This window comes from Carex rostrata, chromosome 22 (genome assembly GCF_964058835.1).
Source record: "Carex rostrata chromosome 22, lpCarRost1.2, whole genome shotgun sequence".
Taxonomy (NCBI): domain Eukaryota; kingdom Viridiplantae; phylum Streptophyta; class Magnoliopsida; order Poales; family Cyperaceae; genus Carex; species Carex rostrata.
The window spans coordinates 5568138-5640194 of NC_135939.1; the positions used below are offsets into that span (position 1 = coordinate 5568138).

At 32.7% G+C, this 72057-nt stretch overlaps 5 protein-coding genes and 1 pseudogene across 6 annotated transcripts in view; 1 reads left to right on the forward strand and 5 right to left on the reverse strand.

Moving 5' to 3' along the window:
* Positions 1 to 4309: 4309 nt before the first annotated feature.
* Positions 4310 to 5738, reverse strand: LOC144573762 (aspartic proteinase nepenthesin-1-like). Its single transcript, XM_078323511.1, has one exon. The coding sequence runs from the start codon at positions 5736 to 5738 to the stop codon at positions 4461 to 4463; it is 1278 nt and encodes a 425-aa protein (XP_078179637.1). The 3' UTR covers positions 4310 to 4460.
* Positions 5739 to 23794: 18056 nt separating this feature from the next.
* Positions 23795 to 25243, reverse strand: LOC144574266 (aspartic proteinase nepenthesin-1-like). The gene has a single exon (XM_078324189.1). The coding sequence runs from the start codon at positions 25234 to 25236 to the stop codon at positions 23956 to 23958; it is 1281 nt and encodes a 426-aa protein (XP_078180315.1). The 5' UTR covers positions 25237 to 25243; the 3' UTR covers positions 23795 to 23955.
* A 3304-nt stretch (positions 25244 to 28547) lies between these two features.
* LOC144574335 (aspartic proteinase nepenthesin-1 pseudogene) lies at positions 28548 to 29989 on the reverse strand (annotated as a pseudogene). Its single transcript, XR_013518187.1, has one exon. The product of XR_013518187.1 is annotated as an aspartic proteinase nepenthesin-1 pseudogene (transcript).
* An 8345-nt stretch (positions 29990 to 38334) lies between these two features.
* On the reverse strand, positions 38335 to 44759 carry LOC144574341 (lysM domain-containing GPI-anchored protein LYP6-like). Its single transcript, XM_078324282.1, has 6 exons — positions 44308 to 44759; positions 43322 to 43656; positions 41579 to 41696; positions 39682 to 39843; positions 39529 to 39560; positions 38335 to 38752 (listed from the first exon to the last, which is right to left on the reverse strand). The coding sequence occupies exons 1-6, from the start codon at positions 44634 to 44636 to the stop codon at positions 38514 to 38516; spliced, it is 1215 nt and encodes a 404-aa protein (XP_078180408.1). The 5' UTR covers positions 44637 to 44759; the 3' UTR covers positions 38335 to 38513.
* Positions 44760 to 66505: 21746 nt separating this feature from the next.
* Positions 66506 to 66835, reverse strand: LOC144573763 (uncharacterized). The gene has a single exon (XM_078323512.1). It carries the CDS (start codon positions 66833 to 66835, stop codon positions 66506 to 66508), a length of 330 nt encoding a protein of 109 aa, XP_078179638.1.
* A 3646-nt stretch (positions 66836 to 70481) lies between these two features.
* LOC144574155 (uncharacterized) overlaps positions 70482 to 72057 on the forward strand; it is a 2540-nt gene continuing 964 nt past the window's right edge. The window contains exons 1-2 of the mRNA XM_078324023.1: positions 70482 to 71498; positions 71804 to 72032. Coding sequence (XP_078180149.1) covers positions 70624 to 71498; positions 71804 to 72032 — 1104 coding nt within the window. The 5' untranslated portion in view covers positions 70482 to 70623. The remainder of the gene's footprint in view (positions 71499 to 71803; positions 72033 to 72057) is intronic.

Genomic DNA, 72057 nt, shown 5'->3' on the forward strand with positions numbered 1-72057 from the left:
AGTGTTTTGCATAATTCCACAGTTTACGGTATTTCTGACAAAAGAAATAAATCGCTCTCTGGTTAGTCTTGGTGGATAACCGATAGAGGAATCAGACGTCTGATACTCCAAGGCAAGCAGTTCCCCAGATTCGTTCTTCTCGGTCGGCTGCATTCCAATTGGAATTTAGAAACAAGGTATAAATATGTTATATTAATCTATTTAATTGATAAGTAGATTAAAGTTTTAGAAATCAATCATGGAGTAAATCTGTAATTAATTAAAAGGGTCCTTGCAATGAAAGACTTGTGAAGGAACTCACCTTTGGAATTTCCGGTATATCCTTTTTAATCCACGGCTTGAGTTAGCAGTAAAATTTTTTGTTTTACGGTCTTTCTGCAGCTTAAGCCTAAACAGTATTTGGTAGCCCCAATACCCAACAGCTATTGTACTTGAAAAAATTTGTTTGTAAACCACAACTTACCAAACTAACCTCTAATTATAGGTATCTCAGGATCAGGGGACGCAGTCAGGGATTAACATGCAAACTTGGAATCCGGATAGCCTTTTTTAGACGCATGCGTCGGGTTACGGCCTAAATCCATCAAGATTACAAGTATTTTTTTTATGAATTGAACAAGTATTTTTTTAGGAATTAAAATTGTGTATGAATTGCATGTCAATCAGGATCAAAATGGACACAATGCGTCTTTGGCAGATTATCAGGAGCAGGGAATAGGCACACGCACCATTGACGATTTTCTGGAGTTGTAGGAGCAAGAAATAGGAACACGCACCATTTTATAGAATTACAATATACTTTAATCCACATGAAAAACTTATCATGGTATATATATTAGTGTTCCATGCTAATAATCAAGTTTGTGAACATTTTAGATATTTATGTTTGTCATCATATAGAGTTATATGGTTCAAGACCAAGAGCATCTTCTTAAACACTTCTATAGATAAACATAAATTTTATGAAACAAAATGCATGTAGCATCCAATTCATAAACATAACATGTAAAAGTGATAAATATAAAATAACTTTTAGAACACATATCTAACAGATACTATTTCTAACTTGGGAGAGTTCCAAACAAAAATTGAGTTATTTGACAATGAACCTTGTAGGTGATTTACCAGTGTCATCAATCTTCTCTTCCAACACAACAACTACTTCTATCAAAGAAGTTTGTTCCTTATCAACAACAAATGTTGATCTCCAACAATTCCAGCAGAAAACTTGTTGTTTAATCAATATAGAAGTTTCAAGGTATGGATATGAAGATCTTTTTTTAAAACCAAGAAGTGAAACAAAAATTCAGGATACTACATATTATTTAGAAGTGTGCTAACAAGCTTTGAGCCCAACACCAACATTGCTCAATCTCAAGTTTTTCATTTTCCTTGTCTCGAAAAATCAATTGCACAAGGGTTAGTGTAGTGGAAGCGTGGTGATTGGCAACCATTAGATTTTTCGCCCCATGATATGATGCAGTTTCCACGTTCTTTAGCAATGTGTCCTAAAATTGTATTGTTTGAAAGAGGTCTATAAGGAAAGAACTCGAGGTCGAGTTCTTTTCAACCAGAAACGACTGATGCAGGACCAAAATCAGAAATATATTTACTGGATAGCACCTGATTAAGAAGATTCATTTCAGCAAGCAAAATCAGAAAAATATTTATTTAGTTTAGCTTTATGGTAATCTCTTCTATTTAGATTTTCATTTCTGAATTAAGCCTATGGACAACAGCTCCCTGTTGTCTAATTTCTGTTTTAGTAATTCAAATCATTTCTATAATATGTTACCAAATATTAGTAGCTTTTCTAATTATTTTCTGCATAGAGTAATAGTTATATAACCCGACTTGTGGGTGAGAAAAAGAAGACAATTTTTCTATAAAATTAAGGAGAGACAATTCTCTCTTTTATTTTGGTGTTCTCTCAAATTTATTCTCTGAAGATTATCTGTATCACATGCCTATAGAACAATCATCCGTTCTGTGCGGCGTCAAATTCCGAGCAATTGATAGATTTCTTCGTTCTCTCTGTTTTTTTTTTCCCGAATCACGTAACGTGTGCTTTTCTTAATTGAACGTGAGCACCCAGAACTAGAAGTGCTTTTATGATAATCATATATCGAATCTTCTATCTGCGAGATGATTGCGAGATTTTTATTGTGGGTTGTCAGTTGTGCACATTAATTAGCTGCTATTATTCGAGTGCGAATAGAGGTTGCGCACTATTGGAATATATATAGTGTCAAATTGACATGATACAAGTGGGGCAATGCTATTTTGAGAGCACCGTTTACAATAATGAGTGAGAGAATTTTTTTTCTCCTTTACCAATTCTTATACCAATTCTATCTCTATTTAAAGGTTTTCTCCTTTTTTTATTGCATTATATTACATTTTAGGAAAAAAAATTTAATGTATTTCATATATAATGATTAACCTTGTATACTTTTATAGAAATTACAATTTAGGAATGTAGTTGCATCTTTGACGTCATCAAGCAATATATTATAATCGTTTTCTCTGGATCCAAGAATTTTAAGATAATATTCATTTTTTTATGGTGACTTTGATGGATGGTTTTTTTAACTGATTTAGGTTTGATTTATTCCATTTTCTTCTTAGTTATTCTCTGATTTTTATGGTGAGTACATATTTATTCGCTCGAAAAAAAAAAACTAAAATAATTTTCGAGAAAGTTTCGTCAATGATTTTTTTTTTCCATGGCATCTATTTATTCTTAATTGTTTTCTTTCCAACATCTTTTTTTTCTTCTTTCAAGAATTTTAATATAATTAAAAAAAAGTGGGTATGACATTAATTTACTGAGAAAATTAAAGTGAACCTCTGAAAATATAAATAATAAAAAAAACAAAAGACACCAAGTAGATCTATATTAAACTATGAACGCCACAACATATCAATTAATTAGTAACATATATGGGCATACAATGGCCATAAGCCCATAATACATAACACAACAAAAATTATTTAATTTTAAAAGCTTCACATAATAATTTGAACCGACTCTTAACCATGTGATTTCAAATTTTGATATCTCAAATAATTTACAAAATTCTCTCATTCTATTTTAAGCACCACATGACGGATGAAGAACAAATACCGTGAAAGATTGAGAAAATAAGTGCTTGTGAAGAACTTGGCCAATTGTCTGGACCAATTTGCTTGAGGAGACATATATGGGATTTAAATGCCTCAAAATTATACAACTTAAGATGAAGTACATAAGAAATTAAAAAGAAACAAGAGAAAGAAAATCACAGCGAATCATAGGTAAGAGATATATAGGTCCGTTCCAATTTTAGTTAAGGTTTTAATTAACATTTAAATGTATTCAATTATTTCCTTACGCATCTGCATCTAGAATACAAATAAATAAATAGCACAAATAGAAGATTTTAATGAAGGGCAAATAGAGAATAATTATAAAAAAATTTCTCAGAGCTCTCAATATTGAAATTTATGACCTGAGAACAGCACCGCCCTACAAGTGCGTCAATAAAGCGTTCTCTATTGTGTGTGAAATTAAAGGCAAGTGTTTCTCCTGTTATCATCAGAGGTGGAGGCGTGGAGCTAGCTAGCAAGACATCAATTTATTCTCATTTCTTTTCAATATTTTTATACTTATATATAATTTTTATTATAGTTTAGAATAATTTAGAATAAAATATTATAGGAACTTTAAAATTGACTCATCATTTGCAGTATCAAAATTTCATATGCATGATTGATCTCCACAGAAAGTCCGGTTCATGCTACAAGAATGAGACAATATTTGCGAGGAAAAAAGTGTTTTTTTGTTGATGGCGACATTGTTACGGATACTCTTATCGGTAATATCAATACACTAAAAAATAACACGTTTAACACGTTTTTGTCAGTGTATCTTCGACAAGAATATTTTTTTTACCCTCATACGGATACTACAGTATCCCTTCTTGTAGTATCTCGGCGGATGCTTAATTATCACCGTTTATACTGCTTGAGATCATATCATGTATGTATCTAGGTATATGTCAACTATGAAGTATTAATAATAAAAATGAAAAAATAAAGAACTTGGTAATTTGCATAGTAAGCGGGTCAAACTCGGTCAAAACAAATCAAGCTAGCTTGGCCAAACAGAGACTTGCCATGGCATCATTTATTTGGCCGATCAAGTGAAAGGTCAATTCTTTCCATTAGGATCTGATTGATTTGGCGCAACCAAGTTGAGTCAGATGATCATGAATAGAACCAATTTAATCTTAATATTGTCATTGATAATTAAATTAGAAAATCCCCAAGATACATGATCATGCTAAATTTTGTTATACATTATAGTTGGACCAAACATGGTTGGTCCCTCCATCACACACTACTTTTTATTATACATTACAGCTACATGCTTTCGTTATTTTTTATTATATTTTAATATAATAATCTCACAAATGAGTTCATTTCTTATAACATTGATTTGGAGCAATCGCTAGCTTGCTATTTTTCAAGTCATAAAGGACTTGCATGTTAATTTGTTGTTGGTTGCCTAAGGTCGAAAATGAACCGGACGTCGCCGTGATCGTAAAGCACAATACACCTTGTTCATCAATATCATAAATATAGTTCTTGCGGTGCAGCTTCATATCTATGCCTTCAAAGTGTAGAATCACTTGTGGTGCTTTCACCCGAGATGGCAGGATTGATGCCGATGGAGGTGAAAAACAATCGAGATTCTGTACACTTATATTAGTCGCAGACAATTTCATGTCTGACAAAAGAGCTGCTTTTAGTTTGTTATAAGCAACCTCTGGTAGTGTAGAAAAGGCTGTGCCAGAATCCACCAACGTCCCTTTCTTAAACACTGATTTCGGGATACTTAGTCGTTTGGTGCCAACTGTTACGCCGGTCATGGCAATAAAGTAAAGGGCTTCCAACCCAGGAGGGCCCTTGATAAATTTACTGGTTTGTACTGGTGCCTTGATGTTTCGGTAGATCTCCTCTTGGGTACCAAACCTAAGAATGGATCTCTTGTTGATATTATCTGTCATACAGTGTGAGAAACTCGATGCACCGAGCTGAGACACCAGGGAGTTTGGTAACTTAGAAAAGCCAGCTATACCAGAGCTGTTGTTCAGATCCCCACCATTTTGAAATCCACATCCAAACCCAATGTGTGCCTTGAACTCACTACTGGTACCGAATGTGAATATCTCACTTGAAACATATCCATATGAATATGTCTGATCGCCATAAGCATAGGAGTACATACAAAGGTTTTTGGTGCAATTTTCCTGCTGGCCAAGGGCTTGACACACCTTGTTAGAGCACGGTAGCGGCGAGAAGGTGGACGACTTGGTCGGGTCAAAGAGCGGGGATGGTTGGGGCATACATTTTGTGCATGGTTTGCATTGGGTCCAAATAAGGTCACTGCCGGTATCAAACAAGAAAGGATAAGGATGGGGAGGGGTGCCGATTGCTAGCTCTATCACGTACTCGTAATCTCCAGATGGATGAAATGGCATGTTGGCTCTGGAAAATGGGTTTGAGTTGTAAGCTAATTTGGATGTTAACAATGCAAGCCTTGCTTGGCTCCGGCGTGCAGCCCGCTCGACGAGCTCAAGCTTGGTGAGTTGATGGCCGTAGTCGACATGAGTTAGCTCCAACTGAATATCTGATGGGATACAGATGGTTGGGGTAGCAAGTGAGATTATGAGCAATAGAAGAGAAATATGCATCGTGCTATTTTGTGTCATCCCACCAAAGGGTTGAGCTCTTTATAAAGTTCTAATATCAATGATAAAAGTTAAGATTTAATTTCGAGTGATGTAGTGATGTTCCACAACACTAATAATTTTTTATGGCATATATTGATTTTATCGAACAATTAAAATTGATTAAAAGTTCTATTATCAATGATATTAATGTCATTTTAATATTCAAAATAAGTGAAAAGAAAATTTAATTATATACAAATTAAGTCCAGGCGAACATTATCAGTGTTTAGCTCTTATTTTTCATAACTAAATCTATTATATTTATAATCAAAATATTTATTTAAATTCTCCATATTATAATCCATAGTTAATTTAAATGTTAGAATAATTAATTTCTAATAAAAGATGTGTACATATGTAAAACTATATGTATTTATTCGTAACAATATCCTCAATAATCACATCACTAATACAGTTGAATGACATGAATCATGACATGCTTGTCATTAATTGTCATGATTGTGATTGTTACCAAATTGGTAGTACCTGTAAAACTTTATAATACTTTGATTTTATTTTCATTCTAATGAAAATCAGTGGCATGGCCACTGTTATCCAAAAAAAAAATGATTAGACATGTTGGTTGTTATGATAGCAAATCATTAGCAATGCACTTTATTAGACGAGGAATGCGATTGCAAGCAGATATAGGCACCATAGAGTACAGTGCTAAATGTAGGCATACGCACCCAAAATTTCTCCATTATTATCTTGTCCAAGAAAAGTGGAGTTCTTGTTTGTCAGTTGGAACCATCTTATCTGAAATATAAAAATTAGATTGATGTATATATTTATAGAGAATTTATAAAAATAGGATTTAATTTATTTATTTTAATCCGACGATCCAATAAAAAGCCAGTACTTTTTAATTAATTGTCCGAAATTCCCAGAAAGATTAGATAAGCATGTCGCAATCCAAGTCAAATATGCAAGAGATGATTGCATCACACTATTTTCTAATACACAGGTGCACCATATATATTAATTGTTAATATTATTTATATTGCCAATAGAAGATCATGGAAGATGTCAAATTGCAATGATCCAGAGTGCGCCTAATTAAGAATGTTTATCACTTGTCATATTGTGAGGTGTCGATCTATATTGATATGATTCTAGCTAGCTAGCGCGTATAATAATGTTTATCACTTGCCGAACCTAAACGCAGTTTTCTTAATCTAGCTATAAACAGAAATACTGGTAAATCATAATTGATAATATAATCTAGCTATAAACAGGATTTTTTTTCCTTTGATCTTCTTCTCTGCTTCTGACTAATTATAGTATCCAATAATAAGATGCTGCTTTACATTTTCTTAGGTTACAAAATTAATTAATGCATATATATAACACTTTCATGGACTACGATATTTTATGAGGGTCCACCTTAATTATTTGAATACATGAAATGAATTACTATACTGTCTGATGTTTGTTAAATCTTTTTTTGAACTGTATTAATTTACGTCTTGATAGGACCTTGTACACAAGGTCCTTCAAATTCTGGATTTGAGTCAAGAATAATCCGGATCCTGACCTCTATTAGATGCGAATCCGGAACTAAGAATATGACTCATCTCCCAATCATCAATTCGGCCTGCTAATAAGGCTCAGCACCTTACATATCAAGACCATCTCAGGCCCTCATGATTGGGCCTGACCGGGCCTTGCTCGACAAGCCCATCTCGCCTAAACTTACGATCACCGCTCTTGTGTCTGCACGGGCACGGGTACAACACAATGACCGCTTCCTATGCGGACATCACTGCCTCTATGCAAACTTTCCTAACCATTCTGACAACGCGAAATGATGGTTAGAAGATAACCTATATAAGACAGAAAGCCCCAATGAACAGGGGCTGGACATTTTTCACTAGACGAGGTATTAACAAGGTAGAGTCCGAATATCTCAACAACATTCCTCTGTGAAACGATTCAGCCAATCTCAAGCTTAGACCGCTTGCCGAGAGTAGGACGAGTCAAAACCCCGAATCCGAACATACGACTCAGTCCTTCCGGGGCACTAGCCATATCATACTTCTGTAGATATTTATAAAAACAAAAACAAAAACAAAAACAAAAAGGACTTTGGACATTATTGTTGACTTTAATCATTATATCTATGATACCATACTTTTTGAACTGCCAAATGACTCCTCCATTAATTTCAGATCAAAACATAGTCTCCATTCGAGCGCAAAAAAACTTGAAAAATTTAGTTGTCTCATCATTATTTATATAATTTTTAATAATTCAATTAACTCTTATGACACCATTTTATTTAGTCATATCAATCATCAATTGTCATTAGGCTGATGACACCATTTTATTTTTTAAAGCTACTCATGTTAATATGACATCAGCATGGTGGGAGATGAATTGCTTTGAAGCACTTCCAGATATTAAAACGAACCTACTTAAAACAAAATTAATTATATCCTATTCACACATCAGGGGAGGAGTATGCTAGCACATTTAAATGTAAAGTAGATAAATATCCTTTCCAATATTTAGGGCTTCCTTTATCATATTCTAAGCTAAGAGTAGCTGACTGACAATTTCTAGTAGTTAAAGTAGGTAAACGGCTATGGGGTTGGAAATGACAGTTACTATCATTATGAGATAGACTAACTCTTATTAATTCTGTTTTATCGACTGTCCCATTATATACTTTGTCCATTTACAAAGTTCCTAAAACAATAGTGAAAAGATTAGATGCTATTCGAAATAAATTTTTATGGCAAGGTTCCGATAAATCTAGAAAAAAATACGCATTAGTTAAGTGGTCGAGGGCATGTTTGGCTAAAACCAATGGAGGGTTAGGGATTCTCAACTTTCAAGAAATGAATATATCTCTACTACTCAAAAGGTGGTGGAAATTTTAAAACTCACAATATAATGCATTATGGAAAACAGTTGTGTTACATAAATATTATTACTCTATACCGATGCAATACTCCCCTTTCTGATCTGAAATAATGAAACTTGACATATTAGGTAAACTGAGTGTCACATATGAACCAAGCTCCAATCAAACATTGAGTTTTGAACTACTCTGTGGTATGCAAATTGTACTCTTTCAACTAGGTTCCCACAGCTATACTCTATTTGTTCAAACAAATCGATTTCTATTTCTAATGTAGTTCATTCTCAAGGTTTTGCTATCCATTTTCGAAGAAGTCTTAGTGGTATTTTATTAGCTGAATAGAATGAAGTTCTTTCTTTAATTAGCATATCTAGTTTCACTCATCACTATGATAAAGTAGCTTGGAGATGAACTCTCTCAGGAGTATTTACAGTTAGATCACTATATAAAATTATAAATTTTAGGGGTATAAATGACAATAAGTTTGCTATTGTATGGGATTTGCCTATTCCACCAAAAAATAGGATTTTATATGGCTTCTTTTGAATAATAGAATCCTTACAAAGAAAAATTTAAGTAGAAGATGTCGGAATGGTAATCTGAGTTGCCATTTATGTACATATATTGAAGATACTAATCACCTATTCCTTTCTTGTCAACAAGCTCGGAAAATGTAGTTTTGGTTAGGGAAAAGTTAGGATTTTTGTTATAAATTAATGGAACTTTGATTACTGATATTTTTTACATTGCAGCTCAATTTGGTAATGTGCAACAAAAATGATTTTTGGTTATCTTAAGTGCTGTCTGCTGGACTCATGGAAATATAGAAACGACATATGCTTTAATTCTAGTGCCAATAAATCTCAGAGGATGCAAATTCGGGGTAAAGCTGGACGGAATGTGCAGGGAAGGTGGGGGATCACGCACGAGGAGAGGAAGGATCGGACAGGAGCGATCGTGCGTGAGAAGGATATTTTAATGAAGAATTTTGAAGGCTAAAATTGTCAGTTAAATATTTTATTTAGATTAATATGTACTTTTTAGTGAAAAGAATTAAAAATAGATTATGTTTAGATGAAAAATAATTAATTTGAATTTTGAATTGGCAAGTATTTAATTAAAGAAATTATGATGGACATATATCTAAATTTAATTAGACATGTTGGTTGTTATGATAGCCAATCATTAGCAATGCACTTGTATTAGGCGAGAATAGAGTATAGTGCTAAATGTAGGCGTACGCACTAAAAATTTCCGTCCGTACGTGTCCGTTATTAATTAGTTTGTCCAAGAAAAGTGGAGTTCTGGTTTTTCAGTTGGAATCATCTTATCTGAAATATAAAAATTAGATTGATGCATATATTTATAGAGAATTTATAGAAAAAGGATTTAGTTATTTATTTATTTTAATCCGACGATCCAAATAAAAAACCAATATATATATATATATATAGAGTTAGGCTGGGTGCTATGGATAGCATAGTGGCCTCTATGCTACGGCTCAATATTCGAGTTTCCAAAATTCAAACGGTCGATCCGAACCGTTCATCTTATTCTCCATATTAATATCTGCTTGGAGACCAAATTTTATAATTTTCTGAATTTTTTTACTATTTATTAAGCCACTTTGAAAATCGCAAATCCAACGGTTTTACTGTTTTGTGCAGCCACCGTTGGATCAACAATTTTGTAAAATACTTAATAAATAGTAAAAAAATTCAGAAAAATGTAAAATTTGGTTTCCAAGCATATATTAATATGGAGAATAAGATGAACGGTTCAGATCGACCATTTGGATTTTGAAAACTCGAATATTGAGCCGTAGCATAGAGGCCACTATGCTATCCATAGCACCAGCCTAACTCTATATATATATATATATATATATATATATATATATATATATATATATATATATATATATATATATATTTTGATAAAGTGAGATTAATCCACTGATTTTATTAGAAACCATAGAGTCATACCGTGATGGATATGGGAAAATCAACACGTGTGGAGTGTTCTTCTTTAGTGCCATGGCTGGAGTTCTCTGTGATGCTTATCTCTTCCTCCGACTTATAGCTCTGTCTTTCTTGTCTGATTAGTTGATTTCCATGAGGAAAAATCTTAGGATAGTCAAACTTGATAGAGAGGACTGACATTATTTTATTTGGCAAACTCTGTCAGGTTCTGTCTCAAGGAATTAATTGATCAAGCTCTCTGCTGAGTTCACTTAGTTTCGGATGTATTCTAGAACAACAATTTTTAGAAAAAACATATGGATGCAGGATAATTAATTTTTGATGCGGTTTATATGATTTTTATGTATTTGAATAGATTCAGAGTCAGTATTAGAACTGATAAGGATGTATATATACGGGGATCAAGTAAAGTATATTTTGATAAACAAAAGTTCTGTAATTTATTGATGAAGTGAGCACCCAGAACTTGAAGTGCTTTTATGATAATCATGTGCCAAATAAATCTTCAATCTGCGAGATGATTGCGATAATTTTTTATGTAGCTAGGGTGTGCACATTAGTTGGTGTTATTGACGCGAATTGAGGTTGCAATTGGGATACGTCAAATTGAAATAACCCGAGTGCGTCTATAAATAGTACTCTCTCTTTTTGTTGCTGGGAAGAAAGTGTTTTTCCCTACTTATCACTAAGGGTGGCAAAAAAGCTCATAACTTGTGGCTTGATCGTGACTCGCACCTGACTTGTTCGCTAACAGCTCGCTCGTTATTTTGGATTGAGTTATTAATGAGCCAGCTCGTCACTAGCTCGGTTCAGAATTAACGAGTTCAAGCTAAGACCTAGCTTGCTCGTCAGCTTGCGAGTTAGCTTAATTAGGCATCAACTTGTGAATTTGTGTGCATTTTATACAGTCTAGGTCAGTCTAGCTCGGTTCAGCTCGATTCAAAAAATTTGTAGAATTCATTTTTTTCTAGCTTAAAACAAGATCCAGCCAGACTCAGTGAGCCAACTAGTCAGTTCGCAAGCTAGCTTGAACTGGCTTATCACGATTTCAAGCTGAGATTTTAGCTCAAATGCCCTAGGTCTAGCTCATTCGACTGTAGCTCGGTCCATAATTAACAAGCTGAGTCAGAACCTAACTTGGACCGAACCAGCTCGTTGCCACCCCTACTTATCACCATATTACTAGATATCATATAGGATTTTTGAACCTAGGTTTCAAATATGAAGTATTAAAAAAGAAAAAAAAAATGAAGAAACTGGATTTTTAATTTTGACAAGTGGGTCAAACTCTCGGTGAAAACAAATCAAACTAATTAACTTGGCCAGATTTGCTTTGTCATGGTCATGACTTGACCGAGTTGCTAATAAAAAGCTTTCTAGCTAGTCGAGCAAATCTTTAAAAGGGAAACTCAAATCTACTCATGCATCAGGATCTAGACTGCAAGAAAAATAAAATAAACGGATATAGCAAGACCCTCAAGTTCTGCAGAAATTTCATATAGGTATAGCTAACACTACTAGAATTCACTCTTTTTTCATGCTCCCGAAAATGGCTTTTTCCAAGGGATTACCCTTGAAAAAAGCCCAAAAATCGCCATTTTCAAGCGCTACCCTTGAAAATACTACCGTTGATAATACCCTCCTTGGAAATAGTCAGTATTTCCAAGGAGACCGTTGGAAATACTATTTTCTAGCTTTTTTCAAGAGACTACCCTTGAAAAAAAGGCCGTTGGAAATACTTTCAAATTTGACTTCTGTCTACATTATTTTCAAGGGGAGCATCGTGGAGCCCACTATATTATTTTCAAGGGAAGCATCGTGGAGCCCACCAGATTATTTTCAAGGGGAGAGAACATGGGTCCCACTTGAACATTTCCAAGGGTGACACCCCTGGGACCCACTTGAGTATTTTCAAGGGCAGTTTATGGAGGACCCACCCCAGCAAATTCATGGCCAACAAAAGTGGGCCCCACCTGGTCAGATGTTGGTGCTATTATTTGAATGGGTTCGTGCATTTTTTCCATGGAAATACCTCTGAAAATACTAGCCTCCTTTTTTTTGTACCAGAATGCTTTCATTGGATTATTCTCCCGGTACCAACCCAATATTGCTTTACAATCCCCAATTCTCATTCAAACTGATAACACATCTTACAAATCGATAAAAAACACATTGAGAAAAGAGATTGCAAAACATTTAATAAGCATAAATCATTAACATAGCATAATCAACACATTGTATCAAAAGAAAGTGAAAAACCCTTTACAACACAGTATTGTGTACTTGCACACTACTAATATACCCAAAATATACCCACTATGCTATGAGTTAACAAAAATTCACATAATAAGTTACCACCTAGTTTCTTGATATGTTAGAGGTTGTAAATTCACCAAAATGTGCACTTTCGGACACTAAAAGGTCTGGTTAAAGTTGAAGATAGATTGCCACCTACAATATTAAGAAAACATCCATGTGAGCATCCATGTGAAATTATCGAGTCTGTTACCTACAATATTAAGAAAATAAATTATGAGAATTATATTATTATTATTAGCTTGGAAATGTATTTTGCAAAAATGTGATAAGTTACTAAAAATTGTACTCTACCTTGCTGCTGTTTATCATGGACGATGGCAAGTTTTGCCTGGACATATAGTTTGACTTATCCTCACTGTAGAAGGTATAAGTTAAATCTCAGTTGCTAAAATTTCAATAATTGAAATTAAATAATAATAAATAAAATATTGGATGTAAAGTACATGTTGGTACCCAGGACTAACATGGCCATACCATTATAAACAGACAATAGATTGACAAGGTTAATTTGTTGGGTATCTTTGGTTATAATGATCAGTGTGTCAATTGTCAAAGTAGTATCTAATTATGGTAGAATGAATCTCATTATTATCACTCCATGTTGTGTTTTTAACTTGACCATCTTGCTAGTGTAAATTTGATAAAAAAAGTAACTAGATGTCAACCAAATAATAGTTTTTTGTTCTTTACATCAACTGCTTGTGGAGAGGCTAGTTTTCAATTAATTCAACATGTTTGAGGCAAATTAACCACTTTATATGCAATTTTAAAACTAGAATTGCTAAGATAAACCAATGTTCGATGATGATCACAAACACAATTAGTAGGCATCAATGCAAATACAATAATGATATGAGGTGCAATTTGAATTAATAAAAAATGCTTTGCATATAATTATGGTCATACAAGCAAGGATAGGTATAATGAAATACTAGTTTAAACTTGATTAAGCAACCAAAGTAGGAAACATTTTCAGAAATTGGCATACCTGTACTGTACTGGTACTGTACCAATGTCTCGTCATTTTCACAATTTTAATCAAGTGATTTGTATCAGTGTACCTGTACTGTACCAATGTCTAAATAATAGAAAATAGAAGAGAAGGCAAGCAATATTGATACCAGTATCATAAAAAAATAGCAGGCTTGAAAAGATATATAATCTATGATACCTTTTGAAAAAGGACAAAACTATCCTCCTTATATGGATATCTAAAGCAGAGTTACAAATATCATTAATTGTCAAATAAAGCCTCTTAATTTTGGGCTAAAGACTAGAAAGTTCATCATTATTTTTGAACTTACTGGTTGTATATAGTCGCAATCAAAACCAGCATATTCATTGAAATGATTCTCAATGTCGTATCCTCTGTAACTGTATGAGCCATACTCAAATCTATGAAATAAAGTTTACCTATCCAAATAATAAATATGAAAAAAGCATAAGTTACTATTAATTGACAACTACAATTATGGATTGTCAGAAAGCAAAACCTGCATTTTTTCAATTGAGAATTAACAGCACAAGTGAAACATCACTAAGGCTTTAACTTCTAAAAAATGAGAAGTTACTTTAGATGGAGGAACAACCTTTGCCAAAAATTTCGAAAAAAAAAATACTTAAGAGAGAGGAAGGTTACCTTGCAAGTCATTTAGCAAAATATTTTCAAAAAGCAAGTCATTGTATGAAAAGGTGGAAAAATTTAATAGATCGGTAAGATCCTGTTAAAAAATAAAAAAAATAAATACTACAAGCACCAAAAGCATAGAATAAATAACTACAAGTATATATGAAAGTACCTTAAGTTCATTAACTTGCTTATGAATCTGGACTGCTTTTTGTCATCATCGAACTAAAGCTTTTCAGCTAAAACCAAAATATTAGTTAGTTTTCAATTCAACATTAGTTAATCAAACAAATGCCAAGAATACAAAAGATAATCCCCCAAGGATTAAAATATAAATTTTGCATGCTAGTACATTCTTATATAGAAATCATGTTGAATAACTCAGATTGACATTTGGACTTTAAAAATGAAAATATTGATCCGTAGGACGGACCAATATGCACTATGCATATATAGTACCATAGCCTCACTCTTAATTCTATTGCCACCTATATAGAAGTCAAGTATAAGGCCAGCATGTAAAACCAAGTGTGCATTCATCTCTTCCACAAGCAAACTGCAGCCCTAATTGACATGATGAAACAAGGATACCAACAAAAAAGTAAATCCAAAATACGTACCCCATGTAGGAGATGAATATTGCACACAACAACTCGACCAGAGCTAAAATCAAGCAGTTATAGTAGCATATTAGCAAATATGGCAAAGGCTACAATAATATTCAATTATGACCAATTGAGCCTCCATTAGCCCCTCAGCACTGCAATTCACCATTTATTCAGTTTTTAGTGCCTAATAATGAAAACCAATGTGGAATTGATACAATGTGAGAAATAGGGAAATAATATGAGAAAGACAAAAAAAATAAAAACTAAGTTGAGAGACATTCTCTGAAAATAGTCCACTGAATCGCTTGTATAGTTTTTTTTAGTTATTTTGGATTCAATGGAGGCTTTAATATGAAATTCTGGGTGTGGGGGGTTGACCAACTGAGAATACTTACTCCGTCACAATCTTGTCAAAAATTAACATGTACTATAATCCTAAAGCAATTTACTTGGACCATCTCTTTATAGCCTTCAATTTTCTGGAAAAGGGGCAAATGAAGAAAATTTATTTGGACTATCTATTTACCATTAATAGCTGACAGTTCAAAAGTAATTCCTTCCTTCCTATAGTATGGCTCGTAAGCTCCCAAAATCACATCATGAAACAAAATCATGCACTACCCTTTAGTCAGTTTCACCATTTTACAAGTGCTAATAGATGCATGATAAGACCAAAATTTACCTGGTACTTTCTTCACGGCTACTGTTGGCTTGATGAAACCCTTTACCTGATTTACACCGCACCAAGAATAAAGGAAATAAGCGAGATTATTGTGCTGGAGAGGAGGCGGTGTCTCGGTGCAATCTGGGAGAAGGTTCGGATTGAATGAGATGAGGGAGATCTGAGCGGGTTTGGAAGGATTGGGTCTAAAAGGAGAAGAAAGGAAGCGAGACGACTGAGCGGGGTGATTTGGGAGTGAGGGTTTTAGGTTCTTTGCTGTAGAGGACCTGATATTTTCTAAAAGTAGGAGATAATTTTGAGAGGGAATTCAAGGAGGGAAGCCAAAAATTTAGGGTTTTGGCGCTCGTGCTCGGTTTTTCACTGAGAGTAAAGAGAGTAGTGGAGAGGAGGCGTTAAGTCCAGAGAGTATAAGTGTTCATACAGTAGTAGTTTGTACTGCATATACTGGGAGAAATCACAAACTTTGAGGTAACGTGATTTTTGTGTTTAGATCGGCGCCATCTGATCATTATTATGCACAAATATTAAAAGATCTTGTACATCACTTAAGGTCGGATCTAAACAGAAATATTATGTTACCTCGGAGAATAGGCACTCCCTACCCACAACATCTAAAATTAAGACATCATGGCCCTTCATTACTTATCTGACGGCTCAAAACTTGATCTTACTAATTAGATAATACATGTACAACAAATAATATGAAAAAAATTCCAAAAAAATTAAATTAAATTATTTACATCTTATATAACCAAATCATAGTTATAATTGTCCATCTTATAAACTTTTATTATTATTTACCCCTCCATATTTAACAAATATATATGAACCGTTCATTTTCACGTGAGAAATCAACGGTTGATCTGTAATTAAATTATTCCATATTTGTTTTAAAATGATCAAGGGGAAAAATTGAACGTAACCAACATAAAAATTCTGAAGTTTTATTATGTTTGAGCTTCGATCTAATGTGAAGTGTTCATAACCCTTTGATGTTTTGATATTCCGTCGACTTGATGGATAGGTAAATAAAAATAAATTTTCATCAAAATTTGCTGCAGGAATGTATATGCAGTGCTCTTTAATTTCAACGGTTCCGATCGACCAACGGACGACGCGTTTATGTGCGCCTTCATTAACCCACAAAGCAAGAGTATATGTTTCATAAAACATATACTCTTGCTTTGTGGGTTAATGAAGGCGCACGTAAACGCGTCGTCCGTTGGTCGATCGGAACCGTTGAAATTAAAGAGCACTGCATATACATTCCTGCAGCAAATTTTGATGAAAATTTATTTTTATTTACCGATCCATCAAGTCGACGGAATATCAAAACATCAAAGGGTTATAAACATATGTAAATCTGAACCGTTTGATTAAAATTGTGCCATCCTGATTATTAATGGACATTTCCATTTAACAATCCTAGTCACTATTTTTTATGTAGATCACTTCAATGACAGTTGGGTCCCAATTTTTAGTTTAACAAGACTCCGAATTTTTTCTGTGCCGTACTTAGGTTTATTTTCATTTCTCCCTCCACACTTTTCATTCCAGCGCTCTTTCTACTGTCTCTGACAATAATGTCCCACCATCCGAAGAATTCATTTCAGTACCTTTTCTTCCTTCTCTGACAATCATGTCCCATTGTTCAGCACCGTGTACTACAACGAAATATGCATCTCCCGGCGCTAAAAGTTAGTATCACTGTGCGCCAGACAATTTTGGTGCCCGCCAATTCTAAAATTCCGCCTCCGATCCAAACCCTAGACACCCGCCTTCCCACCTCTCAGCGTTAATTCCCCATCGCAAAAAGGTACCGATTAGTTCCATCCTCTCTTGTATTTTGCGTTTTGTAAATCCTCAATACTTCCTATTACGTGTTTGTCTAAATAAACTTAGATGATAATGGTATCTCAAATATATCAGGACAATTCGTTCTCTTTTAATATAATCATCTATGTTTATTAATTTTAATGCAGCTCCTGTGAGTAACCGGAACAAATTACCGATTGATGGGTTGACAATTGGAAAAGGAGAAATCAAACCTGAAGATTTATATGCTGCCATTAAAAAAAGAATTGAGAGAGTCTTAATCCGAACAGTTCAGATTTACTAATTATAATTAATCTTTTTTTAGGTCTTACGATGAAATCTTTGCTAATCGATCTGACCTATTTGCAAATTAATTGCCCACAAACTTAATCATTTAAAATAATTTCTAAAAACATAACTCCTATGTAGCAGAAAATAACTAATTGCTCTCCCTTTTTTCATATGAACTGAACCAATCCCCTTTCAAATTTGTAGTCCAAGGTCTTAATCCACTTGTCTTTGCTTCTTACAGTACTCTGTGGTTGGTGAAGTCAATGTCTTTGCTTCTTACAGTGCTCTTAGTGCAAATATAATAAATATAAGGCATTATTTGCAATAATGGCAAAATAAATTGTGCAAACACCCTTTTATCATCTTGAAAGTGTCTTTCTTGTTTTAGAAGGTCGAATGTTTTGGACAAATTCGTTCAACTAAAACAATCCACTGTGTACTGAGGCTAGATAAGCAACTCAGGATTTGAAATTCTTTTGCTTTCTAAACAAGTCTTGATTCCAACTAATGCCAGTGAAGGACCACCAGGGGGGGTGTTTTTTTTTTAGTTCAGTTCGGCAAGTAGCAAGACTGAAATTGGTAAGAAATCAATTTGTAACTCAATGAGTATGTTAATGTTGAAGAGTAGGCCTGGTACAAGATTTGCTCCTGTACAAATTATGACTGGTTAATGAGCTACAAGCACTTAAGAAAATAAATCTAGCAAACATTGGTCCTATAGAAATTTAGTTACCATGGCCTAATCCAAACTCAGCCACAATACAATCTAAACTGAGAAGTTTGAAAAAGTTGGTTTTGCTTTTATTTTTTGGAGATGTCACTTGCAAGAACAGTTACTGTTGCGCCTAAGTTATTTGGTTTAAGTGAAATTGTTGCAATAAGTTGCTCATATGTCTTGGTGCAATGTGATGGTCAGAAACTAAAATCAGGTCTATTACTGGTATGTACTGGTATTCAGGATGTATAGTAAATTTTTGCATCTCTTCAGTAAGGTTATATGTCATTTTCAATAAAGGAACATAGATTTTCATTTGAATTGCATTTTTTATTATTTAATTAAAGCTAAATTTTATATTTTCATGCTAAAAGGAAGAATCATCAAAGAGCAGAAAAGCACCCGTCAGATGATGCATGCCCATCTTTTATCTTGTAACACCTGCCCCTTTTTTTTCTCAATAATATGTCTAATGGATAAAAAAAACTTGCCTTGTAGGTATACTAAGTCAAGTATTGAAAACTTTGCAAGTAATGAAAACTTTGCAAGTAATAATGGTTTTTCCTCCCCTCTTATAAGATCAAACCGAACTAGCTAGATTTAATAGAACTAAATCTTGATTCGTGTTTACAAACTCTTCCGCAGCTTTGGTTCTGTTGGTATGAAGAAGTCAGAGAGTCATGTCTTTGTTTGATTTGTCCCTTTGTTTGGATGGTTGAAAACTTGAAATTTATCAGAAATAAACAAAGGATATCGGTGCTTTAAAAATGATCTGGTCATTTCCATGTCTGGTACCAAACTTGAGCTCTTGTTAGAGATAATAAGTGACACTGAGCTCATTCTGTTATTTCAGTTACAGTGGCAAATTCTGCTCTTGTGCTATCATGGCATAGTGGTGCCTGTACTATGGGATTGCATATCACAGCAGGCAACAGTACTATGGGATTGCTTTGTTAGATAGTAGCTAGATATTCTAAGACTGTTATATAACAAAGCAATCCCATAGCACAGTTGACAGATACCTATATTCGAGAAGGGGTATGAAAAGGATCCGGCAATTGTTGCTAAAGAAGCTATTCAAGAAGCTGCTCATAATAAATCAGATGTTGTTCTTGTTGATACAGCTGGCCGCATGCAGGTAATTTTTTTGTTCTTCTCTTACCGGAAAAAAGTATCTTAGTTGAAGATAAGTGTATACAGTGATAATAATCTTGGATTTGAATACCTCAAGATAGAGTTGAATTGTCCAATTTCAAAAAGTTAGCAAGAAGAAGTAACTAATATCTTTGCATCTATGCTACTGGATTGAGCGTGAGACGCGTACTAAGTTCATGTGTCAATACACAGTGCAAAAGCAACATGTACTATGGGTCAGTTTGTAGTGTCCTTGATCCTCAATTTGATGATTTTATCACAAAAATGTATGCACAACTTATCCAAAGACCTTCATACAACACATGTGCATGTTTTCCTTAATTTTTTAATATTTTTAATAATTTTAATAATTTATTTCATCACTTTTTAGTTTGTGAGGTGCAGTTTGGATCATTCTGACATGTTGTTTTGTTATTTTTGTGTAGAACAAACCATAGACCCAAATTGGATGTTTTTTGTGTCTAAAATTTCAGGAAGTCATAATCTGCACCCACAATTTATTTGAACTCATTGTATTGCCTAGAGCTATGCCAAACTTAAGTTTTTCTCAATATCAGTTTTGTTCCAGTTTTGGTTCTGTACCAGTTTTTTTATTTTCTGACAACCAGTTTTGTATAATTTTCACAGGACAAACTACAACTCCAAATTGAGTGTTCTTGGTACCAAAATTCTCAGGATATTAAGATCTTTTACCATGATTTATTTCACATTTTTATGGATTTTCTAAATGAGTTGAATTTGGGGTTTTGTACAGGAAAGTACTGCACCAGCAACACGTACTATTGTACCAGTTTTTGCATTTCATGAGGTCAGACTTTGAGAATTCATTATAAATGGTAGTAACTATAATGTCATGTGTTTTATTTGGTTTAGAACAAAAGAATGTTTAGCAAATATATCATGTCTTTAATTGATTAGAATTTCTCTTCTGGTCAAATACTAAAAAATAATTAAGTGCTCAGCTCTTTTATAATTGGGCAAATTTTGTATGCATAGGAGCACCATGTGAATTATTGTTGCTTTATAATACCTTCATTTATTTGAGATTTTTACCAGGCAATATATATTATAAGTACATTATGAGGAGCATTGTATAAGATTGAAAAGCTGATCAAAACTTTGTTATACCAATTAGTTCAAATATCTCTAATGCAAAATAATGCCATATTTTAAGACGTACTCGAATTAAATACTCACAAAACGGTTTGTTGATCATATAATAATTAAATATTGCTTGTTGCTATGATTTACTTTTGTTGAACATTTAAAGCGGCATCTCAAATAAACAGGAATATTATTGTCTATAGGAACTAAACTTTTTCAACGGTAGTCTCATTGAAATAATATGTCTAACTATAAAATAATATAAATTGAATCAATAAAATATTTCCAAGGGTATTGTGCTCCAGCATTTCCAAGGGTCTCACTATAAAATAGTATAAACAGACTTACCAAATCATTTTCAAGAGTAGTCCCTTGGAAATAATATGGGCTCTCAATAAAATATAGTATTCGTTCTGTTTAGTGGGTTATGGGTTGTGCAAAAGTATTTCCAAGGGTGGATAATAAGCATTTTCAAGGGTTGGCATCAGGGATTTTCATGCGCTATTATTTTCAAGGGACTACCCTTGAAAATAGTTAAATGTGTCAGCAAACTCAATTTTATTTCCAAGGGCCCTTCTTACCCTTGAAAATACAGATGCTACCCTTGAAAAAAGTGGAAATTCTAGTAGTGTAAATTTCTAGCAGCAGTTTCTCAACTCTAATAAATATAGTGGCAGACCTCACATTCAACACTTGAAAGTTGAAACATAATTTTCAGACAGTTAGGTCTGGATATCTGAAAAGAGAGAATTTCGAATACAAGATAGTTGTGAATAAGTGGGATACATTCGGTATATTGTTGTGGCACGTTCAGGGCGGATCCAGTGTAGTTCAGGGGAGGCAGCTACTATTTGGATTTTCAAAAATAGTATAAAAAATAGGTGGATTTTGGTTTTGCTCCCCTGAAAATTAGGTTGCTCATTTTTGAAGAAAAATGAGTCAAGTTTTTTCTCTTAATTGCCGATAAGAATAAGCCATTTTTTCTCTTGAATTTTGTTGTTAAAAAAATCATCTTCTTTAAGCCAATTTTCAGATAACAAATGAGGGAAAAGAATCTCACAAAAGGGTTCCACATGTCATTGATCCAATATAATGTTTCTTGTTATATTTTAATTTTTGGGTATGCTTGGTTTTTGGTGAGCACATGGTTTTTTCATGTTTTTTATGTATTGGTCTATGATGGTGTGGGTGTTCCCAAAATAAAGGGACCATATTAAATGAGGAGTGTAAATTAATTCAAATGATGGCTCTATGATAGTGGGCCCCACTAGTCGGATTGTCATCTAACACACCCAAATTGCACCCAAATGTGTGTTAAATCTTGTAAAATCCATATAAAATCAACCATTTGGAGGTTTTTCGCGTTCTTCATATTGAAATTCTCGGTTTGACGCGTAGAGCATCATTATAGATTTTATTTTCAATAAATCTAAATCTCATTTTTGTGAATTTCAAAAAATTAGATTTTAAGACATTAAATCGATCCGATAAGATATTTGAATCCGATTTCTGTCCCTCCCTGGCAAAAATCCTACCTCTGTCCCTGGACGTGTTTCCAACTAATATTTTTATAAGTAAGAAGATATATTGAACAAATTATAAGACGACATAAAAATACTAGATATAAAAGGAAACTGCAAGATCAAGTTGCTTCCGCTGCTGTCATTCTGATGTTGAATTTTTGTACGATTCGTTATTTCTACCACACTCCATTCTTTATTTTTATGTACTTTTTGAAAGAAATGTACAAGGCACGTGTATGCCCGTTTGCATTAGCAAATAAGTTACGTGTATATCCGTTTGCATTAGCAAGAAATGTCCTAACTATTTTTTTCTGTCTTAATTATACTACAAAAATATACTATTATCTACGAAGGTAAAAGGTCAATATTTCCAAAGGTATACCAGTAAAAACGTGTATATTTCCAAAAGTTAAACGTGTGCTTTTCTTAATTGAACGTGAGCACCCAGAACTAGAAGTGCTTTTATGATAATCATGTATATATCGAGTCTTCTATCTGCGAGATGATTGCGAGATTTTTATTGTGGGTTGTGCACATTAATTGGTTGGTATTATTCGAGTGCAAATAAAGGTTGCGCGCTATTGGAATATATATAGTGTCAAATTAATTGACATGATACAAGTGCGTCAATAAAGCGTCCTCTATTGTGTGAAATTAAAGGTAAGTGTTTCTCCTGTTCATCATGGTGGAGCTAATAAGAGATAATGAGGCCATCCTCGTTTTTTTTTTCAATATTTTTTGTACTTGTGCATAATTTTTTGCAGCATCAAAATTTATATGCATGATTGACCTTCATAGGAAGTCCGGTTCATGCTACAAGAATGAGACAGTATCTGCGATAATATATAAAAGTGTTTTTTTTTCTGACGGCGACATTGTCGCATATATTTCTATCGGTAATATTGATACACTCAAAAATAACATGCTCCTATCGGTGTATCTTCGACAATAATATTTTTTTCCCTCGTACGGATAGTATATATTATTTCTTGTAGCTATGAAGTATATACTGCTGCTGCTCTATATGCGGATGCTTATCACCGTATATACTGCTTGAGATCATGTATGTATCTAGGTCAACTATGAAGCATTAATAATAAAAATAAAAAACTTGGTAATTTGCGTAGTAAGCGGGTCAAACTCGGTCAAAACAAATCAAGCTAGGTTGGTCAGACTTGCCATGACATCACTTAATACGCCGATCAAGTGAAGATCAACTCTTTCCATTAGGATCTGATTGATTTGGCGCAACCAAGTTGAGTCAGATGATCATGCATACAACCAATTTAATCATAATATTGTCATTGATAATTAAATAGAAAATCCCCAAGATGATCATGCATAAATTTTATTATACATTATAGTTGGACCAATATGGTTGGTCCCTCCATCACACATTATTTTTTATTATACATTACATTCAGCTACATGGATGCTTTCGTTATTTTTTATTATATTTTAATATATATAATAATCTCAGAAATCATGAGTTCATTTCTTATAACATTGATTTGGAGCAATCGCTAGCTTGCTATTTTTCAAGTCATACATGACTTGCATGTTAATCTGTTGCTGGTTGCCTAAGGTCGAAAATGAACCGGATGTCGCCATGATCGAAAAGCACAATACACCTAGTTCATCAAAATCATAAATATAGTTCTCGCGTGGCAGTTTCATATCTATGCCTTCAAAGTGTAGAATCACTTTTGATGCTTTCACCTGAGATGGCAAAATCGATGCCGATGGTGGTGAAAAACAATCAAGATTATATACACTTATATTAGATGCAGACAATTTCATGTCTGACAAAAGAGCCTCTTTTAGTTTGTTATAAGCAACCTCTGGTAGTGTAGACAAGGTTGTGCCAGAATCCACCAATGTCCCATCGTTGAACACCGATTTCGGGATACTTAGTCGTTTGGTGCCAACTGTTATGCCAGTCATGGCAATGAAGTAAAGGGATTCATAATCAGGAGGGCCCTTGATAAATTTACTGGTTTGTACTGGTGCCTTGATGTTTCGGAAGATCTCCTCTTGGGTACCAAACCTGAGAATGGATCTCTTGTTGATATTATCTGTCATACAGTGTGAGAAACCCGATGCACCGAGCTGAGACACCAGGGAGTTTGGTAACTTAGAAAAGCCAGCTATACCAGAGCTGTTGTTCAGATCCCCACCATTTCGAAATCCACATCCAAACCCAATGTGTGCCTTGAACTCACTACTGGTACCGAATGTGAAGATCTCACTTGAAACATATCCATATGAATATGTCTGATCGCCATAAGCATAGGAGTACATACAAAGGTTTTTGGTGCAATTTTCCTGCTGGCCAAGGGCTTGACACACCTTGTTAGAGCACGGTAGCGGCGAGAAGGTGGACGACTTGGTCGGGTCAAAGAGCGGGGATGGTTGGGGCATACATTCTGTGCATGGTTTGCATTGGGTCCAAATAAGGTCACTGCCGGTATCAAACAAGAAAGGATAAGGACGGGGAGGGGTGCCGATTGCTAGCTCTATCACGTACTCGTTACCTCCAGATGGATGAAATGGCATGTTGGCTCTGGAAAATGGGTTTGAGTTGTAAGCTAATTTGGATGTTAACAGTGCAAGTCTTGCTTGGCTCCGGTGTGCAGCCCGCTCAACGAGCTCGAGCTTGGTGAGTTGACGGCCGTAGTCGACATGGGTTAGCTCCAACTGAATATCTGCAGGGATACAGATGGTTGGGGTAGCAAGTGAGATTATGAGCAATACAAGAGAAATTATATGCATTGTGCTATTTTGTGTCCTCCTACAGGTGGGATGAGCTCTTATATAGGGCTAGTCGCCTAGTCCATTTTCTTTTTGAAGGTGACTGCCAACAATTTTATAAAAAAAGAAAGTTTTATTATTACATAGAATCTCAATTAAAGTACAGATAACCTAAAAGAAACCATTCACACTCTGTACATTACTATTTCTAGTCTAAATTGCTAGACCCAATAGCACGCTTCGGTTTCCTCTCAGTCCATTTTCATGAATTATGAAAAACTTAAGATTTAATTTCGAGTGATGAGTATTTGAAAAATTGTTCTGAATTATTACAAAATTTGATGATAAATAAAAATATTGCAAAAATCTCTGTAACAGTAGCCAATGGTGTGCAAGTACCTAGGCATAGGAGAGACCAATTTTTTTGGAAAAAAATAATACGAATATATTGTACATGCCATCATTTACGGGAAACTTATCAAAATTACACAAGAATTAAAATGCAACGTGATATTTACATTAAAAAAAATATATGTCATATTTCAAGAGATAGACACACGAAAGATAATTGGTGAGGACTATTTCGAAAATTATTTCATTAGTAGACATAATTTATGGAACTCTAGATTAGGACATCCAGATAATATATTATAAAAAAAAATATTTGTCTTAACAAATTTGAAATCAAATTGTTGCGATGTTTGAAGATATGCATAACAAACTATTTTGCCATTTTCAAACTCTAAAAAAAAAAACAAAAATTTAGAAAAAAAATTCATTCCGATGATTGGGATCTGGTCCCAATTGATTCATTAGCTAATTTACATTTTACATTTCGGGTAAAACCAACTTTTTCATGTCCAAAAGAAAAACTAGAGTGCAAGATCGAATTGAGGCACTGCTATCTGGACCCAATATTAATTTCCAAATTCCAAATGTGAAAATTTTAGTCATTTTTGTTGCTTTATCTCGATAGTAATACATTCTCATATTAATAATCACAACAAGGAGAATAATTTATTATTCTACATTTGATCGTGTACTTGAATATATTTCTTTAAAAACAAAATAACTTCAATGCCCAACATTGTTTTTGGGTATTAATAATAATTGATTTGAGAAACACATTAATTTTCTCAAGCAATTGGTTGTTGACACGTGTGTGAGTGGGTCCCAGAACCTATTCTCCATATACATATAAAGTAATGAGAATGATTTGGTACTACGCGGCTACGCGCATAAAAAAACCATAGGGCAGTTATTTACAGGCACAAAGTAGCACTTCCTTCAAAGTATCATCACTTTTTGCGGAGTCAAATTGTGAAGCATATGGCAGGAATATGTATGTAGTGGTAGACCGCTAGTTCGGTGCCTCTCAACCTCATTTTATTTGTTGTATGAACGCTTCAGACATTCTACTCGGTGCCTTTCAACCTCATTTTATTCCTTATCCAAACTTCTTGGGACATCCACTAGTAGAGTGGAAAAATCGTGCTATGCCGTGATTTTGGTCCGTGTTGTAATCAAGTTAATTTTTCACATGTCGTGCCGTGACTAAAATATCAAAGGGTGGCCACGGCACGTGAATAGTCACGCCATGTTCAAACATGCCTCGCATGACACACGTTATCATTTAATCATAATTTAAGTCAGTTTATTCAAGATTCATCATTTAATCCATATCTAATGGTCCTAATTACATGTGACTCGTGTGACTACGTGTCGTGTCGTGCCGTGATTAGATCTTTCACGTGACGTGTCGTGCCAAAGTTTCAAAGATGCACTAGTGCCGTCCCATGACGGAGCTAGCTCCGCCGTGCCATTTTTTCCACTTTATGCACTAGTGCCCATTAGGGGTGGATCCACATGGTCCCAGGAGGGAGCAGTTGCCCCCTGGACTTTGAGTTTTAGTAAAAATCGGAACGTTCTAATTGACTTGGCTCCTTCTAAAATTCTTTTTGTCTCTCTCTAGATGTTTGATTTGTAATTCAAGTTAAAATTAGGGTCAAATTAAAATATTTTTTAAATTATAATTGGTAATTAAAATTATAGATTAAAGAATCAAAAATTACAAGTCAGAATATTAGAAAGTATTAGTTAAAGTATTGTTTTTTATCGAGTACTTAATTAGTTAATAGGTTTAAATCTGATTAGCTACTTAAATCTGATTCGATGTCTTTTTACTCCTCTAACAAAAATCCTCGGTCCGCCAATGCCCATTAATACCTTTTTTTGTGTCCCCTATTGCCTAGGGGTGTCAATGATACTCGTTTACCCATTTATCTTATATGTATCGCATTCGGTAAGACGGGTATGGATAAGACTTTTTTTCTGTTAGCTTATTGGGTATGGGTATGGGTATGGGTATGGGTATGGGTATGGGTATGGGTATGGGTAAAAATATTTTTTTTCATTAGATAAACGGATATGGGTATAGATTAAGACTATTTCGTACCCGTTGGATAACGAATAATTATATAATGAGAAAATGTATGCATTTTATTGTAAGAAGAATATTATGCTAAACATTTTATTTTTTAATTTGAATGTTTTGTTAGTTAACAAATTGAATTTGTTAGAAGAGTTATTTGTTATTTTGATTTTTTTTTAATTCATAAAAAGCTATTGGTTAGAATAAATTGTATATTTGTATTTTAATTTTATATTAGTAATTGTGATTGCATATGTATGATATGATAAATGTTGATAGGTTATTTGTAAAAATAAAAATTATTATATTTGTATTATTCGTTAGTCGCTCACTACCGTTTCGTTACCCATTAATTTTAACAGATATGTGTAGGATATGAGTAAGGTCAATTCTTAGTAAGTATGATTATGAAAATAGTTTCACCCTACCCGTATCGTAGCCATTGACATCTCTACTGTTGCCTTTGACAGATTTTTCCCTACAAATTTAGTGAAGGCTATTTTTAAGTTAGGTTCCTTATTGGGTTCTGCCAAATTAACGGGTTCCTCAATAAATTAGAAGCCCACAAACTGGGCCTCTTTTGGGCTGAAATGGACCAAGTTAGGCTCTTATTGGGCCATTAGTTGACCAAAATGTTAGTAAAAAGAACTTATATGAGGAATTCAACCTTCAGACACATTGTTCCTATTTATAGGCTTCGATCTTAATCGGGTTATCTAACCTTTGTACTGCAGCAACCCGAAGAAGCACCCTTCAAATTTGAAGCAACCAAAAAAAACCAGAGAATTGAACTCTTGGATTGTCACCACACTTTATTCGATTCAAACCGATCTATATAAATAAAAATACATTAAAAACTCTAAATCTGGTAACAATCTGAGAACTCAAGAGTTCCATTAACTGACCCACAAAGTAATTAAAATCCTAATTAATAAAAATTACCCCGTTTAATAAATTTAAAGCTACATTGTATCACACCTAGCTGGGGCAAAGGATAAAATGCCATTCTCCAAATCATAGAGCACATACATGTCCTGCTGCTGGAAATTTCCAATTATTGACCCATCTGACGAGGGACTGATTCCCGCACAGTATAATCCGGCACTTCCATCGTACAACATATAATTCAACTCCGGCAGCGTCATATTTGCGCCATCAAAGTGGAATGTAAGACTTGGTATCTTAATATTCGAGTTTGGAGGCGGAGGCCATGGAAAACAGATGTCTAGACCAAAATTATCGTCGGTCACCATTGTGAGGTTAACCTGAGTGTTAAAGGCCTGTTGCACAAGGTTATATGCGTCCGTTTGGAGATACGCTATTGTTGTACCCGAGTCAATTATCACCCCTCCCGTACCATCCGCATTCAATGCGAATGCCGATGCAGGAATCGGTAAATGGGTTTTTCCAACTGTAATTCCAATTAGGCCAAGGTAGTACAATGACGGTAAAGCGGTGTTAATGATGAAAGGGGTGGATTGTACCGGACCAGTAATGCTGGAACTGTTAAGGTTTGCCATGGAGCCAAACAAGAGAGGACTACTAATAGGTGAAAAGAAGTAAGTGAGACAATATGCAAACCTTCTTGGACCCAACTGGTTGACTAAAGACAGGGGTCCACGACCTAACCCGACCATGCCGGATCCGTTGAATAGGGATCCTTCATTGAGATTACCACAGCCATATGCGATGTTTGGTACCGTGACATTATTTGACCTAGTACCAAAAGTGAAGGTCTCATTTGCGAGAACACCAGCCGTGTTAGCGCCATCGCTATAACTATACATGTACACACAGATGTTTTGGTAACAAAAAGGGTTGTCAAGGGCTTGACAACCGCTGCTTGAACAAGTAAGACGAGAGAAGGTTTTAGAAGCTAATGGATTGAAGTAAGGAGTCGGTTGGTCGACACAAAGGACACAAGGGGCGCATTGAGTCCATATGAGGTCACTACCAGTATCGATCATGGCTGAGTAGGGATTAGGTGGGGTACCTATTGCTAAGTCCATTAGGTACTCACCTTCACTTGGTCGAACAAGAATTTTGACGGGTGCAACCGGATTTGCAGCGGTGGTGGTAGTGGTAACTTTTGAGGTTGAAAGAAGTGTGGTAGCTCTAGACTTGCTTCTTTGTACCGCACGTGAGATGATTTTATGTTTGGACAACCCATAGCCAGCATCTCTGTGTCTAAGAGGTGCACGAAAGCCCATATAATTAGTATTAGCATTGTTACTATAAGAAGAAGTAGAAATGGATGGGGAGATGAAGGTGATGATTGTTAGAACTAGAAAGAGTGTGTTGTTAGACATTTGGAGGTTCAGGTTGGTTTCTGGTTGAACAGAGTATGGAGCTAATTATTACACACACTGGTTCGAATTATAGCAATTGGAGATAAATATATATATATATATATATATATATATATAAATCATTGGGAAGGTTTGCATGGGAATTCACGTAGCGTTCCTTGGATAGGGTGAAGATCTAGTAAATGAAGTCTGACTATTTGGAAATCATCATCGAGTAATATGAAAAATATGAATCCGATCGAGAGCTATGAAATTGTATCTGGTGTGACAAACTGGTGTAGCATGCCATGCAAGCGTTTCTTTTGTTTGCTATTGATTTTGAATTATTAAACTGGTGTAGCATGCCATGCATCCTCTGATTTCTTTTTATAGATCATTGAAGCTTTTAGAGGACTTCAGGTCTGTAAGCTAATTAACTCCTGATAACTGAATCTTTATGTGATTAAAAGCTATCTCTATATGATATATAGGAATGAAATCTGCTGCGATCCGAATTTGATGAACAGTGCTCTGAAATCCCTACTTTTCCAAATCCAACCATTCAACTTTTTCTGTGCACGCATCTCCAAACAGCTAGTTTTTCTATGCACGCATCTCAAAATAAATCAACAGTTGGATTTGGAAAAGCAGAGATTTCAGGATACTGTTCATCAAATTCGGATCGCAGCATATTTGTTTCCATGATATATACTATCTCAATTGACAATGCATTAATTTCATTGCAGACATTTTGGAGAGGGATATATAATATACGAGGAGTGCTCAAATGCCCCCATTAATTAATTCATGCCTCAATCGTACTTTAATATTTTTATCTTTAATTTTAAAGTTTAAATAGACGATTTGAACCGCTCAATCTAATATTCATGTTAAAATATGATTGGAGACCAAATTTCATATTTTTTTGAAAACTTTTTATTATTTTTTAAGATAGATACAAAATTATTGTTTTTTAATGTTCTACAATTTTTCGAAAAACATTGATTTTGTATCTAACTTAAAAAATAGTATAAAAATTTCAAAAAATATAAAATTTGATATCTAAGCACATTTTAATATGGATATCATGTTTAAAAATTCATATGTTTCATTTGAACTTTGAAATTGAAAATAAAAATATTAAAATACAATTTAAATATGAAGTAATGGGAAATTTGAGCCCTCCTCATAATTTATACTATCTCTATATATGCACACAAAAATAATAACGTATTATTTAAACAATGTCAATAGTTTAATTCAAACGCCATCCCACTGCCATTTTATGTACTCTTGTTAATATTAGTTTAATTATTATAATAAATATTGTCAATTTTAATTTATAGCCCTTATTTTAGGTGAGTATGCATATTTTAGCATATAATTAAAAACATCAATAACACAATAAACAATTATGTAAACCTTTATGGTGGTCTGATTTTTATGTAATTTTGAATTAATATAATCTGATTAGTGCGAAATATCTTCATAATATAACGCAGATCGAGTCCTTCAGTATAGTATCCAAACTTTCAAAACAAAATAAAATAAAATAATAAGAATACTAGAATTAAGTTTTTCTAAATTAATTTTAAAATTTGATATCTAATTGTAAATTGTAATATCAATTATCTTATATTATAAGTAAATGATCTCTTTGAATGAGATAAATTATGTTGACAACAAAATTGTTTGTAAAAATTACAACAATCCATCAAACTATTGTCAAAAAAAAAAGTTTGCAGATATTTTATGTAGTTCAGATATCCGAAATTTTTATTTATACCATAATAATTAAAAAAAAACACTTTGATTTTGGGAGAATTACATATGTATTTGGACCGTCAAACCAATCTGTAGCTCTATTTTTGAGGGGTCACAGATTGGCTTGGTGGCCTCCCAAAACCCAAAAATATACTGTAATATTAAATATATTTAGGTTTTGAGAGGCCTCCAAACCAATCTGCGACCTCCTCTTCCAAGAATGAAGCTACATATTGGTTTAGAGGCTCTGCTAGATGCGGAATTTTTCATAATTTAGGATTTTTTTTTTTGGGTTTTTTTTTCTGAAATAGTATAAATAAAAATTTCGGTTCAGAGAGATAGTGTATTGAATATGATATGCAGTTTCAACACCAATTAGTAACTCCTCTACCAGTTTGAAAAATTAATGATTTAGTTTTATATTGGCACGTGTCCGATAAAAAAAACTTTGAAATTGTATTAACTTTGCTAGAAAACATATATAATGTTTAATTTTATTTAATGTATTATTTCCGTTAAAAATTCTCACAAAACTTGTGCTGTGGCCTCTGATCACTACAGAGGTGGGCACTTTGTAAGCTGCAACAAGAAAACCTAGTTCATGTACCAGTACAACAAAAAAAAAAAATTAAAATTCTGCAACTGGGCCAACACGTTTAATTTATTATAATTACAATTCTTAATAACAGCAAACGTTGCTTTTTCTCTAAGGGTAACAGCATTCCCGGAGGTTTACTGTGATCTCCAGTCTCAAGTTCACAGTGTGTGTGTATATATATATATAGATGGGCTATGGTGCATTGCAATGCATAGGCACCCTTGTGCATTGGACCATAAATCACCGATCAAAGTCCAAATGACTGATCCAAACTGTTCATCTTGTTCTCCATATTAATATGTGCTTGGAGACCAAATTTTACATTTTTTGAAATTTTTTTACTATTTATTAAGCCACTTTGAAAATCGCTGATCCAGTGGTCCAGAAATTTTTACTGTTTTTACTGTTCATCCGGATTTTCAGATTTTCAATAAATCTAAAAAATTCCAAAAAATGTAAAAATTGGTCTCCAAACACATATTAATATGGAGAACAAGATGAACGGCTTGGATCGGTCATTTGGACTTTGAATCGGTAATTTATGGTCCAATGCACAATGGTGCCTATGCATTGCAATGCACCATAGCCCATCTATATATATATAAATAGATGTCATTTTTTTAATTAGGTTGATTTATGTTGATTGAGTAAATAATTATTTTGTGTTTAATATTAATTCTTCATGCTTCCCTTCATCTATAGCGGTTTGTTCACAATTTTAAGGATAGTAATAAATGAAGTTATTCAGCTATATAAAAACTTTTAAGAAAATGAAATTTAATCAAATTTGTCAAGCTTGATAAAAGACTCTAATTAGTAATGATAAAGATGTCTAGTTTTTTTTTTCTACATACAAAGAATAAAGATATATAATTTTTGTTTACTTTTTTTTTTATAGATAGATCGGTTTTCACAGTTGTAAAAAAAATATTTGTTCTTCTATAACTTCTATTGGTACGTCAATAAAATATGAATGGTTATTATTGATTTAATTGGATGATTGTTATTTTATGAAAAAGTTTTTCAACAGGGATATTATTGTAATTGCGTAACTACCATAATATTTTTGTGTGAGAATTATAAATTAGCAAAACAAGAAACATTTTCTTCTTTCATTATGTCTAAAAGATTTATTACCAGAATATATATTTAATTCATTGTATATACTTTCCAATATTTTCCTTGTTTATCAGATGATCAAAATAAATTTTAAATTTGTATTCATTAAACTTTTGTTTTATTGGAGCAAAACCTATTTGTTATTTTTTTTATAAAAATGGTTTTTAACTTGGATTTTGCGACCATGCATTTAATATCTAAATTGAATGCTTTGCAACCTAGCATTATTTCTTGAGTGAGTCTATGATACTATGCATATCACGATTTAATTCGTAATACGGTTTAATATTTTTATTTTCAAGATTTTAATAGTCGATTTGAACCGTTCAAAATAATTTTCATATGAACATGTACTTGCAGACCGAATTTTATATTTTTTTTTAGGAATTTTTATACTAATTTTTAAGATGGGTAGAGAATCACTATGTTTGGATGGCTCAGAATTTTCAGATCAAGTTATTTTCTACCTATCTTAAAAAATAGTAAAAAAAAAATATAAAATATAAAATTTGGTATGTATGTTCATATTCATATAGGGATCGTGTTGAACAGTTCGGATTGACCGTTAAAATTTTAAAAACGAAAATATTAATCCGTATTACAAACAAACCCGTGATATGCGTAGTAACATAGACTCACTCTTATTTCTTTCTTCTGATACATGATTTCATTCTATATGCATTATCAATTTTCAGATCTAGCATAGTCTTTCTTTTCAACTGGTTTATAATTAATCCACTATTAGATACTCAATAAATGATAGCCGTAATCTGGATTAGTTCCTTAAAAATAACTTATTGAAAGAAGTGAGGTTCAGGGGCCAGGGCATATGGGTTGTAGAAATCGAAGATTATTTCTGCAGTTGCTTGCGCATGAATGCTGCTAAGCGACAGATTGCACAATCTCTAATTTGCTCATACTTTTTTATTGGATATTTTCATCATTACCACTAAAAAGATAAGGTATTTGCAGATGGAGTATGGGGGTGAAAACGGTATGGATAATATCCAATTCGTATTTAATCCTTATTTGAAAACTTAGATGCGGATATCTAATATTCGAATATCTGCGTAGATAAGGATAGTGATATGGTTTTATGTTTTAATTATCTGTATCCGAATAGTAGATATATACCAAATATTTTAATATATATTATGAAAATTTTATGTTATTCACCATTATAATTAGATAAAGGGATCGACTAACTATCCCCCAGTCAATTTTCTCCATTCATCTCCCAGTCAATAACTACTTGTGGGAACCATTAACTAACTGAACTTTATTAATTATTAAAGACCACCTAATATTTGATAGATTTTATAACTGACATATGCAAATATGGATACCTATGCGCGCAAGTGTTAATATATAATATATCAAGTATTCATACTTAAGATATCAAGTATTTCAAAAAAAAAAAAAAAACTGGACACATCACATACACATCTTTTACACGTTTTTAGAGTTGGTTTTTTTTTTCCGTTCAATCTCGTCAATATTTCTGACGATCTGTGAGAAAATTTGCAAATCTAAAACCACAAACATCTTCTATGCAATTTTCTCTTTCAAATGAGATCGATCCTGATGTACTTTCAGGTTGTCCGTTGTGCAAGTATTCATCTACGTCGTGAATACCGAGTCATGTAAGTATTCATATCTAGTCGAGCAAGTATTCATATCTCGTCGTGCAAGTATTTATATCTCGTAATGCAAGTGTAAATAATTCATGTCTGAAGTGTTTGTACCTAACATATTTTATCAAAAAAAAATTTGTATGGCATTGTATCTAACAAATTCTATCAATTTTTTTTAATATGGCACTAGATGATGGATACCTATGCGCACAAGTGTTAATATATAATTTATCAAGTATTCATACCTAAGATACCAAGTATTTCGAAAAAAAACTGAACACATCACACACTCATCTTTTACACGTTTTTAGAGATGGGTTTTTTTCTCCGTTCAATCTCGCCAATATTTCTAACGATCTGTGAGAAAATTTGCAAATCTAAAACCATGAATGTCTTCTATGCAATTTTTTCTTTCAAATAAGATCTATAATGACATACTTTCGGGTTGTCCGTCGTGCAAGTATTCATACCTCCTCGTGTAAGTATTCATTTATCGTCGTGAATACCGAGTCGTGTAAGTATTCATATCTCGTCAAGCAAGTATTCATACCTCATCGTGTAAGTATTCATATCTCATAATGCAAGTGTAATTAATTCATGTCTGAAGTGTTTCTACCTAACATATTTTATCAAAAAAAAAATTTGTTTGGCATTGGATGACATCTGAAAAAATTAATATCAAATATTCATACATCGTCATACAAGTGTGAATAGTTAATGTATTAAGTGTTTGTATCTAACAAATTCTATCATTTTTTTTAATATGGCACTAGATGATGTCTGAAAATATTAATATCAAGTATTGTAAGTATTCATAACTCCTCATGCAACGTGAATAGTTCGTGTATCAAGTGTTTGTATCTAACATATTCTCTATCTCTCTTTTTTCTGTGTGGCACTAGATGACGTTTGAAAGTATTAATATCAAATTACTCAGTTTGGTGCTTGATTGTATTAATACGTAATATGACAAGTATTCATACCACGTTAAGAAAATATTTATACATCGTAATGCAAGTATTCATACCTAAGATGCCTAACAAATTTCTAAAATAACTGCATGCAAGTATGGATGCTTATACGCGCAAATATTAATATATAAAATATCAAGTATTCATATCTAAAATATCAAGCAATTAAAATAACAGAAAACATAATAATAATATAATGAAATAAACAAAAATATTAACAAGATCGTACAACCCATAAATTAGCGCTAAACTTTCTCTCTCTCTAATTAGCCCTCCTTGAATATAAGAATTGAAAAGACTTTTTCTGAAAAATTCCAAAAGCTGCCGCTTTCTCTGCTCTTAATTTATTAGCTTCCTTAGCAAGGTATAAGACCCAGAGTTTTTACTCCAAATCATAGAGCGGTACTTATCATGATTTTTATTTTTCTTTTTTTATTATATTGTGGGATTCTGGGTGTTTGGAATTGACACGTAGAGCGATAGAGGCCTTTGGAACCCTCTATCGCATAGGTTTGTAACAAGATTGATTATGCATATATACGTAGAGAGAGAATGAAGAAGAGAGGAGAGAATGAATTTTGAAATGAAAGGGGACAAGAAACAGAGGCAAATTGTAAGTTCGCGACTTGGATTTTGAAATGGATCATATCAGATTCTTGGCTATGATTTTGACTTTGATAATTAATGAGTTATTAATAGGAAAGTACTGTGCTGACTGGATTGATGGAGGATATTGGGAGATGATAGATTTTTTGTCTTTTATCTGGACATAAAGAATGAAGTTTTGAGCTGTGCTGAAATCTCTATTTTTTTTTTCTTTTCTTTGATTTGGAATTTACAGGAATTTACTTGAAATATGGGGTAGCTTTATAGAAAGTTAGTTTAGAAATGACAAAATGTTAAAGGTTGTTAGAATGGGAACCGTTAGAGTTCGTTAGAAATAGAGTTAGAAGTCTCGCGGGATAGATGGGGAAAAGAGATGGGGGAAAAAAAATTCCCTTAGATAAATATTACAAACTTTAATATTTTTTATATTATTTTAATAAATGTTCAATCTGATTCAGACCCATAACCGTATCTATCTGATATCTGCTCTGTATCTGTATCTGAAAAATAAAAAAATAAATATGAATATAGTTTTACCACTATTCGCTCCGTATCCACTATGTTTTCACCCAAAGTATGAGACAGTTCTCTTCGATTTTGGTACCAGTGAAAACTGAACTTCATATATATGGATATGCTATAGCAAGAAACAAAATTAATTAAATGAAAGTAAAGAATTGTATTTGCTAAACAAATTACCAGAATTTTCATTATATTCTGACAAACAAAGTTATGTTAAATAATGAATATATAAATAAGGTAGAATATTGGGTGAGTTTGCAAAAGAATCCACCTTTTATTTTTCTCATTTGAGTCATTGAGTGGGCTTGAAGTAATTGGGAACAGCAAGTTGGCTGGTAAGGAAATATAATTCAAATTTTTAATTCATTGGATCTTGTTATTTCGATTCCAACCCTAATTCTAATTCTATCCCGTTAACTTCTAGGCAAACTTCCAAGTTATTTGCTTGGTAACGAGTTCACATTGAATCGAGGAAACGAAAAAAATAAATAAATAAAGTTCTGTTTTAATTCCCATCCTTTCGGCTATTGTGAGGAGACTAGAGGTGTTCAAACGGTTTGGTTTTTTTTGGTTTTTTTTGGTTTTTAACTGAAGTGGAAATTTCAGTTTAAATGGATTGGTTCGGTTAAAATTTTGAATAATTTCAATTTAAGTGGATAGATTCGATTTAGACTTCTCAAAACTGACTAAATTGAACCGATCAGTTTATATTGATTTGATTCTAATTTTATTAGTGTTATAACGATTTAATTAAACCAAACCGGACCGAACCAAATCAAACTTCAATTATTGTGTAAGATAATATTCTTTCCGTTAATAATGATACCAACAGGTTTATTTCAATTTGAACTAAACAAACTGCAATTTACTTCAGTTTGCTCAGTTTGGTTCTTAATCAGTTGATAGGTTTAATCGGTTCGGTTTAGTTCTATTTTTTAAAACCAAAAAAAAAAAAAAAATTAATCATTTTACTTCGGTTTGAACCGAACCGACCATTTGAACATCCCTAGAAGAGACCCAAGAGGGTCTTTTCAACGAATATAAAAAATAGAATTATAAGATCTAATTTCGGTAACAGTAATATTTTGCATTCATTCTCTTTCTTTTTGCAAGTCAAAGAGCACGCAATGCCCACAGAAAGGGAAATTGTTGCTATTAAAGATTTCAGTCCAGTTCCAAACGAATAAAGAATCATCAAATCATTAGATTTGAAAAGAAACTTGTGACCTGCAAGTTGTCTAGCTCAGCTAAAAGTTTTGTTCACACCGCTCTTAAAGAAAGAAGGAAAAAAAAAATACATCCAACTACAATGCACAAAATCTGACTACCCAAAAATGCATGAATACAGTATTTAAATCTACATCACTAATTTAACAACACAACAGACCACATTAAAGTCAAATAAAAAACATGACTGAATTGGTTTGCAAGAGCATGAGCACTGCCTATGGGGCCACCCGAAGGAGAAAGAGCACTACCTCCAGGTACTGATGAGCCAGGCATGGTCCCACCTGCCTGTGGCAGTGGGGCTGGTGACGGAGGTAGGTATGATTCATGCATTGCTGACGTGGGAATGGATAGTAGTGGTGGAAACTGGTGTGGGCCTGAAGGAATCCACAGTGCTTCAATTAAGGATTTGTATAATAGTATGACATATTGTCTGTAGCTTTTAAAGTGAGCTTTCAACTAGTCTCGATTAACCCCCTTTTAGCCTCACTTGAGGTATTGGCAACAAATTGAACAAAAGAATAAAATAAACATGCTGGGATGTTCTGATTCAGACACATTTCAGCAGGTACATGCTAGTAAAGGTAGGGGTCCCAGTAAATTATGAAACAATTGACAGAAGTATACAGGAACTGGTGAGGATTCAAAACAATGAAGAATATATTTACTTTCCAATTGCATCAGAACTTGGTTTGGATTTACAAATGCAATTAATGTATAGTTAAATTAGATATATTGAAAAGGACTCATTACATCACGGTCATGACTAACTTCATGCATTATGGAAACTTGAAGAGGTGTATAAAATAATAAATTAAAGCAGTTGATTTTTTTTTTTTGACCCTAACATCAGAAATTTAGTTTGAAGCAGCTATTCAAGCTATTCAAAGATCAAAAGCTGCTAAAGGAGTCAGTTTGATGTTTTACAGTAACTGCAACATATATGTTTTGCATTACCATTATCTAACATTTACTTCTGCATATAAATGTTTTTCTCGAACTTCCGTACAACCTATAGAAAAAACTACATTTTGGAAGAGCTAGGGTTTATGATTAGTGTTTGAGTATAATAATAAAAGATCCTCACATTTAGCTGTTGTATTTTTCTTTTTGTGCCAAAAGTCCATTTAAAAAAATATAAGCATAACTATACCTGGGCACTGAGGTTGAATGGATGTCGATAACCTGCACGAGAACAAAGCAATAAGTTCTTAACTTTATCAAGCTAGTTAGAAGGTAGAAGAAACTTTTTGCTGCGATATATCCAAATCAAAAAAAATATTAATAGTATAAAGAGAAATCATACGCAGTTATGATGGTCCCATTTACAAAACCACCATAATTGCATGAAGTAACACTGCATCCAGCACCAGTTGGCTGAGTACTGTAATTGCCAAGCATCAGGTTGCCTCCATTACACTGCATGTTTGAGCAAGTTGCTCCCAAGGACGCAGGTGTGCAGAATAAGCTGCATTAAGAAATGTATAGTTAAACTTCATAAATATCATTGAGATTTGATAAACAATTTTTAAGAGGCATAATTACATTAGGTTCAGTAGTTGATAGCCTAGAAAGATTTTTCAGTAAACCCATACCATGGGCTAATTTGTCGTCTTAGCCAAAAGACTACAAAATTAGAGCCTTGAGATTCTTAGAATGGTCCATCACAAAATTTTGTTGTACCCACAGCAGAGTAGTTTCTGGTATTCAAATGCACCAATAGCTAGAATACATCAAAGGGCATTTTGTTTCATTATTCTTATAATTTATAAAATAGTATGCCGTAACTCCACAAATGTTGAATTTGTAACAATCAGCAATTATATTGGAGCATCCGAGTAGTACCTAGGGGTGTAAACGGTCAGATGCGGATCGGATAGTGTTCAAACGGTATCCTTATCTATTATAATTTTTCAGATATGGATACGGATAGTCTCGGATAAGGATACGGATCGGATATTAAATGCTACGGATATGGATCGGATATCAGACAAATACAGATATTAGATCTAATATTTTCATAATAATTAAGTAATTTTCCGGATTCGGATTTCAAACAAAATAGGATAATATCCGATCCGTTTACACCCCTAGTAGTACCCCCCCCCCCCCCCTCCCTCCTCCAAAACAAAAGATATTTGAACGTCCAAGCTGGGGCGGAACTAGAAAATTTAGATTGCTGAAACGTAAAATGCATAATATGTGTAAATGTATAATGTGGGGTAACTTGGATTTGAACCCAAGTCTTCACAACTACAAAATGGAATTCTAATCACTAGGCTACAAGCACACATTTAAAATTTTATAAGGGGGGGCTGAACTATCTAAAAACTTTAACAAAACGAAACGAAATTAAATTTCTATACACCTAAATGAAAAATTTTAACTGTTTAACATCATTGGGGTGGGTAAGCAACCCCTGCATTACTTAAGATCTGCCCATGGCTCTGAGATTTGTACAATCTCACACCACCACACCCCAAAATTTTGAAATTTTGTAAGTTTCCTATTTCCAGTGAAGCCATTAACATTTAGCAACAAATGACCACAACTGCTCCCAAGCAGAACCCACATACGAACTACTTGAATAAGTTTTATTTAATACAAATATAAATTCATCAAAAAGCATTATATTTTAAGCAATAAATGTACTAGAGCTTACGCTGAACATTTTTCTTCTCTTTTTTTGTATTAGAACAACGATATTATGTATAAGAGTTTACACAACTTCAGTGGTAAATAGTAATATTATAATATATCAAAGTAAAATAGCAGGGGAAATTTAGTCATTCCCATCACAAATTTTGATTCTAATAGAAGATGGAGGTGGACATTATAACCAAGTCGGGGTGTCTAACAGAGTGCTAGTTAGCAGAGAAGAATTTTTCTTGCTTACAAAGGAAGATGTTTTCTTTCATTTTCCTTTCCTTTTCCTTTTTTTTTGGAAGGGGAGAGGCTTACGGTTCTGTTCTTTTTTGCTTATACATTTACTTGATTGATATTTTTTTTTAACTAATATTTTTTTATACTCATACCTTTGTTTCTCATAGTTCAAATGGCTTGTTTCTCATGGAAAGGCTTGTAACATGTTCCAATTATATTTAATAGATGTGTATCTAAGATGCAATGTTCCACGATTGAAACAAAGCATGCTAAAGTAGTAAAATGAAAAATAAATAGAATTAGCTGGGAATAAAAATTACTTGAGATTTCCAGGCCCACAGCTACACTGAACACAACGACTGGCGGTTATTGCATAGGTCCCATTTGCAACAACCAGGCCATAATCTGAAGCAAATCTTGGAAGCATTGATGAGCATGCTATAAAGGAAGCAAATAAGAAACAAAAATAAAACACTATCAGTTATTTCATCTAAAACAGAATGAAGACATGAAGTATTGATAAATTACAATCTTGAGTTTATAGTTATGCAATTTTGTAATTAGTTTCCCACCAATAAATTACAACTAGTGTGCTACAATATAATAAAATACAATGGAATAATAAATGCATATTTAATCTAGAAGTACCCAAATAAATATTAAAGAAGAAAAATCAAGCGTACAAGATGACCAAGTATGAGCATTATTGGTACAACAGATTGGCACTTGCTTGCATTCACCATGATCTTACATATCCAGTGTGTAATATCAGCAAACTAATTGATATTATCCCTTCCACTTAACAGAGATGTATCAACTCTTTTCAAGTTGTAGCCCCAAAAAGTAATGCAAATACTTTAAAATTGGAGCATGCAGAATTGTAGTATGCTACTGTCTTTGAGATAATTTGGCCACAATTATTTAAATATATGACTTAAGCGTAAAAATTTCAGAGCTGAACTTGGAAACTATAGACACAAGAAAACCAATAGTTACATTCCATCTGTCTCATGCAACTCTCACCAAGGAGCTTTAGTGGCTACTCATGGGTTTGTCCTGACCTTGACATCTTTGTGCGCCAAATAAAAATGTTTATATAGGAAAATCAAACACAATGCACTAGTTTCCCTTCTCTCATTTTTATTCTTAAAAAAAGGGGCGGTATACCCAGTGCTGAAAGCTCCCACACGTTGTGGGGTCTGGGGAAGGGAATTTCTAGGTAGCCTTCCCCTTGCATTTTTGCAAGGAGGCTGATTCGAACCCAGGACCTCCAGAACACAAGTGGAGACACTCTAACACTACACCAGTCCCACCCTTCCTCATTTTTATTCTTAATTAAAAAAAAAAAATTATGATAACATTTTGCTAGGATGGTTAAATAAAAAAGTAAGCGGGATTCAAAGGATATATGGATTCTGACAACAGATCAAGGGATCACTTGTAAACATTGATTATGATTTTATATGCACATAATTTCTCACTATTGACTGAACACAATGAGATCTCGATTACAATTATCTGGATGGAATATTGGAAATTTCTGATCAACACAATGAGCTTGCCAATAGCATTATGTCCACTATGTACTGGCTGTTAAATCTGTGAAAGTCCCTGTGAGTTTTTTTGTTCAACAGGATGTCTGAGAAACTGGAACAGAGGGGGGGCATTGTTGATAACAGCAGCCATACTAATTTTGTAAAATTTTAGACACAGGCTAGGTTATTATTTCTGAAAATATATTTACTAAATAAGAAAGTTTCGGCTGTTGTTACTAAAATGATCTAAAAGCTACCAATGAGGCATATGATTAATCTGGTAACACAAACAAATACTTCTCTTTGCTAAAAGTTGAGACATGCAATTAGCATGCTCAAAATTATTATGATTTTTTTTCTAACCAGCTGGTGGTAGGAAACAAAACTAATCGACTATTCCTTAGCTACTTCCGATACTTACCAGGATTTATAGAGTTATTTGGATTTGGTACTACGTTGCCAGGCACAAGCCCATATATAAACCAGGAGAGTGAGCATGGGATTTAAAAATGAAAAAACCATCATCACCTGGCAGGGGAATAGAGATAATATCTCCAGGTAACACTGAGGGGCTCCCCAGTGAATTTACATTCATGATATCCGTGATGGTTGTCGCGTACTCAGCTGTGATACTCTGGAGTGTATCTCCATCCTTCACCACATATGACAGGTAAATTGCAGGAAGGGAATTATCAGTCGAGTTAAAGCAGGTACAGTGCAATGGTATAACAAGTGTCTGGCCCACATCCAATCCAGACTGGTCTGAGATTGCATTGGCATCCTTGATTTGATCAGCCGAGGTGAGACCACCATACACTGTTTCTGCTATAGAAGCAAGTGTGTCAGAAGGACGAGTCACGTACCTGTCAAGAGCATAAAATTATAAATCAGCAAAATTTTGTTATCTCTTTACATTACTCATTCTGAGCCCTTTTTAGTCAAAAGGAATGTTTCTCTTAACCCAGGCCAAGTTGGTTTACATTTGCAGATGACACCAAATATATATATATTTTTTTAAATCCTAATAGAGGCTATCAGATTGACACCAAATATTTCATTCTTCATTTGAATTTTTGGAGTTAACAACCTACACTTCGAATTTTTGGAAAACCATATGACATTATTGAGATATTTGCAACCAAGACCTAACCTTGAGTATAGACTATAGACTGAAGAAAAAGGTACATTAAACAAAATGTTGACTAGTATAGCCCAGTATTAACGAATCATTTCTATTTCTTCCTCGTAAGACCCGAATGAACTGAAATCCAAGTCATTTGGTTGTTGATTTACAAATTTTGTCTGAACTAGTTATGGTCGATACATTGATCTATAAAATTAAATCTCAGTTCATTATAATTGATAAACATGTCTGACAAAGCAAACTAACAGTACGGCACCACTTTCAAACAAACACAATTATGTGGAGCGTAACAGCAAAAGTACAGTACAATGTCAGGCATAATATGAAACATAATGATTATCACGAGTTAACAACAACAACAAAAAAGTACCGGGTGGAGACGGATTTACGGATCCCATCGGAGCAGGAGCAGGTGGTGGGAATGCGAACAGTGAGGCCGGATGGGAGGATGCGGTTGGGAGCATTGGGCTGGGAAGGGTCAAAAGAGTTAGCCGCTAGGAGAGCAAAGGGGTCGGTTTGGAAGAGAGCGGCGAGCTCGGCAACCTTGAGGTCGGTGTAGAGTGAGTAGGAAAGTAGGGAGGGGCAGGGGTCGGTCGAGGTGGTGGGGGAGGCGGCGCACGGCTCGATGGTCGACTTGGAGAGAGCCAAGGGGAAGGGGATGGTGAAGGAAAGGAGGAAGAGGAAGAGAAAGGGTTGCATTTGAAATGTGGAATAGAGCGAGAGAGGAGGGGGGAAGAGGAGAAGGCGGAGAGAGCTTGAAAATGGGAGGAGGAATATTGAGACACTGGGACTGGAGACTGAGCTTTTGCAATGACAGTGGGGCAGAACGGTGGTAAATGGATTCTTTAGGGACTGTATCGGTGTATTCTATGTGTAACAAATCACTTGCTCCGTTTGCTCGGGTCTCAGCACTCAGCACGACGGAATCTCTATCCTCCCAGAGGTACCTCCAACGAGGTCCCAACCGAGCGATTGAAATTTATCGTCTATTTAGCTATTGGGGTCCCTTTACATTCGTGTCAAATTAAAACTGACAACTCAGAATCTCAGATCTAATTCTAGTAAGTACTGTATGTCTGTATATGAATGAATTCCAGTACGACGCAATTAGTTGGTGACAAATAAATTATTGGAGTTCAGTTTGGCGGAATCAAAAATTCATCATTCAGAAATAATTCGGATATAATTTGAAATTATTCACACTAGATATCTCAGTTTCATAAGAGAGCAAAAAAAAATAGAAAAAAATTCGAGAAAAATTCACAAATAATTCATAAAATTCAATAAAAGTTCGTAAAATCTATGAATAATTCAGTCAAAATTTGAACAACCGAATAATTCGGCATTTGGTTCGTCATTACCAAAAAAATAAATTATTCGTAAATAATTCGCAAATTTTGTAACCAAGTCAGCACGATGGAATCCCTATCCTCCCAGGTACTTGGCACGGCGGCACGCTACCCGCAACACACGGTGCTATGCACGCATTCACAGTCATGCTAGTGGCGTTGTAACGTGCTCGTACTGATACACATGATACAAATGACAATTGACAGGTCATGTAGATTATGTGTTTTTACATGAAACTGAAAATTAATTACAATAAATTAATTTAATAATTTTAATTATCATCAAAACTATATTTTTTAAAATTTAACACTCAAGACCGGCAGTGATAATTTATATTTTGATTGATAGGTCGTGTAGATTATGCTCATATTAATATTGTTTAATAGAATATAAAAATATAAGAAAGTTGTAAAAAAAATGCAACATACAGGAAAGGCATCAGTAATTTATATTTTGAAAACTTTTAATTGATTTGGTTTGAAAATTTATTAGAATTATCATATGCACATATTCTAAATTAATATATTGAGAGCGCATGTCTGAACTCTGAATTCCGAAATTTTTATTTTTATCAAATTAAAAAAAATCAAAAAGTCATGTTTTAGAGGGATTTTCAAAAATATCAGGCCTCTAAGCCAATATTTGTCTCATTCTTGGAAGACGCATATTAGCTTGGAGATCCTCCAAAAACCTAAAAATATACTATAATATTAAATATATTTAGATTTTTGAGGAGCCTCCAAACCAATATATGGCCCTTCAAAAATAGAGCCACAGACTTGAAGACTCTGATATTTTTCGAAATCTCCATAATTTAAAGTGTTTTGGTTTATTTTTTTTTTAATATGATATAAATTATAATTTGATATTATGTCCATGGCGATTATGCCTAGTAATTAACCCATGCAAACCAAAGTAAATGAACATTTTGTAACGAATTATAGAAACAGTATAGATTATTATTTTTTCTCAGAAAAAATGTTCAAGTTCCAATATTCCATTTAATAGTATTAATTCTCTACTTTATAGGATAGTATTAAGTTTTTTGTATAGTATCTGGAATTATTTTTTTTATCAAATATATGGACAACACATTATTTATCGAATATTATAAATAGAAATTACAAATTTTTAATATTTTATAAAAATATAATATTATTATATTTATATTATTTTAAGAGTAGTGTTTCAATTACACGAACCAAATTATTGTTTTATTTATATTTAATTTAAAATACAAATATCAAATCCGAATTCTTTTTTTTTTCATTTTTATGAAAGATACGTCAACAATTTTGTGAATTCATTTTGTATTAGTGATTTTAAAAATTATAAAATTATATATGAACGTATCTCTAAAGAAATGAAGTCAGTCTGAATTTGACATTTAAATTTGAAATTTTGAAATGAAGAATATATGAGTTTGTGGCATTATATGGCACTCGTGACATTAAAATCCTCTTTATTTTTTATATAAAAAAAAAGCAAATTAATCTCAAATAATTAAATGACGAATTTTAGAATTTACAAAATTATTATCAAATCATCTACTTGTTGCTATCCTTCCTAGAAGAGCATTGATAGTTGCGAATCTTGCGACATGCCATGATGAAAGCAATTTGAGATTCCAAGTTGCATATAAGACGAATCAAAAAGAAAAATCAACTGTTTGGATGTGGCCATGTGGGGGCTCTAGGCACGTTCTCCGTTCTCGGCATTTGAGAGAACATCAACATGAACCGGAATCTGCGTATTTGACAGTACGAAAAGGCCTTTATTAGTTAATAGGCCTCATATTTGGGCCTTTATTATTTATAGGCCTGATATTTGGGCCTTTATTATTTATAGGCCTGATATTTGGGCCTTTATTAGTTGATAGGCCTGATATTTGGGCCTTTATTAGTTATAAGCCTGATATTTGGGCCTTTATTAGTTAATAGGCCTGATATTTGGGCCTTTATTAGTTATAGGCCTGATATTTGAGACAAATTTAGCCCGAATAAGCCCTCAGCAGCCCATATAATTCGTCCGCTTCTGAAATTTTGAAGCAGTCGTAACTTTTCCTCAACGAGTGTTAAACTATTATTAATGAACATTCGAGTGAGACTAATGGTATTATCTTTAATTCTTTATGCATAGCGCATATTCGGTGATATGGACTTAAATATTCGGCTTGTTTAATATGGTCTCAATACTAAAAATATATACTTATACATTAAATTTAACATTTAAAAAAAAAATTACTATTTTTTAAATTGGTAGAAAATCATTTGATTAGAAAATTCTGGAACATCCAAAAAACAGTGATTTTCTATAATAAAAAAATAGTAAAAAAAATTTAAAGAATGTTAAATTTAGTTTACAAGTACATGTTCACACGAGAAACATGTTAAATGATTCGGATCAACCGTTAGAATTTTGAAAACAAAAATATTAATCCGTTACAAGTACATGTGCATACAGTAGCCTCACTCGCGAACATCAGCTTAGATTTCTAGAATGTTTGTACCACTGGCAACATTTACAAAAGGAATCTTAAAAAATAGGGAATTAGGTTTAAACCATTAACTAATTGGGTACTTTTCAATGCTCTAACTTATAATTCATAATGGTCTAACTTATAATTCTAATTGCCAATTATATTTCAAGAAATTTATTTTAATTTTAATCCTAAATTTAATTCAAATTAAAAATTAGAAATTCAACGGGAACAAAAAAAAATTCAAAAAGAGACAAAATCGGTCGGAACCGATAAATCTCCATTAAAACTAAAAATTAGGAAGACAACTGCCCCCCTCTGAGCTCATGTGGGTCCGCCACTGAACATGTGACTACAGTACCATGTTGCAAGCTGCAATAGTGGGCTGTAAACTCCGTTGCAAACAGCAATAGTGTTGGAAAAGGTATATATATTATGTAAACTAAGAGTAATTTACAAGCCAATATGCTTACAGAGTTACAGTGCGTGCCCCTACTACTAATCCATTTTTTGCTTTAAATCTACAGAAATCTAACATAATATAGCGTTATAGGATTTACATATTTAGGGTCTGTTTGGAGGGAGTAAACATTTTACTGTTTACGTGGGAAAAAAAAATTCACTCAGACTGAATTTTTATTTTCTCACATGAACAGTAAAAAAATCAGTTCAAAAAGTTTGCAATCTTATTCTCATTCCCTTTTCCCTCCATGTGCAAACAGTGCCTTAATTGTATAAGTTGGTTCAGAAGTGATTTCATTTAGATAAGCAAAGAAAATCAGATATGCAATCAGTATATTATCAATCTTTCCATGGGCATTTGAGAAGGACATGATATAATTAGAGAGAAAATAAAGCATGTGAGAATTGAGAGGATTATATTATGATGTAAAGTAGCAAATATATGATTAACAAAAGTGGAGGGTTCCAATGCCTCATGCCTCATCATACCTCATATTCTATATCTTCGTTTTTAAAGTTCAAATTGTCGATCCGAATCGTTCAACATGATATATATATTAAAATATGGTTAGGGATGAAATTTTATAATTTTTGAAATTTTTTTACTATTTTTTAAGAGGGGTAGAAAATCACTGTTTTTTGAACGGTTCAAAAACAATAATTTTGTACTTATCTTAAAAAATAGTAAACAAATTTCAAAAAATATAAAATTTCATCTCCATTCATATTTTAGTATAAATATTATGTTGAACGGTTCGGATCAATAATTTGAATTTTGAAAACAAAGATATAAAATATGAAGTATGATGAGATATGAAAAAAAAAATGAGGCATTGGAACGCTCCTCTTAACAAAAAAGGTTAACTATGATTTGAGATGGTATATCTTTTTCATTTCAATTAATACTTGTCTGGTTGGATTTTAAATTACCGCCAAAAAGAACTTTCTTCCCTGCGAATTGCCAGTATCTCATGTCAGAACTGAGGACTGAACAGCTGCCTACTAACAAATCTTGTCTTTTGTATTATTTGTTCTTGTCTAAAGTTTGTATTATATGTGAAGCGGATGGATTTTCAAATAAACGAAAGTAAAACCTTGATCCGCTACATGTTACCTTATCAAGAGCTGTCTGTGGCCAATCACTTGTACTGTTTCTTCATGTGCACAAAATTTATCATCTTCTGTGAAGCGGATCACTTCAAGTAGCTTCAACATAGTAACGGAATTCGGGTTTAATTCACGAATTATTCGCGAATTAAACGTTCTAGAGCTACCAACGAATTAATTCGCGTTTAATACGACGATTCGCGTAATATACGGTCATTTCGTGAATTAATCGCGTATTTGACGAATTTTACGTTTTATTCGCGTTAAATTCGCAAAACCTCGCCTGCGCCTTCAGCTTGAAATTCGGAGAAATTTTGAATTCCTTTGCTTTTTCACGTTTTTCTAAGAGTTTAGGCCTCTAGGGCTGCTGGACCACGTGAAGGTGTACACGTATCCTCAAGATATCTCAACTTTTGCGTGACTTGATCTTCTGTGATCATTTTTTTTATATAAGAGTTTGTATTTAAGTTGTTATTTAATGTCAAAATTAAAAAATTCTCAGATTTAGAGTTTAGTTTCGTTCCGAATTATTCCCGAATTATACCCTAATTATATCCGAATCACAAATTTTTGACATCGCCGAAACGAACCGAATAATTCATTTGTCACTATGGCTTCAACTATGTTAGGTTTTGAGGCCCAACTGGGCCCAGGTGTAGCCTATCAAGTTTGCGCTCGATTATATGAGCCCACGGCACTGAAAACTTTCCGTTATTTGTACAGTTTAGCCCTTGTGTTTTCTATTCATGGGATCCACATTTTTTTTTAAAGGTATGGGATGAAAATTCGCATCCTCTGAGATATCTCATATTTTTACGTGACTTTTTAGAAATCTCAACCGTTCAAATACGTTCTGCACGAATCTCAATGCTCAAATAATACTGACCCCTTGGGTATCGCACCAGACACGTCGGTCACGCAAAATATGAGGTACCTCAGAGGATACGCACTCTGAAACTTGAGTGTCAAATTGTCAATGCATTTTTCGAGCGAAGTGTTTAGAGTATCAACCCAGAATAAAGATAATTTTATACAAGATACTTATTTACAATTAATTATGTATTCCCTATCTTAATTCGTTAAAATTACTGAATAAATAACGAATAATTATCAATTCTATTAATAATTATATAATTTAATCTAAAAATATAACACATAAATAAATATATTACATAAATGTAGGGGTGAAAACGGTATGGATAATAACCGGTCCGTATTAGAAAAATTAGATGTGGATATCTGATATCTGAATATCCGTATAGATATGGATACATATATGATTTTAGGTTTCAATTATTCATATCCAAATAGTAGATATATAATCATATAGTTTAATATATATTATGAAAAAAATATGTTATTGACCGTTATAATTACATAAATAGTATCAAATTTAATAATTTTTAATAATATATTTATATTTTTTGTAAATATCCAATTCGATCAATTTATATCTGAAAAATTAAAAAGAGATATGGATATAATTTTACCATTGTTCGCTTCATATCCGCTCTATTTTCAACCCTACATAAAAGACATTACGCAGATCATGTACATAATACTATCAAGCATAAAAAAATTCATACATATTTCTATATTAAATTAATGACCACGCATATAAATAAAAGTATCAAAAGAATATCTATCAATTTATATAATTGGTCCAACTTTTGATAAGCTATTTGTTTTTAAAAATAATTAGCACGCTAGTATACATATATTTTAGGGGCTAAAGACGAAATGATGAGAACATGATATAGTTATTTTTGTACATTGGACTAATAATCACCGGATTCAAAGTTCAAATGACCGATTCAAACTGTTCATCTTGTTCTCCATATTAATATGTGTTTGGAGACCAAATTTTACATTTTTTGAAAAATTTTTACTATTTTTTTAGATTTATTGAAAATCGCTGTTTTTAAATAAATCTGGACCATAAAAAAACAGCGATTTTCAATAAATCTAAAAAAATAGTAAAAGTTTCAAAAAAAATATAAAATTTGATCTCCAAGCACATATTAATATGGAAAACAAAATAAACGGTTTAGATCGGTCATTTGAACTTTGAATCCGACGATTATTATTTCAATACACAAAAATACCTATACATTGCAATGCACCATAACCCATCTCTCTATATATATACAGAGAGAGACTCCATATGCCCAGGCCACTTGCATATGTTCCAAACTGCTTTTGGCAACGAGAGAGAAAAGATAATCAACTCGATCAGATCACTTCTCAAAACGGATTGATAGATATCTCGATAGAGTTCTAAAGGGGTCCATGCATCCCTGTCCCTGCCTCATGTCGACAAGTTGTATTGACTGATGGATAGGTGACGAGCCGACATTAACAACTTGCAATCACTTTTATCTAAACGAATTCGTATCTCCTCAGGTAACCTGACTGAGTAGAATTGAATCGGACGGTCCGAAAATGAAATTTTTAACTTGGAACGCATCTCAAACCACAAATAATACTCCCCGTACTGCCATTTTGACCATCCACCGGCTGAAATTAAATCTGGACTGTCCATTTCAATTGTGTTGAGTCAGGTACCTGAGAGAATACGGATCCTATCTAAACAGGGGAGCCATCTGATCCACATCGTTATTTTTAATAGTAAATTGATTTGGAGTCAGGCTTAGGTGCTATGGATAGTATAAGGTCTTCCATGCTATTGTCTCAAAAATCTATCGTATAAATTTCAAACTTTGATTTAAGTAACTTAGTAAATTGTTTATATAATGAACTCGTAGACTATCAATTTTTACTATTTTTGAAATTTTTTTACTACTTTTTATGATTTATGAAAGATGGCAAATAATAGTCTAAAACATTGGCAATTTTATTTTATTTTTAAGTCATTTTTTACTATTTTTTATATAAATCGTAAAAAATTCAAAAAAAATTAAAAATAGTAAAAATTAATATTCTACAATTTTATTATATAATTAATTTACAGAGCTACTTAAATCGAAGTCCGAAATTTATACAATATGTTTTTGAAGCCGTAGCACACAAAACCTTATGCTATACATAGCACCTAAATCTTACTTTTTGTTTTGATATGATATGAACCATCCGATTTCGACACAATGATCCTGATGCAAACTAGACACAAAAGTATTATATTTTTTTTAAACGGATGCGTACGTAGTCATAACACGATACATATTATAAAGAGTTTCTCATTTAAAACGTGAAATATCTTTTCAAATTTGAAAATATGTAGCTATATTATTTTTATAGTTGATACAACAAAAAAAAAATTTTACTCTGAAATATATAAAAAAAATTATGTATAAATATAAAAATTAAAAAAAAAAAAAACAAATGAATGTCAATTGATCCTCATTTCCTATTACTTGCCCCGCCTATGTATAACTACAAGTAGAGGTGTCAATGATACTAGCCGTTTACCTGACCCGTACCATATTCGATAAGGCAGCTATGGGTAAGATTTTTTTTTCGTTAGCTTATTGGGTATGGGTTTAGGGTTTAGGGTTTAGGGTAAACGGGTAAGGGTACGGGTAAAGGCTATTTCGTACCCATTACCCTATAGGGTAATTATATAAAATATAATAATATGATAATCTTTGAGCAATAATTAGTGAGTACTTTTGTTATTTAGTGTATTGTTTTTGTTGTAAGAAAAATATTAAACATATTATTTTTATTTGTATGTCTTGTTCTTTAATTAAATAATTAAATTTGTCGGAAGATATATTTTTATTTTTCAATTCTCTTGTTTTATAAAAAATACAATTTAGTTGAAATTGATTGCATATTTATTTTTATTTTTATTTTTTATCAGTAATATTATTGCATATGTGAAAAATAAATGACTTTTGATGTTCTATTTGTAAAATATAATAAAACTAATTATTATACTACTGTTTCGTTACCCGATAATTTTAACGGATAAAGGTAGGGTAGGGTAATATCAAATCTTAATGGGTAAGGTTAGGATATGGGTAAGACTATTTTTAGTGGGTATGGGTATGAAAATGCTTTCACCCTACCCGTATCGTACCCATTGACACTCCTAACTACAAGATATATATTGACGAATATAGATAGAATCATAGAATCATTATATTAGAATGATTATGACAACAAAAACTTCAATAAAATTAGATTATATCCTACAGAGATTGTTCTACATCAAGTTTTATATAACTTGAAATTAAACTATTACGAATATTGAATATTAGTTTTCATTAGATATATTCTTGCATGTAAAGAAGAAAAGTTGATCCGTGTAAAATTTATTAACTATCAAACATGTTAGTACAACACAATTCAATTTTTTTAGATGTGTGTGTGTGTGCGCTATGCTTCAAATTTTAGATCAAAATAAAACAATTTTAAAATGTTTGACTAATCTTTACAATCAAAACATGCTCAATTTTTGAATACATTTCAAAACCATGCCAATAATATTTTGACAACTTGTTAGATTAAATTCAAAATATAAAAAGTCAATATAATTGATGAAGACTAATTCAACCTTTTTTTAACATAAACTTTGATTTTTCACGAAGTCAAAAAATAACACTAGTAATTATGAATGACTTGTTTTGTCAAGCTTTGTTTTCGCATTTGATTGAATGATTAAAATATTATATAGATGAATAAGAAATTCCATTTGAAATTTTAAGTGGCCATATTATTATACAAAGCTTAATTTTAGTAATTTCAATTGAGATTTCTGTCGAGTACAATTAATTAAAATATTGGCTTTTATGTGAAAGTCTATTTTTAAACTTCACACCTATAGTTTTTGAAAATAAAGATATGAACCCTTTCTTTAGAAATTTATTTTCAAAATCGAAATTAAGATTGATATTTGATATTTGATTTTGTTTGGTGATAGCAAGTTGCATCCACTAAATAATTGCTTGATCATTGAAAGAGCATTTTCATGAGAAAATATATAATAAATAATGAGTCTCGCTAATGTCATAACATTATAATTTCAATTTAAGTCATAACAAGTCATTTTTTAAGATTTTACAGTTTGAACAGTCAATCCAATCGCTCAACATAGTCTCCATATTAAAATGTGCTTGGAGAAAAAATTTATATATTTTTGAAAAAAAATTGACTATTTATTTAGATAAATACAAAATCACTATTTTGGATGGTCTGGAATTATATGAAAACAATGATTTTATACCTATCTAAACAAAGTAAATAAGTTCAAACAAAATATAAAATTTGATATCCAAATACATTTTAATCTGAAGAACATGTTGAGCGATTCATATCGATTATTCAGACATTATAATTGTGAAACCGAACTCATTATAACTTACATTAAAATTATAACGTTACGATATTAACCGGACTCTTACATAACTCACCCATAAAACAGACCTAGATATTATATTGATTACTAAAAACACCAAAATTGCTCTGAATTCGTTCCAAATCAATTTGGAATCTCATGAATTATATAGAGTAATTAACAATCAACTTAAAGAACATTAATTTATTCTACCTCTAATTGAAATGCTCTCATATTCAAATTAAGGTGGAGGTGTTGATGGCTTAGGTACTGTCAAGGGCTCCACTGGATGCACACAACTTTCAACGGCCAACAAAGTGAGCATGAAAAAGGTTTCACAATATTTACAAGTCTAACCTGAAAGTTGAGGTATCAATCAAATGAAGCTAACTTGAAAGTTAAGAAGAAACATATGTAAAAGAAAAGAGAAAGTGCAAATATTTCCAACCTAAAAAGAAAACTTTGGACGTAATAGCTTATTCACCGATTCAACACCCCCATTAACTAATTAATATTTAATTGGGAATTATAAATTCCAAAAACAAAAAAAAATTAGAATCTAGTCTTTCACACCTGCCATTCAAATAGTAACAGTTTCACGCGTAAATAACTATCAGTACACTTTAACAAGTGCTGTACTCAAATTAGTTGTCATTTATTAGGTGACCAGTAGGTGTAGTAAGTTGTAACCAGAGAGCTACCGTGTAGTAACAATATACGCAATAAATTCGTGAATAATTTGTATTTTATTTATTTAATTTTTTTATGTTTTTAAATTGTATTCCGAATAAAATATAAAAAAAAACATATAATGTGTTTTATTTATTAATAAATGCGAATCACGAATTATTCGTGAGAAAAATGCGAAAATAACGTGGATTTTTTTTTAATTATTTTTTTTGAAAAAAATTCTTTTTTCTTGGGATTTTTTTTGTTTCTTTTTTTGCTTTTATGTTGTACCGAATTATTCTCAAATTATACCGAATAACAAATTTTTGACCCTGTCAAACCGAACCCGAACTATTTGTTTGTCACACCTGTGTAAAGCAGTGGCAATATTAATAGCTACAGGGACTTGGTTTTAAACAATCCAAGTCATATTTGTGCGGTGCTACGAGCCGAGGCTTGAATTGTTGAACCATTTATTTTTTTATTTACAGTTTGTAGACTTTGTCGATTCCCATTCAACATCAGATATAGAAATTTCATTTGTTTGAAAGTCAAGAGTTAGCAAATTTCGTCATCGTTTCGCCTCACATTAAAACCTTATGCTTTGAATTTTTTTATGAAAACTTATTTGCGAAGTAGCAAAGAAGAACGGTCTATTATTGGCAAATTCAAAGTATTACCTTTTTGTATTATTATTTTTGTTTGGTGCGTCTAATTTTGAATAACAATATGAAGCAACACCTTGTCTAACAAGGCAAGATAATAAAAAATAAATAAACATTATTTAATGCCAGAGCTTAGTAGAAGTTTCACTATATATATTTAATTATGAAGCAAAATATATGTGTATATTCGGTTCTGTATCAATATTAAATAAAAATCTTGCCACTTCTTCGTTCAAGCATTAAATTTTATACTGCTTGAATTATATTTCAGGCGCTTGATCATATTATCTACATTTGTTGGAACTTGGAGCAAAAACAATTCAAAACAAAGCAGCAAAATAGACTAAACAAACAAATAAATAAATAAATAAAACGATCATTTCATTGAAAAGCAGAGGCAGAGGCGGAGGCGGAGGGAAGAATGATGAATGGGTTAATTAATTTTTGTTTATATGTAATTTTTTATATTATTTAGAGTAAAATGACTTAGAATTATAAAATTGATTCCATTCTCCGTAGAAAACTTTTATGTTGTTGACCTCCGTAGTTTAAAAGTTTGACTGTGTTTTTGTTTATGTTCGCAATAATGTCTCTACACGAAGAACTCATCTTTCAGAAAAGTATTAGTTGTATCTGTCAGCGAAAATTAATGGAGATCAATTGACCCTTATACAGTAGGTGTGCATCTGTCTCTGATTTTTATGGTTAGTTACAAAAAAACATAATCTTAATTAGAGATAACCTAATTAAGAGAGGATGGATAGGGACACTTAATTTCTGTCCTCTTTTTTCTCCAATACAAAAGGTATCTATCAGCTTTCTACATCATGATTCATGCCCCTCAGCTGTGTTTTTGTGTAATTGGATTAGCTAAATACATTGATTTTGACTATAACTGCATATCTATTAGTGATCTTTGGTTGATTGATGTTTTTATCCCTTAAATGATAGATTATTAGTTAGTCAAAAACTGCATATCTATTAGTGATCTTTGGTTGATTGATGTTTTTGTCCCTTAAATAATAGATTATTAGTTGAACTTGCAAGTGGGACACTGATTTGGATATTATATATGGTTACAAAGAAATAATATGTTTTAATAATATTACCTTCAAAACAGTCAGATTTTTAAGTTCTCAAATTATTTCACTCGCATCTTTCAGGTGTAAGCATAGTAACATGATACGCGATAAATTTGCTAATAATTTGCGAATTATACTTGAATTACAAATTTTTAACTCCGCCTAACCGAATCCGAACTATTCGTTTGTCACGCTCATAGTGACAAAATATCCGAATTATACCCGAATTATACCCGTTTAATTCTTTTTTGGGGTGATGCCGAACCGAACACCGAATTATTCGATTGACCGAACTTTGACCGAATTAAACCCGAATAATTCCCGAATTTTACGAACTTTTTTCGAATTTTACGAATTATTCACGAATTTTTCCAAGAACAATTATTTTTTTTTGGTTTTTTTATTTTTTGCTCCCTTGCAGGACTGAGATTTCTGATCCGAATAATTCCGAATCATTCCCGAATTATATCCGAATTATACCCGAATCACGAATTTTTGATCTCGCCGAACCGAATCCGAATAATTCATTTGTCACTATGGTCACGCTTGTGTAAAGCAGTGGCAATATTAATAGCTACAGGGACTTGGTTATAAACAATCCGAAAGTGATACTTGTGCGGTGCTGCGAGCCGAGGCTTGAATAGTTGAACCATTCAATTTTTTATTTACAGCTTGTAGACTTTGTCGATTCCCATTCAACATCAGATATTCAATGATATATATTGTACCACTATTTCGTCATAGTTTTGCCTCACATGAAAACCGTCTGTTTTGAAATTTTTTTTATGAAAACTTATTTGCGAAGTAGCAAGGAAGAACGGTCTATTTATTTGGCAAAATTCAAAGTATTACCTTCTTATATTATTATTTTTGTTTGGTGCGTCTAATTTTGAATAACAAGATGAACCAACACCTTGTCTAACAAGGCAAGAGAATAAAAGAAATAAACATTATTTAATGCCAGAGCTTAGTAGAAGTTTCATTATATTTATGAAGCAAAATATATGTGTATATTCGGTTCTGTATCAATATTAAAATATATCTTGCCACTTCTTCGTTCAAGCATTAAATTTTAATTTTATACTGCTTGAATTATATTTTAGGCGCTTGATCATATTATCTACATTTGTTGGAGCTTAGAGCAAAAGCAATTCAAAACAGACTAAACAAACAAATAAATAAATAAAGATCTTGTCAGAAAAACAAATAAATAAAACGGTCTTTTCATTTAAAAGCAGAGGCCGAGGGAAGAATGGTGAATCGGGTCAATTGGTTTTTATGTTTAAATTTGTTTTTTTATTTATGCGTAATTTTTTTTATATTATTTAGAGCAAAATAACTTAGAATTACAAAATTGATTTCATTCTCCGTAAAAAAATATTATATAATTAACATGTATATATGTTTGATCCTCATAATTGAAAAGTCTGACTTCCCTTCTTCTGTTTAAAAGAACATCAATAATGACTTTCCTGCATATAAAAGCACTGTTTCTGATTAGTTGTATTTTTCAGCGAAAATTAATGGGATCAATTGACCCTTATGCAGTAGGTGTGCATATGTGTCTAATTTTTATGGTTGATTAGAAAAAACATAATCTTAATTAGAGATAACTTAGTTAAGAGGGGCTGGAAAGGGACACTTTATGTTATTTTTTTCTCCAATACAAAAGGTATCTATCACCTTTTAACATCAAGCCCCTCAGCTGTGATTTTGTGGGATTGGATAGCTAAATGATAGATTTTGACTATAACTGCATATCTACCAGTGATCTTTGGTTGATTGATGTTTTTAACTTTTTATCTCTCTAAATGATAGATTATTAGTTGAACTTGTAAGTGGGGGCACTGATTTGGATATTATGGTTAGAAAAAAATTATATATATTTTAATAATATTACCTTCAAAACACTCAGATTTTTAGATTCTGAAATTATTTCACTTGCTTCCTTCAGATGTAAGCATAGTTACATGATACGCGATAAATTCGCTAATAATTTGTGTTTCAATCATTCTTTTTTTTTACGTTTTTGAACCGAATTTCGAATAAAATGCAAAAAATATATAATACGTTTTATTTGCTAATAAAATGAGAATCACGTATTATTCACACAAAAAACATGAATTTTTTTGGAAGGTATAGTTGGTTTTTTTTTTTTTTACTTTTTCGTGGTACTGAATTATTCTCAAAATATATCTCAATTATTTTCGAACCACAAATTTTTTAAATCGCTTAATCTAACTCGAATTATTTATTTGTTAGTCTGAATGCAAGAACAAATGTGATGATTCTTCTTATTTTGTCTTTTGATATCATATCAGTCACAGATCTTCCAGAAATTATGGCAGGGTACGGCATAATTCTGACAAATGACAACAACCCATGGGTATGGGAATGCGTATCCTCTGCATTAACTCAAAAAGGAATCTTTTCAGTTAATGAATATCAACCGTCTGATTTTAAATGGAGTCAATCCGTTCCTATTTATGATATAGGTGTTCTTTAATATTTGTACGGATTTAATCTGCACGAATTTTAAAACAGATCGAATGGTCAAGATTCATTAACTCAAAAGATTCCCTTTTGAGTTAATGCAGAGGATACGAATTGTGGGTATGGCTGGAACATATTAGAATATGCTTGAGGCAGGCTCAGTGGGAATTGATTAGCAAGAGATACATGATATCTTGCCATTTAATTACTTGTTGTGTTTTGTTTTATGTGAACTGTTGTCATTTTTTTGTACGTTGGTTTGTTATGTGTAGGATTCTGATGAAAAAATTTTCTCTGTTATTTTTAACTAGCGGTATGTAGTCAATGATATTTCAAATTACCCATGCCGTGAAGACCACGGCTTCAACATGGGTAATTTGAAACGTGATTCTAGTCACAGTATCAAATATAAATTGGCCTTAAAAATAATTTTTTTTGACCTTTACCGGCCAAGTTGTCGTCCAATTGCTAGTGTGCAGTGTCATTTACATTTGCATGAAGACAAGAAACACAGTTAAATATTTGTTTGCCTTGACAGGTCTGATGATGGAAGGAATGGATTGGTTAGCAACAGGCAACAAGCTGTGTGTGTGTGTGTGTTTGGCTTTGGCAGGTGCACTGCATCTGCATCCCAAATCCCAGTGGCCGGCTCTCCACTATCCACAGAAATGACAACTTGAAACCGATCAGTCAGTGATCCTGTGCAGTATAGTTAGAACCGAATTATGCGGACAGTACTTTTTATCCGCTATTATTAATAAAATTTACAAAATTTTATTACAACATTGGAAGGAATACATTCACTTACAACATCTTATAATAATTTAATTTTGTAATTTTTGAAGTTTAAACAATTAATTCAAACCGTTCAACATAATATCTATATTAAAATGCGTTTGGAGATCAAAATTTACATTTTTTTTTAATTTACTTACTATTTGTTATGTATTTTACAGAATTGTTGTTTTTAGACAATTTTGGACTGCAGAAAAACAACTGTTTTGTAAAATGCTTAATAAATAGTAAAAAATTTATAAAAATGTAAAATTTGATCTCCAAACACATTTTAATATAGAGACCATACTGAACAGTTTGGATCGACTATTTATATTTTTAAAATCACAAAATTGAATTATTATAAGATGTTGTAACTTACAAATGTTGTAACTTACAAATGTTGTAAGTGGATCTCTCCTCATACAGTTATCATTATTATTTGTATTATAAAAACAATTAACTATTTATTAATCACTTCTATATTATATACATTAATTATAAATTTTAAATTTATTGAATTCTTTTTTAACTTGTAACAAAATGCCTTTTTAATTTTTACCAGTGCTGATTTTTGGCCCACCTGATTTTTCCTCTTCAAGCAGTAGAAAAAGAGGCATTTCCACCTAAACGCGGCATCTCCCTTATTCTATTAAGCCACAAACAAATGTTCCTTCATAAAATTTCAATGATGTGACCTTCTCTCCTTGGCTCATTGGGAAATTTTTTATTCATAGAAACTATTAAATACAGATGTACAAAAATAAAAAGAGTATTTTGTTTTCAATAAATATAAAAAGATCTGACTTATTTAGTCCGATATAAAATATATGAATCTGACTCAATGTTATAGATTCAAATATTATACATTTTTTGAGATCATTTATGGAACATAATTTGATTCTTCTTTAATCGGACGGTTCAGATCCAAACTCAAAAAAAAAAAAATCATGGATCTGAATTATTGAGTCTAATCCATAATATTTAAATCGGACTCAATACATCAAATCTTTTTATATTTTTTTTTTGAAAGTAAACAGAGGTCAAGCCTCTATCTGATTGATAAATGTTATGCTACATGAGTCATGTTACACAACAGATAATCTAAAGACAGTAAATAAAATATTACACAGGAGCTCCAGTGAAGCATCCCTTTACCAATAAAGCCAAAAAAGAGTAAAATGTAAAACGATTGCAGAATTTTAAAGTTTTCCATCCCATGCCAGTATGTCCAAATCTTTTTATATTTGTTGAAAACTACGTGCTCTTTCTATTTTTATTTGTCTAATTTTAATAATTTCTACGGACTTTCTAGCTCACTGCTCTAATAATCTCCAGTCCACAGTTGTATGTTTTTTAAAGCTCACTGCATGTGCATGTCTTTCCAAACCAAATATTCTTCTAGAATCAATGAAGGTGGAATTTATGCGAAGACTAATTAATGTTTGTCCCCTGAAATGGGTTAATTTAACAAGTATTATCTTGCATTACATTACTAGAGTGAATACTTTTTTTTTTTAAATATATCGATATTTTTTAGGATGTTTTCTAGAGTGTAGAGTTGGTTAAATATTTTGTTGACTTTTCAAACACCAACTTCGTAGAATGGTGTTGTAGAAATATTTTGCCGGCCAAGTTGATTTGCAAACTTCTATGTCGATTAAAATATGTACATTTACTTTGGAGAATATTTTATTTATAGAAATTATTATGGATTCAGAGGGAAAGAAAAAAAAAATATCACATTTCGATTTTATTTTTAGGTGAATCGATCATTAGAAAAATTAATGTCTAGAAATTATCCACATTAGTATGTTTTTAACAGCTCTTGATGACAACTGAAACAAAGTTCAAATGTCACAATTTTTTACATGCGTATAGATAAAATAATGTAGATCATATCCAACGGTTTTATTTTGAGTTATCAAAGTTCTTAAAAATAGAGGCATAATGGAGACAAAACAATAGAGGCATTTGAACCCTCTTCTTGGTACATTTTAAAAAATTAAAATATTTTTTCTCTTTTCTCTATTGTTTTATAATATTTTCTAAAACTAAAAAAACCTCTTAACTTTATTCCTATGGAAGTAAGGATTCTCGGATTCAAATCTGCTCATTTTCTTAAGAAAATAAGCACCCTCCTATTATTCCATCTAAACCGTTTAAAATCGATAACACGGCTTCAATTACTTTTTTTCTTTTATATCAATATAAACTATTAAAACAAATTAGATGTAATTGAAACTGTGTGATCGATTTTTAATTGATTCAGATAGAAGAATAGAAGGGCGCTCCTTTTGTAGCAGATTTGAATCCATGATTCTCAAGACCTTTTCTACTTGGTATAAGAATGAAATCCAAAAGGATTATTGATTTATTCATATAACTACCACCAGTCACCAGTCCACCGCTTTAAATTTTCAAAGCGTCAAAGGTTAAAAATTTGAGGATCATTAAATTAGCTAAGATTCTAGAGGAATATTGGTAGCTACTAGCTGGCTGGCTTACCTGCTAAATCTTAGACTTATAGCACAGCGACCAACCCGGGAAGGTTTCATGTCAAATTTGGGCTGGATTCAAACCTGGCCCAGTTTTATAAGGAGTTGGTTCGTGCGCTGGTCCCTACCCTTCGAAAAAAGGCTCTGACACATGCCGAAAGTTCTGAATCCGAATCCGAATCTCTCAGGTACTGCAGAGGATCACTTCACTTTACGGTTTGAGATTAAATCTCAACCGGTTTGGCATGCGGGTCACTATAGAGGGGCAGTATTTTAGGCTTTGAGATTCGTGCAACGTTAAAAGGAACGGTCTAGATCTAGTAGTTGTAAAAGATTTCCTTATCAGATATTGGAGAGGATGTGAATTCGACAGTTCTCCCACGACCCACGGCCAGCTCCAAGTCTTGTCCCAAGCCGTTGAGTATCCAGCCTCCTCTCCATCCTTAGCTTAGAAACGGAGACATCACATCAGATGTGTACTTCACAAAAGTATAATCATTGCTAAAATGTTGCAGATATAGTAACATTTCTAACATGTTTCAGGTATAGTATAGCTGAGTCTAGCTAGTATGATATTGGTGTCATATGATATTAATTATAAAATTAATTTGACAAATTTTAAACGAGTAATCTAAACTGATTTTTTTATGAGTGATGTGTTTACATGCACATTTTTTATATTTTATAGTTATTTTAGTATCAAATCAAGCGGTTAAAAATGTTGAAAAATTAATGCATTAAAATTAACTTAAAAACTCATACATTTGACCTCTTGACTATATACTAATTAAATTTGAAAAATTATAAATTTTGCATGTAACGCGCAACTAATGAAATAGATGGGTTTGAACGGTTTTGATTCATCGTTTGAAGTCGATTCGATAGGTTTTGGAGTTGGTGTATTATATAGGTTGAAATGACACTGATGTCATACTAGCCAAACTCAATATAGATACGTGATAAATTTGCAAATAATTTGTGTTTTATTCATTTTATTGACATCTTTGAACTGAATTTCGAATAAAATGTAAACAAAACATATAATACATTTGATTTGCAAATAAAAACGCGAATTACGTGTTATTTGCAATAAAAACACGAAAAAAACGTGATTTTTTTAAAAAATAATTTAAAATTTTTTTTTTGGGGGGGGGGGGGGGTGGGGGGGTGGATTTTTTTTGCTTCCTTGTAGTACCGAATTATTCATGAATTATTCTCTTATTATGAATTTTTGATCTCGTCAAACTGAACCCGAACTATTCGTTTGCCACTATGTTTGAAGAAGTTAACAAATTAAGCGAAATATATATTGCAAATTTTTTTTTTGAAGTAAAGTTGGAGGTCAAATTATCAAACAGTTTTAATATCCACAATAAATTATCTATTCAGATTTCGAATATGCAACTTCTTACCTGGAGAGTATTGTCTTTATCATTGGACTAAAGACTGATTTTCATATTTACTACAATTATTTTCAAGAAATAGAAATATTTGTTCGAGACAAAGTTGGAATAGTCTTGATTAATTATAAAAGCCTTTTGTGTTTCGTTATATTTTGGCTTAAATGGAAAACATGAAAAGATTATTTACATGGTTGAAAAATTTATTCATTATTGAATTTATTGCTCCCAAAGACAAGATAAATATTTTGAAAACATATTGGACTTGCCTAAAAGTTTGAACTGAGAATATATACGTCATTTCAATAAATAATAGATAATCGTGCAATACTGAGATTCCTTACGATTAATAAAATTTACAGGACCAATATGCAAAATTAGTAAGTAAATTATAGCAATTGTGGGCTTATCATGATAGTTTGCACTGTACAATGATCTTTCTTCGTTCTGTTATAATTTGTTACATAAAATATTGCATAGCTTTTGGTGTTGATTGCAAGCAAAATATAAAAATAAATCTTAGTCATCTGATACCGTACGCATGGATCATTGAAGGAATATTAGAGATATAGAACGCAAAGAAACATTGATTGTGACTAATTTTATAACGTATAAAGTTTAAATAGTACCTAGCCACTATCAGTTTTCAAAAAACAAAAAAAGTTTAAATAGTACCACTGCATACTAATATTAATAAGAGAAAATTATATCCTTCTTGTACCAGGAAATTTTTGCCAGGATGATCCATTCATTTATACATCTAGAATCTTTACATCTTCTCAAAATTCAAATATTTATCGTACTTTAATTATGATTGTTTAAATTATAAATGAACAGATGGACGGATGAATCATAGGCAATGTTGTAAATAACAGTATGCGGTCGTCGGAAGGACAGGGTACTGCTAAGCAATTAATTTGAAATAATCAAGAATAATCAGCCATATTCGAAAATAATCGTCTGATTAGTTGAAATTTCCATAACAGTTTGATCACCGCCAACGAATAATCAGCTGATTAATCGATTTAAACGGACATTTTTTACAACACTTGAATCATGTTAGCAGGAATTTTCTGCTCACCTACATGCAGTGTTTTAAAAGTCGGTTTAGTTGGCCGAATATTCGTATTCGGTTAGAATCCGAATAGAAAATGAGTATTCGGTCCAATATTCGGTTTCGAATATTCGGCCGCTTATTTTTTCTGCATATTATCTATTCGGCCGAATTCATATTTCCGAATAGAGAATAAGAATCCGAATAAGAACCGAATATTTCCGAATAGAGAATAAGAATCCGAAAAAGAACCAAATAAGTTATAATTTCATTTATTTAAGTTTGAACTTATGTTTTATTTATGCTTATTTGTAGTTTTGTAATTTGTACTGTGAATTATTAACTTGTTCTAACTAGTGTTATGTTTTATTTATGTTTATTTGTAATGTTTATCTATGTTTATTAGAGTTAATGTCTATGATTTTTCATTTGAAAATCCGAATATATAAATTCGAATATTCGGTCATATACTATATATGCAGTATTCGGTGGCATTTCGAATACCAAATAAGAACCGATTATTAAAACACTACCTACATGTGAGCAAGAGATTGGGTTCTCTTATACAATGTGTTTCAAAGCAACTCGTATAAGTGTGATCTAGCATGTCGCATACTATTTTCCGTTAATAAACCCTCTTTTTTTTTTATCAAATTGATTGTGCTGTCTGTAAAATGCATATATACTAATGGAATATTAAATTTTATGAGTATTATAGTATTATTTCACTTTTCATTTGGAATATACTTGTTTCAAATATACATATCAACAGATATTGATAATATGATATTTCTAACGAGGAGGGATCCACTTACACTATTTTTTAGTAATACCAAATTACACTTTACATTTTTAAAGTCCAAACAGTCGATTCAAACTATTCAATATGATGGGATATATTAAAATGTGCTTGTGGATCAAATTTTATATTTTTTATATTTTTTTTTACTATTTATTAACAATAACAACAACAACAACCAAACATTTAGTCCCAAACAAGTTGGGGTAAGCTAGAAATGAAACCCAATCACAATCATACAATAAAAATAAGTAGTCATAAAATAAAAATAAAAATGAAAGTGAAAGTGATAGTGATAATAATAATACTAATATTAACTATATTCTACCTAATCGTAAAGGTCAAAGTCCTAAGCTTACATCCTAAACTCCAAATTCCTACTCCTATGACCTAAGACCTATAATACTATCTCTAAATAATCCCTAACCAGTACTAGGTCATGGTTCTGGTACGTGGATCGCTAGCTTCCACGCGCTCCTGTCTGAAGCCGACTCCTTAGCTATATTCCACTCCTTCAAGTCTTTTTTTACTGCTTCGTCCCATGTCAATCGTGGCCGACCTCTGCCTCTCCCTGTGTTTTCGATACGCCTTATAATTCCAGTACGCACCGGTGCTTCAGGAGGTCTCCTTTGGAGATGTCCAAACCATTTCAAACGATTTTGGATGATCTTCTCTTCAATCGGTGCTACCCCAAGTCTGTCACGTATATCATCATTTCTGATGCGGTCCCGTCTTGTATGTCCACAACTCCAACGCAACATACACATCTATGCTACACTTATCTTCTGAACATGTTGCCTTTTAGTAGCCCAACATTCTGCACCAAAAAATACAACATTTTGCACCATTTTTACTATTTATTAAGATGGATATAAAAATTCAATGGTCTGAAAAACAACGATTTTGTAAGATACTTAATAAATGGTAAAAAAAAATGAAAATTTTGATATGTAAGCACATTTTAATATATTCATTATGTTGAACGGTTTGAATTAACTGTTTGGACTTTGAAAATTTTGAAAATATAGGATTTAATTCGGTGTCACCAATGTTGATGTAAGTAGATCCTCATTTTTAGCAAGCAATTGACTGCTTTTTAACCAATTGTTCCATCTTATATTGTGAACTTTTTTGTACACGGTTTGTTTAGCCTTTTTTTTTTTTTTGTACTAGTGGTACTTTAATTTATTTGGCTGTGAATATGTACAAACATTTTAAATACATCTTATAGAATTTTGAACTTTGTAAATTTGGTGGTTCAACAGTTTTAGATTTGAGCATGGATTTGCTATTATTAATAATTTGTCTTTTAAATAAGCATACAATAGTCATAAATTTCTTTATTCACATTACATTAAGATACAACTCTTATTTGTTACTGTTCAAATAATTTTACAAAAATATAATTATATTATGCGCCTTTTAATTCACTTATGTTATTTATCTTTTTTTTATTAGATGATTGAACACATGATATATTTTTTCTTTTTTGAAAAAAAGAGATTATTGTCTGTTTCATTAAAGAAATTAAATGTTAATTTACAACCATATATCTTCACCGTAACAACTCTGAAATATCATGTCATTAAACACTAAAAATTAGGGTAGCAGTTAAAGTTTTGCTACTTGTGAAAAATATTATACGATCTGTATTTAATTAATTATTTGCTAAATTAACCAGTGTTGTAAATAACGGTATGTGTTTGTCGGACGGACAGGGTACTGTCAAACGATTAATTGAGAATAATCGGCCATACTAAAAAGTAATCAGTTGATTGGTCGGAAAAATTCTACAACAATTTAGTCACCACTAATGACTAATTGACCGATTAATCCGGTTAAACGGACATTTTTTACAACACTGAAATTAACACGGCTTGTTTGAGGACGGTGATATATATTATATATATTCTTTTTGTCATCTAACTTGACGCTTGTATATTAGGTTACCAAATTCTACTGTCCATTAAAATTGAACGTGCTTTTGAGTTTTGAGCGTTGACACGGTGCCAAGAGAGAGAGACAGAGAGAAAACGGAGATATCCTTTTTAATGGACTGGAGACGAACAGAGCAGTTCTAAAATCTGAATTCACTAATTCAGAGTTCTAAACTTTCAAAACTTTAATAAAAAGCCAACAGTGAGTCTATGGTACTATGCATATCACGGGTTGTTACCGTGCTACGGCTCTATATTCGAGTTTTCAAATCTTAACGGTCAATCTGAACCGTTCATCTTGTTATCCATATTAATATGTGTTTGGAGACCAAATTTTACATTTTTTGAAATTTTTTTACTATTTTTTTAGATATTTAGAAAATCACTTGATCTGAAAATTCTGGACCATCCAAAAACAGTGATTTTCAATAAATCTAAAAAAATAGTAAAAAAATTTTCAAAAAATATAAAATTTGGTCTCCAAACACATATTAATATGGATAACAAGATGAACGGTTCAGATTGACCGTTAAGATTTGAAAACTCAAATATAGAGCCGTAGCACGGTGCCAAATCGTAATATGCATAGTACCATAGACTCACTCAAAAGCCAATACTAGCTTCCAAGCAACAGCTAACAGCCCTCATTACACTGCCAGTTATGTGTAGTTGCCAATTTGCCATGAAATATCACGCGGTTCCACTGTGTGGACCCCACTGGAGGGCCTACTGTCAGTGAGACATCGTTGCATCCAGTAATTGTACGGGAGCTTCCGTCTCGAGAGATTATTCGATCAAGTCCCTTTGTTTTTTGTTTTCTAATTGTCTTACACATAATAAAAACATTTTCTGATAATCGTTTGTAAATTTAAGATTTAAATATTGTTAGGTTTTAAAAAGCTCTTAAAAATTAATTCATCAAAAGGAATATTGCATATTGCCTCTAATCTCTAATATCTCAAACAACTTGTAATTAATTTTGTTAATAATTTAAAAAATTAAATAACCAAGTGTGCATTGACACTAAGGTGAATAACAAGTTTATGAGAATGGTCATCAAACCTGTAATTATATTTAAAGCATGTGGCAAATTATTAAAAGAGTGGTGCTAAATTATCATTGACGTAAGTACGCCTGGACTAGATCCACTTTTTTAATGCACATGGTCCATCTTTTTAAAGATGAATCTTATAATGAACAAAATATGAATAAATTTTCACATATAACAAAATCATTTTTTTAATTAGAAAACATGAAAAAAAAATTATCTCCGATTTCACTAAAAAACAAAACCTACAAAGTTTAATCAGATGTGATATCAAATTTCTGGTACTTATCTGCCGGATTTCAAAACATAGCAACCAGTGCATCAGATGCAATCACATACCACCACAATATAAAACTAAAAAAGCTAAACATTTTGCAACATAAAGCCAGCAGCTATCAACACAAACAAGATAACATCAATAACACCTAGCTAAATGTCAAAAACTACTTAATGGACTAAAACATTTTATTCTTAAAAATATACCTTAGACAAAAATTTTGTGCAATTTGAATAAGCAGGAGGCTTCATATATTTTACCAAACTAAAATTTCAATTGCTATCACTATATTATAATTTGAACGTCAACATTCAATAGAAAATTTTGATAAAATTATATATTAATGTTATATACATTTTTATTGAACTCCTCAGCTCTTTATATGGAAAAATGAAAGATGTAAAAGTCTATAATGTAAAAACATTGGACTCCAAGTCTGAAACTAGAGGAGATTTTCAATACCTCATTATATCTCATATTTAATATATTCGTTTTCAAAGTTCAAATCATCAATCCGAACCGCTCAATATAATATGCAAACTAAAATATGTTTAAAGATGAAATTTTAGGATTTTTGAAAATTGCTTACTATTTTTTTAAGATAGGTACAAAACTACTGTTTTCGGACCGTTCAAAACAGTGATTTTGTACCTATTTGAAAAAATAGTAAAAAAAAAATTTTAAAAATTATAAAATTTGGTCTCCAATTATATTTTAACACGGATATATTGTTAAGCGGTTCAGATAGATAGATTAGACTTTCAAAACGAAGATATAAAATATGAAGTGGTATAAAAAAAAAAATAAGGTATTAACCCTCCCCTGGAACTATTACATATGTATTTTAATAACTGGCAAGGAGCGATCCGAAAATTATTCCCAATCGTTCCCTTTCCCTCTCCGCTCCACTAATCGGCATCACCCCAGGTACCTGAGGTGCAAGTTGTGAATTTTGACTGTTCATTTCACTTGGCACGAATCTCAGAGCAGACCTACAGCCTCAACATGCAACGGATTTAGTTTGATATGAATGAAATTGATCTGGACCGTCCGTTGTTTTCAATTGCACCTCCGGTACCTGGTGGTAAAGGACTCCCGCTCCACTGCTCTCCTGGAAAAAGCAAATTTCAATTGTTGAGCCGGTCACCGCAAGGTAACTATAAAAATCTCTCCCAATTGCTTCCCCCTCTCCTCTCTTCCTCTCTTTTCTCACTCCAATTCCCATCTCAAATAAAACCGCCACCAACAAACAAACAACAGAAGAAAAATTAAACCAGCCAACCAATCCAATCCATGGAACCGCAACACAGTCATGGAGGCGGTAAGCTCACCCGAACCCCTTCCTCCCTTCTCCGCTCGCCTACCATCCGATCCTCCTTCCAAGCACTCTCCGTCGTTGATGAAGACGCCTCTCACCACCACCACACACCTCCTTCCAGCCCCAAGCCTAAACCCAAACCCAAACCTAAACCCAAAACCAGACCTAAATCCAACCCAAACTCGATATTCACCCCCTATCGCACATCGACATCTCACCCGTTGTTCCCTCTCCTCCTTCCCCTTCCTTTCCTCCTCCTCCTCTTCGTTGTCATCTCTTACATCAGAGACGACTCTGCTTTCTTTACCAATCTCATATTGGCATGCTTCCTTATGCTCCTAGCCTCGATAATTGCGCGGAAGTCTATGTCTCTGTTCCCAAGACGGCGGCACGTGTCTTGCGTGCAGTGGTTTATTGGAGACGCTGATACAACCACTGGAGCATCCACGCCGAAGAAGGAGAAGACCAATGGGAAGTGTGTCAAAGAAGGGATCGAGTTCTACTCTAATGGGGATTGCTACGAAGGTGAATTTCATCGGGGCCGGTGTAATGGGAGCGGCGTGTACAATTTCTTCGGAAAAGGGAAGTATGAAGGCGATTGGGTTGATGGGAAGTACGATGGATATGGGATCGAGAGTTGGGCAAGGGGAAGTAAGTATAGGGGACAGTATAGGCAGGGATTGAGGCATGGATTTGGTGTGTATAGATTTTATAGCGGGGATAGTTTTGCGGGAGAATGGTTTAATGGTCAGAGCCATGGAATCGGGGTTCAGAGCTGCTCTGATGGGAGTTCTTATTACGGCGAATTCAAGTGTGGAGTGAAGCATGGTCTTGGGTGCTACCATTTCAGGTAATTGTTGCATCAAAGATTTCAAATTTGAAACAAAGGTCATAACTTGCTATCTTTTTAATGAGAAATTTGGACTTTTCAGTCTTAGGTTTTTGTTAATTAATCTTGTTGTTTGTTGAATAGAACAGTAGGCCTGGATGGGGTAGTTTGTCTTGGTTTCTCCTCTATGTTTTTAATATGATATTTTATGCTGTAGCTATTCTATTGAGAAAAGGTCAAACCTTGGCTACGGAACTTTCTCATTTCTAATTTACTATCTTATGGTGACAGGAGCCTTATTTTGATTTTGTCAAATTGAATTTCAGGAATGGGGATAGATACTGCGGGGAGTATTTTGGAGATAAAATTCATGGCTTTGGCATATACAACTTTGCGAATGGCCATTGCTATGAGGGTTCCTGGCACGAGGGAAAGAAACAAGGTTTTGGCATGTATACCTTCAGAAACGGGGATGTCAGATCAGGTGAATGGGATTGCGGGTCTTTAAAAACCCCGCAACCTGCTTCCGACCCATCTGTTCAGCGCGCTGTACTGGTATTTATCTATTTCAGTTTGATTT

What these genes read in the sequence shown, in the direction of transcription:
- LOC144573763 (XM_078323512.1), bottom strand. Translation starts at nt 66,835, where the DNA reads ATGTGTATGTTGCGTTGGAGTTGTGGACATACAAGACGGGACCGCATC.
- LOC144574341 (XM_078324282.1), bottom strand. Translation starts at nt 44,636, where the DNA reads ATGCAACCCTTTCTCTTCCTCTTCCTCCTTTCCTTCACCATCCCCTTC. An exon ending in CGTAAATCCGTCTCCACCCG is followed by an intron (nt 43,657 to 44,307) that starts GTACTTTTTTGT and finishes TGCTCTTGACAG; the next exon opens with GTACGTGACTCGTCCTTCTG. An exon ending in AATGGGACCATCATAACTGC is followed by an intron (nt 39,561 to 39,681) that starts GTATGATTTCTC and finishes GTTCTCGTGCAG; the next exon opens with GTTATCGACATCCATTCAAC.
- LOC144574266 (XM_078324189.1), bottom strand. Translation starts at nt 25,236, where the DNA reads ATGCATATAATTTCTCTTGTATTGCTCATAATCTCACTTGCTACCCCA.
- LOC144573762 (XM_078323511.1), bottom strand. Translation starts at nt 5,738, where the DNA reads ATGCATATTTCTCTTCTATTGCTCATAATCTCACTTGCTACCCCAACC.